The following is a 68,752-nucleotide window of genomic DNA, read 5'->3' as shown; positions in this document are numbered from 1 at the left end:
GGCTGGAATGGTGTCACCCCCCCCCAACTCCCCATTGAATGAAGTCTGCTCTTGTTACCACTTGGGAATGGAGGCAGGGCTGGGCTTGCTGCAACTCTGACCTGGATCGCGTGTGATTATTGGAAGATGTGCATGCTAGGAGTAGGCTGGGGTTCTGTGGACAACATAGCTCCCCTCTCCCCTCCCCCCTTTGCGCCCAGGGTGATAACTGGGAAGAGACGGGAGAGAAACTTATGGGGTGCTGGAAATGATCTCCATCTTGATCCAGGTGGTAAAAACTCATTGAGCTGGACGCTTAGAGCTAACATGCTTTTGTATATATGTCAGGTCAGCTTTATTCCGCTCCAACCTGCCTCCCCAGCCCAGCCCAGTTTTCTTCTTGCTCTCGTGTTTCCTGCCCTTGCCAGGGACTCACTTCTGCCAATCCAAGGTGGGAACCCCCACTCAATTCAGAGCATCTTCCCTTCTACCTCATCTTCTGCTCCTTCTCCTCTTCTCCCTTCTCCTCTTCCTCCTCCCCTGCCTCTGGGGAGTCCCCTGTAGATGGGATGAGGGAGAGGTGGCCTTGCTTGGGCAGGGGGATAGAGCCAGAGCCCCTGGTTCCCCTCCCCTGGGCAGGGCCACCTGGATGGCCAAACTACAGACTCAGGAGCCGCTGGGGGGCAGGATAAAGAGCAGCCTGGGCTCGTGGAGGAAGCGAAGGGCCAAACCTGGCACCTGTCCTCAAGGAACTGACAGCCCAGCAAGGCTTCTGCTTTCTGCTTTCTGACTGGGCACTGGAGTAGGAATCCCCTGGGGGTGGGGGGCGAGGCAGGGTGAACAATCCAGACCAAGGGAAATGGACATGTTGTAATGGAAATCAGCTCAGACCTGGCTTCCTCTGAGACCACAGCTCCTCCAACCTCCTCCTATTTTATTTTGATTATTTTTAAAGCTAATATAACTCACATAAGGGCCATCTCCAGAAAGGCCTCTGTGTTTACCCGGCAGCAAATCTGCAATAAGACTCCTCAAGTCCTTCCCATGGGCTTGGAGAACCGTCTTGTCAACTGGGAGAGAGCTGAGGATCCAGGAGGAAACACAGAGAGGGCTGACAGAGCACGGCCGGGTGCCCCCCCCCCTGCCATGCCACTTGCCCTCTTTCAGCCACACCTCTGCGCCCTGCCTCCAGCACCCAACTCTCCTCCATGCATCACCTGGAGGTGCCCGGGCCACTCTGGGTGGACTCTATTCTCCCCTACACCCACCCACCTTCCCCAAATTAAATCCAACTCACAAAGGGCCATAGCAGCCACGGGCCACATGTGGCTCATGAGCCCTGGAAATGGGGCTGGTCTGAACGCAGATGTGCTAGAAGTGTAAAACACACATGGAGTGTTTTTTTTTTTAATTTTTAATTTAAATTCAATTTAACATATACTGTATTATTAGTTTCAAAGGTAGAATTTAGTGATTCATCAGTTGCATATAACACCCAGTGCTCATTCCATTAAGTGCCCTCCTTAATGCCCATCACCGTTACCCCATCCCCCCACCTCCCCTCTAGCCACTCTCAGTTTGTTTCCTAGAGTTAAGAGTCTCTCATGGGGGGCGCCTGGGTGGCTCAGTTGGTTAAGCGACTGCCTTCGGCTCAGGTCATGATCCTGGAGTCCCGGGATCGAGTCCCGCATCGGGCTCCCTGCTCGGCAGGGAGTCTGCTTCTCCCTCTGACCCTCCCCCCTCTCATGTGCTTTCTCTCTCTCATTCAATAAATAAATAAAATCTTTAAAAAAAAAAAAAGAGTCTCTCATGGTTTGTCTCCCTCTCTGTTTTCATCTTATTTTATTTTTCCTTCCCTTCCCCTATGTTCATCTGTTTTGTTTCTTAAATTCCATATATGAGTGAAATCATATGATATTTGTCTTTCTCTGACTGGCTTATTTCACTTAACATAATACCCTCTAGTTCCATCGACGTCATTGCAAATGGCAAGATTGCATTCTTTTTGATGGCTGAGTAATATTCCATCGTATGTATATTCTACATCTTCTTTATCCATTCATCTGTCGATGGACATCTGGGCTTTTCTCATAGTTTGGCTATTGAGGACATTGCTGCTATAAACATTGGGGTGCAGGTGCCCCTCCGAATCACTATGTTTGTATCCTTTGGATAAATACCCAATAGTGCAATTGCTGAGTCGTAGGGTAGCTCTGTTTTTAACTTTTTGAGGAACCTCCATACTGTTTTCCAGAGTGGCTGCACCAGTTTGCATTCCCACCAAGTTTGCATTCTGCACACATGGGGTTTTGAAGGCTTAGCATGAAAAAACAATTGTAAAATATCTCAGTAATTTCTATCTCAACTCCTTATTGAGATAATAATATTCTGGATATATTGAATTAAATAAAATATATTATTAAAATTAATTTTGCCTGTCTCTTTTTACTTTTTGAAAAAATGTGGCTACTAGGACATTTAAAGTTATATAGCTGGCGGGCGCCTGGGTGGCTCAGTTGGTTAAGCGACTGCCTTCGGCTCAGGTCGTGATCCTGGAGTCACGGGATTGAGTCCCACATTGGGCTCCCTGCTCAGCACGGAGTCTGCTTCTCCCTCTGACCCTCCTCCCTCTCATGCTCTCTGTCTCTCATTCTCTTTCTCGCAAATAAATAAAATCTTAAAAAAAAAAAATTAAAAAAAAAGTTATATAGATGGCATGTACTATATTTCCACTGGGCGGCGCTGCTCTAGATAATTCCAGACGGAAGAGAGGGTCCGTGGCCCAGCACATGCAAACCCGTCCTCATACACAGGGCTCGCCACAGTCTTCTCACCAGCATCAGCCTTATTTCTGTCTCCTACTCCCTCCCCCAGCCTCTCTGGTTCTCTCTGCCACGAGCTTGCAAACTGCGTTCTGCTCAGTGATGGTCATGTACTATTGAGGCTCACCAGGGGTGTCCCGGGATCTTTCCCCTCCCTGAAGGGCCCAGCGAAACTGGGTCTCCTCTTGGGAGGGGGGGAGAGTTCCACCACCAAGAAGGTGATGTCCTTCCCTTTCTTTCTCACTTGCCTAGCCCAAGCCGACCCTCCAATTTGCTAGTGTCCAAGGGTGTCTGGGAACGTCCCAGGGTGGTGGGGGTGCCGACCTCAACTTTTGCCCCCAAAACTCAGCAGTTGTCCTCTGTACCTATAGAGAGGACTCTTCCAGAGAGGAGTTCCGGACAGTAACTAAAACAATTTCTTTTTCATCAACTACCCACTGCATCCTGGGTGATGTGCTGAGTCTCCCACTGTACCTATAGAGAGGACTCTTCCAGAGAGGAGTTTCAGACAGTAACTAAAACAATTTCTTTTTCATCGACTACCCACTACATCCTGGGTGATGTGCTGAGTCTCCCACTCACGTCCCACAGAATCCTGACAGCAGATGTCACTGTCTTCTGCAGGTGAGGTGCCTGGGCTTGGACAAGGACATAGGCTGGGGTGGCGACAGCCTTCCTGATGGGCTGCATGGCCACCCGGAGGGGCTGGGGTGCAAGGAGGAACCTCTGGCTTACTTCTGGCCTTGTAAGGGGGTTAGCCTTTCCCTCAATGGGGCCGGTACCTGGGAGCACACCCCAATTCTGTGTCAGAGCTGGGGGGTGTGACTACATGTTTGGAGAGTGAGTCTGGGTGACTGGAGAGGCAGGCAGCCATTGTAGTACACAGACTCGGATTTAAAAAAAAAACAAAGGGGCGCCTGGGTGACTCAGATGGTTAAGCAGCTGCCTTCAGCTCAGGTCATGATCCCGGGGTCCTGGGATCGAGCCCCACGTCGGGCTCCCTGCTCAGTGGGGAGTCTGCTTCTCCCTCTCCCTCTGCCTGCCGCTTCCCCTGCTTGTGCTCTCTCTCTCTCTAATAAAAAATAAAAAATCTTTAAAAAAACAAACAAAAAACAACAGATACTTAATTTTGTTCTCTACACAATGGCTGAGCTCCCGCTCTGACCGGCGCAGAGATGGGTGCATGCCTGGCCCCCGAGGTGTCGGGGAGATGGACAGAGACCAAGTGTGGTTCTGAGAAGAGTGGGCGTGGTGGGAACAGAGACGTGTGAGAGATCGTATGCCAATGTGTGGGTGGTGGATGAGCGCACACGCTGCGCATGTTTGCAGATCTGAGCCAGTGGGAGTGTGTATATATGCGGATGGTCCTTTTGTCCTTCCCGGAGGCTCCGGAGGATCTGAGAGCTTCCTGGGGAGAGCCAGGCCTAGGGGAGGGATCTCAGTCCCTACATGGAGTCCTTGCTGGCATGATTGGGGTTTTGGGTCAAGGGACTCTTTGAGATGCTGTCCTGTTACCTGACTGCTCTGTGTGCAGGCAACTTGCATAATCTCTCTGAGCCTGTATCCTTTCCTTTAGGTATCAGGACTTATTAACTATACTCCCCAGCTCACCTTCTAAGGAGCGTGGCTCCAGGTGCCCCGGGGGGCTTTCCTTGTCACATGGGGGAGGCTGGAAGGAGCTAAGGTGCTGGGGGGAGGATGGAGACCTCAGGGGAGACTTGAGAGGATGAGAAGTGCAGCCAAGGGCAGCTGGGGGCAATGAAGTGAAGCTCGGGTGGATGGTAGGGCCAGGAGAGATGAACGATCTCTGGGGGCCTTGTGGGGGAAGCCTGGTGCCCAGTGATCTATCTGCCCCATCCACATTGCTCCTGCAGTATCTTTAGTAAACTATCCTTTGCTCACTGGTGCTTCTGCAGAGGGGATTTTCTCTTGGGGACAGAGTGAGGTTTTGGGTTCTGCTTCACCACTGGCCTGGGCTGTGTGTGGGGGGAAACTGTGATGCCTTGGTTAGGTTATAGAAAGTCCATGGCTCATTGTAGAGCCTCTGTTTATTACCTGCTTCCAAGTGCCTGGCGTTAAGCACTTTATATTTATTGTCTCCTTGAATCCTCCTGACACCCCAGCAACCGGGAGGAGCCATTCCCTTTTACAGATGTGCACACTAAAGTTTAGAATGGTTGCATTGCTTTTGCAAGATCATAGCTGGGAAGTTGCAGGGCTGGCTTCAGGCCCAGTCTGTGACCTTGACTGTGAAGGTGCCCCTGCCCTGAAGGGCTGTCTGTTCTGGCCCCCCCACCCCCCACCCCAGGCACTGCTGGCTTCCCCTCCCAGAGCTGGGAGGAGACACTCTTGCCCAGGGGTGGGGTGGCCTGGTGTGGCCTTGAGTGAACTCACTTCCTTCAGTTTTATTTTATTCAAAAATAATGATTCTATTTCTCCCGTTGTAAAATATTATATTCTTGTTTTTTTACTTAAAATTTTGCAAACCCTGATCAATGAATGTATCTGGGCATTGATCATCAACCTCTAAAGCCACCAAAGGAGAAACAACACAGCTCTCCAGCACCACCTATGAATTGCCCCTGCTGGGAAGGAAGAGGAAACCCTGAATCTGAGAAAGTCTTTAGATCTAACTAGCAAGTTTCAGGCAATGCAGAGGACAGAGGAACATGTCAAACTACATTATGGGAATGCAACTCCAGATGGGGAAACTCTACAGGGGAATGCAATCCTAAAGTCCAGATGGGAAACTCTACAAGATAAATGATGTTTTCTACAATGAATTAATAGGGAGGGGGAAAGTGAAGAGATGGAAGAGGTGCTTAGAATTCGAAAGATTTAAGATACACACAACCGGGGCGCCTAGGTGGCTCAGTCGGCTAAGCGGCTGCCTTCGGCTCAGGTCACGATCCTAGGGTCCTGGGATCGAGCCCCACATCGGGCTCCCTGCTCAGCGGGAAGCCTGCTTCTCCCTCTCCCTCTGCCTGCCACTCTGCCTACTTGTGCTGTCTCTCTATCTCTCTGTCAAATAAATAAATAAAATCTTAAAAAAAAAAGATACAACCATGGGTTGTGAGTTTTATGTGGATCCCATTTTTTTAAAAAAGATTTATTTATTTATTTAGGGGGGAGGGGCAGAGGGAGAGAATTTCTAGTAGACTCCTTGCTGAGCATGAGCCCAATGCAGTGTTCCATCCTAAGACTTATGATAGATCCCACAATTTTTTTTCTCTCTTAAAGATCTTATCCATTTATTTTAGAGAGTGAGCAAGAGAGAAAGTACATGAGCAGGGGCAGAGGGAGAGGAAGAGGGAGAAGCATACTCCCCTGCTGAGCAGGGAGCCTGACTTGGGTCTCCATCCAAGGACCCCGGAATCATGACCTAAGCCGAAGGCAGACACTCAACCGACTGAGCCATCCAGGCACCCCTAGATTCCCAAATTTTTTTAAATTGTCATTTATCAAACAGGAAAGAATATCCAATGGAAAAAAGACAGTCTCTTCAACAAACGGTTTTGGGAAAATAGGAGAGTCACACGCAAAAGAATGAAAGTGGACCATTTTCTTACACCATACACAAAAATGGATGAGAGACCTAAATGTGAGACAACAATCCATCCAAATCCTAGAGGAGAACACAGGCAACAACCTCTGTGACTGCGGCTGCAGCAACTTCTTGCTAGACACGTCTCCAAAGGCAAGGGAAATGGGCAAAAACAAACTACTGGGACTTCCAACAAGATAAAAAGCTTTTTGCACAGCAAAGGACAGATGACAAAACCAAAAGACAACTGACAGAATGGGAGAAGGTATTTGCAAATGTCTTGTCAGATAAAAGGTTAGTCTTCAAAATCTATAAAGAACTTATCAAACTCTACACCCAAAGAACAAATAATCCAATCAAGAAATGGGCAGAAGACATGAACAGACATTTCTCCAAAGAAGACATCCAAATGGCCAACAGACATATGAAGAAATGCTCAACATCACTCGGCATCCGGGAAATACAAATTAAAACCACAATGAGGTATCACCTCACACCAGGCAGAATGGCTAAAATTAACAAGTCAGGAAATGACAGATGTTGGCGAGGATGCGGAGAAAGGGGAACCCTCCTACACTGTTGGTGGGAATGCAGGCTGGTGCAGCCACTCTGGAGAACAGTATGGAGTTTCTTCAGAAAGTTGAAAATAGAGCTACCCTACGACCCAGCAATTGCACTACTGAGTATTTACCCCAAAGATACAGATGTGGTGATCTCAAGGGGTACCTGCACCCCAATGTTTATAGCAGCAATGTCCACAATAGCCAAACTATGGAAAGAGCCCAGATGTCCATCAACAGATGAATGGGTAAAGAAGATGTGGTATATATATACAATGGAATACTACTCAGTCATCAAAAACCCAACAAAATCTTGCCATTTGCAATGATGTTGATGGAACTAGAGGGTATTATGCTAAGCGAAATAAGTCAGTCAGAGAAGGACAAATACCATATGATTTCACTTGTATGTGGAATTTAAGAAAAAAAACAGAGGAACATAGGGGAAGGGAAGGAAAACTAAAATAAGACAAAAACAGAGGAGATAAACCATAAGAGACTCTTAACTCTAGGGAACAAACTGAGGGTTGTTGGAGGGGAGGTGGATGGGGGGATGGGGTAACTGGGTGATGGGCATTAAGGAGGTCACTTGATGGAATGAGCACTGGGTGTTATATACAGCTGATGAATCACTGAACTCTACCTCTGAAACTAATAATACAGTATATGTTAATTAATTGAATTTAAATGAAAAGAAAAAGAATTTAAAAACTATCAAGCTATAAGCAGATAGGAAAAAAAAATCAAACCAAAGAAATGAAGAAGGCATTCTGTCATATTGGATAAAAATTGGGAAATCCAGCATTCACTCATGATTTTATTTTTTTTTTATTTTAAGATTTTATTTATTTATTTGACAGAGAGAGACACAGCGAGAGAGGGAACACAAGCAGGGGGAGTGAGAGAGGGAGAAGCAGGCTTCTGCAGAGCAGGAAGCCTGATGCGGGGCTCAATCCCAGGACCCCGGGATCATGACCTGAGCCGAAGGCAGACGCTCAATGACTGAGCCACCCAGGTGCCCCTCAATCATGATTTTAAAATAATATGAATCTTTCTAGATCTGTACAATAAAATTACCTAGTAAAGATATCATTTTACCAGCATTAAAAAAAATTGTCATTTGTGAGACTTATTTGATCTCTGCCGCTGGGTCCTGGCACAGAGATCCTAAAATCCCCCTAATTCCCTGAGTGATAAGGGTGCTAGGGCAGAGGGCTGGAGGTTGAATTACCAGTGGCCAGTGAGCTAATCCATCACGCCTATAAACGGAGGAACTTTCATAAAAACTTTTTAAACAATGGAGTTTGGGAGAACTTGCAGGTGGGTGAACACAACCATGTGCTGGGAGGGAGGTGTACCCCAACTCCACGAGGGCAGAAACTCCTGAGCGTGGGGATACTTCCAGATTTTGTGCCCTGTACGTCTTTAGCTAGCCGTTCATCTCTGTCCTTTATAAGAAACAGGTCATAGTTAAGTGTTTCTCTGAGTTCCGTGAGCCATTATAGCAAATTATCGAACCCTAGGAGGAGCTTGTGAGAACCCCTGATTTGTATGTAGCTAGATGGGACAACTGGGTAACTGTGGGGCACTCCATTTGGATGGGGGGGCCACCAAAAGGGGGGTGTTCCAATTGGGTGGGGGCTGACGGCGCTGGTCGTGAAAGAATTCACCCAAGGCAGAACAAAAGAGATACAAGTTTATTGGATGCCCCACAAGGGAGTGGTGGGCAGGACAGTGGCAGAGGACAGCAGAGGACTGTCCGGGAGAAGGAGGAGGAAGGGGAGGAGTGAGGGGGAAGGGGAGGAGGACGACGAGGAGGCAGTGGTGAGGGCCCACAGTTACAGGGCAGAGTGAGGGAGTATGGGGACATATGGCATTTCCCCTTTTTTGGCAATCTGAGGAACTGTGCCTGGTTGTAATTGGTCAGTTACGGCCTATGGTTATTTCGCGGTTGGGTTCCTTCATGAGCCCGTTTACATTGCAAGGCTGGGGTCCTTTTACCTTATTCAGGTTTCCAGTGCTCCATCATGTGGCCTAAAAGCGGCCTCTACAGTAATCTTAGGACCCACCGCTTGGGATCGAAGTCTGCAATGGGGGGCAGTGGGACTATGTGGGACTAGATCCCTTAGCCTGTGCGGTCTGTGCTAACTCTGGGTAGTTAGCATCAGAATTGCTTGGCGTGGAAAATCCACTCATTTGGTGTCAGAAGTATTGTGAGCAGAGACATAATTTTCCTTCATTAAGGAATTATTACTCATTATTTTAGGTGTGATAATTGTATGTGGTTATGTTAAAGAAAAAGAGCTCTTTTCTGCTGACTACATACTGAAATATTTATGAATGAAATGCTATGATGTTTGGGATTTGTGTGAAAATGGTGAGGGAGCCTGGGTGGCTCAGTCGGTTAAGCGTCTGCCTTCGGCTTAGGTCATGATCCCAGAGTCCCAGGATGGAGTCCCAGGATGGAGTCCCTTGTCTGGTTCCCCGCTCAGCTGGGAGTGTGCTTCTTCCTCTGACCCTCCTCCTTCTCCTCTTCTCTATTTATAAATAAATAGAATCTTTTAAAAGAAAGAAAGAAAATAATGTGGGAGAAGGGAGGGGGAACGTGGGGGTGTAGATCAAAACTATGAGTTGATAATTGTTGTCTTTGTGAATGGGTGCACGGGGGGATGTTACATCATTTTTTTTTTTTCTACTTTGGTGCATGTTTTAAAATTTCCATAATAAAATATATGTTTTGAGTCTCTTTCTGTGCTGATAAACAGAATTCTACCACATTTAAAATTTTTTTATTGTTATGTTAATCACCATACATTACATCATTAGTTCTAGATGAAGTGTTCCATGATTCATTGTTTGTGCATAACACCAGTGCTCCATGCAGAACGTGCCCTCTTTAATACTCATCAGCAGGCTAACCCATCCCCCCACCCCCCTCCCCTCTAGAACTCTCAGTTTGTTTTTCAGAGTCCATCGTCTCTCATGGTTCGTCTCCCCCTCCGATTTCCCCCCCTTCATTCTTCTCCTGCTACCTTCTTCTTTTTTTTTTTCTCTTAACATATATTGCATTATTTGTTTCAGAGGTACAGATCTGGGATTCAACAATCTTGCACAATTGACAGCGCTTACCAGAGCACATACCCTCCCCAGTGTCTATCACCCAGTCACCCCATCCCTCCCACCCCACCCCCCACTCCAGCAACCCTCAGTTTGTTTCCTGAGATTAAGAATTCCTCATATCAGTGAGGTCATATGATACATGTCTTTCTCTGATTGACTTATTTCGCTCAGCATAACACCCTCCAGTTCCATCCACGTCATTGCAGATGGCAAGATCTCATTCCTTTTGATGGCTGCATAATATTCCATTGTATATATATACCACATCTTCTTTATCCATTCATCTGTCGATGGACATCTTGGCTCTTTCCACAGTTTGGCTATTGTACCACAACATTTTTAATGGCGATGTAACCTTCCTATGGATGTAGCAAAAATAATGTAACTCGTCCCCTTTTGTTGAGCATCCAAATCGTCTCCAATCCTCTGTTCTCATCAGCCCTGGACGAACAACTTTGTGGATAATTCAACGTGCACCTCTCAGTATTTCTTAGGATAAATTCCTCTAAGTAGATTTTCTGGGTCAATAGAAAAGTGTATCTTTAATGTGTTTGCAAAATTACCCTCCAGAGACAAATTGTTTATATTCTCTCCAACAGCCCACAAGAGGGAGGCCCTTACTTTGCTCTCTCTCAGCAACTTGTCAAACTTTTCTCAAACTTCTGTGACCCAATCTCAGTCCTTGTTACCTCTCTCAGTTCATCTCGATACACTACCCTGCACTCCCCATTCCAGCCACACCAACTCCTTTGCTGGGCCTACAATGTGGCAGAAATTCTCCCACCCTGGGGTCTGGAGGCTTCTCCCCAGATAGTCAAATGGCTTTCTTTCCCAAAGCGTTATAGGGGAGGAAATCATAATTTTCCCTCTACCCTTCTAGGTTCTTGGATGAGACCCCTGTAAGTAAAAGACAGGTTAACAACAGAAAAAAAAGCAGAAGTGTGTATACTAAGGGATAGTGTGTATACTAACATGTATACTTCATGGATAAACAGGAAGAATGAATACTCCCCAAGGTGGCTTAGAATGCAAGCTTGTAGACCATCTTAATAGGGAAAGGGAGGGTGTGGATAAGCCTCCTAGGGGGAAATAAAGGGTTTTTAGGAAAGCTGAATGGGCACTTAGAAGAACAGCTAGGAGGAATGATAGGACAAATCTGTCTGGGTGTGGTCAACTTCTAGTCTCTTCTCCCCTGTGGCAGGAGACAGTCTTCCCTGCCTGATGACTCTCCCTTCTAGGAAGGGGACTGATGATGACCCTTGAGTCTCTTTTGGAAACTCTGTCTTTAGATAGTTTAAAGGGAGTTTAGAAAAAGTCTATCCCTGCATTTGCTGCTTTTCAAGTGCTGACAGCTCAGAATAATCACGACAGCAACCCCGCACATTTTGGGTGGCCACATCCCACTACCCTTCAGTCTCGAGGTGTTGTTTGAATGTCTCCTTTGTACTGGGGCCCTTCCTGACTGTCCTGCTTTTTATTTTATTTTATTTTTAAGATTTTATTTATTTATTTGACAGAGAGGGAGCGAGAGTGAGAGAGAGCGAGCGAGCACAAGTAGGGGGAGAGGCAGAGGGACAGGGAGAAGCAGACTCACCATGAGCAGGGAGCCCGATGCGGGGCTCGATCCCAGGACCCTGGGATCATGACCTGAGCCGAAGGCAGACTCTCAACTGACTGAGCCACCCAGGCATCCCCCTGACTGTCCTCTTTAAATTGCAGCCCTCCACCCAGTCAGTCCTCCCATACTCCTTTCCCTGCGTTCCTCCTCCTTTTTCTCTGTAGCACCTTCTAGTACACCATGTACAACACTTACTCATCAGCGCCATTAGTTAATGCCTGTCTCCCCCACTGGAATCTAACCCTGCTGACTGATGAATCTCAAACCACGTAGCACAGGACCTGGCACATAGTAGGGGCTCAGTAAAGACTAGTCAAGACATGTTTGAGCTAAAGTGCTTTCTTTACTATGAAGTCCGAACACATGTGAGCTATTACTTCTACTTTTATTCATGTATTATTTCTAGTTGCCTGTCTTCACTGGGATTCCTTTTTTTTTTTTTTTAAGATTTTATTTTTAAGTAATCTCTACACCCACCGTGGGGCCCCATCTCACAACCGTGCGACCAAGAGTTGCATGCTCCACTGACTGAGCCAGATGGGTGCCCCTTCACTGGGATTCCTGATAGCAGCTCAAAGCCAAGTCCTCGCCTCTCCTGCTTGGCCCTGACTTGTCTAGCTGTTGGTCGTACCCTCTTTAGCACTGAATGTCCTCCCTGCTCTTTTTCCAGCACTGTCTCGGTTGCCCTGAAACCTCTTCCATTTGCCCTGTTCACTCCTGTCCCCTGCAGCTACTATTTTTTTTTTCCTGAAGAGACCCCTGCTCAAACTCCACCCTTGCTCTAAGACCTTTGTTGGCTCCCCAGTGCCTAAAATCCTTAGTACAAACTCTCTAGACTGCCATCCAAAGACTGGCCCCTTCAGCTCTCAAATGACTTTTCTCTCCCCTCTCCACAAACTGGATTCTTAGAACTGATGTTTTCCTGCCTCCATGACTTTGCTCAGGCCGGCGCCTCCACCTGGAGTGCCTCCCTCACATCTGCCTTGTCAAATCCTACCTGCTGCCCACAGCCTCTCCTGGTGCCTCCTCTGACCATGCTTCCTCCATTTTTCAGAACCTTTTGCATGACCTATTCTGGTGGGTATCTGGCGCTGAGTTCAGTTTTGGACACGTCATTTGGAGGCTCCCCTGCCAGACCGTGAGCTTCAGGGCACGGGCTGTGCTTCGTTCCATTCTACATGCCATGAAGTCCCAGAACAACGTTCAGTTTTGCTCAACCCAAGAGTGACTTCCAATTTAGGGCGGAACAGGCGCACTTCCTGAAGTGGCCACAAGATGGCAGCATAGACCGGGCATCGGGAAAGACGTGAGGCCCCAAGTTCCAACTCCCCAGGGGTCAAAGCCCTGACAGGTGATCCGGTCCCCTTGAGGTGCTGGAAGAGGGTCCTCTCTCTAGGGCTGGGGGCTGTAGGTCTGAGGTGGGGGGCACCAGCTGGTGGCTTGCACTGAGTGTGTGCCTGTGTTTCCTGTGCCTGCCCCCCCCAAGGTTTACTCTGCAGTTCCTTTTCCAGGGGAGATCCTGGTAGGGAGGAAGGAGCACTGGGTGGGGAGTCGGCAGGTTTGGGTCCTGGGCCTCCACTGCAGCCTTGGGCAAGTATCATCTGTGTGCCAGGAAAAGGCCAATCACAGAGTCCAAATGGACATAAAGCTTCCTCTTTCTGTTCTCTCCCAGACTCCCTGCAGTTTTCCCGAGAGGTTGCGCTGGTGATGAGAGGCTCACCACGTTGTCTCTCGTCCTGGGATTCAGTGTGGCCCAGAGGAGAGGCAAGGTGTGGGTCGTGGGGCCCCAGAGGGCCCTGCCCCCATCTCAAGGCCCACTTATCCCCCTTACCGAGGCAGGACGAGCCCCATCCAGGCTGATGAAAAACACCAGGTTTCTGAAAACTCTTGCGCTGTGACCTTGAGTAAAGCCTCCCAACTCTAGAGGGACCGACTGCCCTTCCTGGACGGCGGGAGGCTGTATGGTAACAGGGCCTGGCAAATTACAAGTGCCTAGTCAATGGTTGCTGCAATTAATAATTATAATACAACAATAATAAATGTCCCTTCCTGCGCCAACATTTGACTATTCTGAGACCAACTGAGATAGCAGGAGGGGATGGTGGGGATTTAGGGATGCCTGAAGTATGTTTGCTGCAGAGCAAGGGAGAGGAGACAGGAAGGACAGAGACGTCCGTGGAGGGTCAGGGATGGTTTGCGGCTTCCCTGGGCGCGGGGTGGGGGGTGTGGGGAAACGGGGGCGCCGCGAGGTCGAGCCTCTCTCCCTGGCGGGGCTCGGCGTCTGGGGCGGCGGGGAGGTGGCGGCCGTGGGGAAGAGAGGGAGAGGCGGCGCCGGGCCCGCCCAGCAGAGGGCGCCGCGAGCGCGCAGGGCTCGGTCTGGGTTTCCTCCAGCTCCCTATCCGAGTGGATTTGTCTTCCTGAGCTGTGGGCTGGTGGGGGATGCGGTGGGGGTGAGGGTACTGCTGGCCAAGTTGGGGAGCTGTGGGTATTGTCACCACCCGTGATCGTCGGCCTGTGTCCCGAGTGGCCGTGTTTGCTTGTAATCACCTCAGTCCTCGCTCATGCATTCCGCTAACGCTGTTGGGCACCCGCCAAGTATCGGGCACTGGACGGAGAGTAAAGTGGCAAATAAGGAGCACGCCCTGGGCACCCCCCCACCCCCCATGATCCAGGTGACAGAGGTCAGCCTAGGGCGCTGGGGGAGCACGGAGGAGGGGCTGAGCACTTCCGACCGCCATCCCTCTCACCCGCAGCCGCATCTCTGAGGTGTGAATTCTGAGCAGTGTTCCACGGATCTTACGGAGGAGAGAGTCGAGGTTCAGACAGGTTAAGGAACCAGCCCAAGGTCACACAGCCAGTAAAGGGATGAGTGGGATTGCTCCCAGAGCCCAGTTCCAGTCCTTGCACTCGCCCTGGGGCTGACCAGGGGAGGGGCTGGGCCGGGGGCAGGGAGACTACTCCGTCTGTGCCTGCCCCCAGCAGGACAGGAGCTTGTGGGCAGGGGAGGTTCCAGGGGGTCTGATTTCATCCCAGAAAGAGGGAGAACTTGCCAGCAACCAGAGCTGCCCACTCATAGAATGGGTGAGCCCAAGGAACAGAAGTGGCCTGCGCTTCCCAGATGTTGCAGGGGCTCCCCTGTTGAACTTGGCATTCACTCAGCGCTGCAGCTCTGCTGGCCCGGTCCCTGTCTCCCTCCAGCCTCCTCTTGCCACCCCCCCCCCATTACCTTCTGTGTTCCCGCCTCTCAGGCTTCTTTCAGCAACTTGCTGGGCATACTGGGCCTTTGCACATGCCTATCCCCTCTCTGTCTGGCAAGCTCACCCATTCCAGGCACTGGAAGCCTTTCCCCATGCCCCACAAGATCAGGTCGCCTTAGGAGTTGTTCATTTAGGCTTCTCTGCTACCCCTAAATGTGCCTCTTCACGCCATATTGAAATTACTGGTCCCTTCCACTACACTGGCAGCTCGGTGGCAGGGACCACACTGTCTTGTTCTCAGGTGTTTCTCCAGCGTCCAGCAGTCCACCCAAGTGCCTCCCTTGGTGCTCAAGAAAAGCTTGTTGGAAGAATAAATGAGTAAGGGGCGAAGGTAAGAAAGAATGAAGGGTGCACGCAAAGGCAAATGCATAGGCGGGGGGACTTGGGTCAGCAGACCTTCCTGTCCTCTCCTATCACCCTGTGGGGGCAGCTCATATTCTTTGCTCCCCTCCCCAGGACCTGGTGATTCAGAGTCACAGTCCGCAAACATTTGGTAAGCATCTAGGCACCCCGCTGGGCACTGTCACCTGTATTCTCACCCATCAGATAAGCAGGGGCAAGGTGAAACGTTTTCAGCAGACACTAGCTTGTAGGCTTCAATCCCTGCCTGGAATAGTTTACACCTTGGTCCGCGAACTTCCCGCCGGGCCCCGCCCTCTCTCAGACCCCACGCTGGCCGCCCTCCTGGGTGCGCTTCCGAAGAAGGCCACCAGATGGCGGCAGACGCTAAGAGTCGGGGCTCGGCGCGGGCCGGCCAGCCCCCGACCGCCGGCAGGGGGCGCTACTGCTCGGCCAAATGAGAGGCTGAGGTCGCTCAGGTTTCTCAGCTGGGAGAGGGAGGCGCGGTCAGCCGGGAGTGGGTCCAAACCGCAGCCGGGGAGTAAGGCTGTATGGCGCCCTCGTTCTTCCTCATCCGTACAGTGTGTTCTTTTTTTTTTTTTTTTTAAGATATTTTAATTTATTTTTTGACAGAGAGAGAGACAGCGAGAGAGGAAACACAAACAGGGAGAGTGGGAGAGGGAGAAGTAGGCCTCCCGCGGAGCAGGGACCCTGGTGCGGGGCTCGATCCCAGGACCCCGGGATCAGGACCTGAGCTGAAGGCAGACGCTTAACGACTGAGCCACCCAGGCGCCTCCAGTGCGTTCTTAACCTCTGCTTTATAGCCTTTGTAGGCAAACTTCGTTTGGAAAGGGCCAGATGGCAAATATTTTAGGTTTCGCTGGCCATCTGGTCTCTGTTGCAAGTCCTCAACTTTGTCCTTGAAGTGTGAAACAACTCATTGACAAGTGGGCGTGGTCGTATTCCGATCAATCTTTGACATGGAAGTTTGAATTTCATGCAGTTTTCACGTGTCATGAAATACTGTGCTTTTAAAATATTTTTTATAAAGCTACTTAAAAATGTAAAAACCATTCTTTGCTCTTAGGCGGGGCCACCCCTGGTCTCCGTAAAGTCCCAAACCAGTGTCTGGCATATAGGAGGTGCTCAATTAGTGCTAATTGGCATCAACCATTCAGGAGCACTCAGCAGGCGGTCCATGGGCCCCTGCGTCCAGCAGCTCTTGGAGTGGGGCGGGACACTCTCCCTCCAGTTTTGGTCCCTGAATCTCTTCACGCCTCACAGAAGCACTCAGTGAAGGGTGTTGGTCACCTCTCTTCCTTGGCAATATACTGGTACCATTTTCACACCCGTGCCTCTGCTGTGACCTTTCTGTCCTCTTAAGGAAACCCCAGTCCTTTTCATCTAACAATGCCCACTCTCATTGGTCACTTTGTAAAAATTCCACTTTATTGAGGTATTGAGGTGTTCACCTGTTTTAAGTGTGAAGTTCATGAGTCTGACAAATGTATGTGCCCAAGGAGCTACCACTCCAGTCCAGATAGAGAACATTTCCTTCACCCCCAAAACTTCCCTTTGGCCCCTTCCTAATCAATGCTGGCTTTAAAAAAAAAGTCTCCCAGTTATCAGTGTGCTCCCCTGGGAGCTGGCCAGAAATGGAGCCTCCAGATCCCATCCGTCTCTTACTGGGGAGCGGTGCTGCATTTGTGTTCACTTCCCTGCCGTACTGTGAGCTCCTTGGAAGTCAGGGGCTGAGCCCACCTCACGACCTCCACCCTGCAGCCCCCACTGAGTTGAATTAGTAAGAGCAGGAGGCCAGCCCTCAGGGTGAGGGTTTGGGAGTGGGAGCTGTGTGTCTCAGGAATAGTGGGAGGAGTGAAGTCAGCAAGCAGGGGGTGATCTCTTCCCCTGGAGTTCGGACATCTGGCTCTCCACTCAGTCTGGCCACTGTCCAAGTTGACTCAGGGAGCCTGGGTCTATTTGCATACATTTGCATATCATCAGCACATCTCTGGTCCGTTTCCTCCTCTCCTTATGGGGAAGGAGCAGGCTGGATTTGGGGAGTGGGTAGACAGGACAGAGGACTCGGGGTGTTGGGGGAGGCCATGGGCTGCAGAGCTCGGCCCAGCTCCATGCTGATGCCCATCCTGGGAGCAGGTCTGAAGTTAAGCTCTGACCCTTTTTGGATGAGGAGGAGGGGCTGCTAAATTCTCCAAATCTGGATACTTGTTATGGGAGCAAGTCTGGGCTGGGCTCCCCAAGTTTCCCTGCCTGGAATGTGCTAGTCGTTCAGCAGAATCTTCTATAGCAATGAGAGAATCTTGCAGTTCTAAGATTGAGCAAGAAGACAGAGAAGAAGCCATATTGTATGAGCCAGTTAATAAAGCACAAAGTGTGCCAAATGAATCTATGCTCCCAGGAATAATAGCCAGCCCTGGAACGGAGCACCCCGGGGCGGGGGACGCTCAAATTGTTTTGTGATCTGGGTGCTGGTCACACGGGTGTGTTCACTCCGTGAAGACTCATTGAGTTGTATATTCGTGAATTATTTGTGCATTTTTCTGGATACAAATAAAAAGTTGAAATTCTGCGAAGAACCCCACTTGCATTCCACTGCTAGGAGCCCCTCCCAGTCTGTTTCCCTGCCTCCTGCCCACCCTTTGTGGCTCTGAAGGCCCCGCTGCTCCTGACTTGCCCAGCCTCCCACTGGGCTGTGGACTCTACCGGAAGGCAGGCCCATGTCCTGTTCATCCTGTGTCCCCTGACATGGGATTGGCACAGAGCTCAAAACATGGGTGACTCCTCAACAGCTCTGGGTGGCCCAAGAGGCTCTGGGGCCCCAACCAACCTAGAAGGGGGTGCTTCTCCTTACTACATGTCTCCCCCCAAAGGCTGGCATTAAAACCACTTAGCTGTGGCCTAGGACTAGAAGTGGGCTAAGGGATGGGACAGCAGAACATGCCAGAGGAGAGAGAGGTGGGACTCAGGGGTCCCCAGGTGGGCCTGGGTGTGGGGGCTGCTGACATTCTGGGTCCTCTGCCTCCTGGCCTCTCGCTGATACTCCTTTTCACATGGTTGTGTTCACTCCTGACCCTGAGGCCACCTGGGCCCCTGCTGAGCCCCCACTTCAGACTCAGGGAGGCGGAGGCTGAGGCCTGGCTTCTCTGGCCTCGGCCCCGCACTGGGGCTGCTCTGAACCTACCAGGCCCCATGCCTGACTCACCACTGCGCTCCCTGCCTTGCAACCTGGGTCCTCCCTGCTCCTTCTGAATTACAGGGACCTGCAAGCAGGCACAGAGGCCCCCCCCACCTTCTAGAACTTGTCACAGAAGGACTTTGGGCAATGGCCTGGCCTTTCTGGCCTCGGTTTCCCTTTTCTGTAGAGCGGGAGAACAATTCTGGCCGCCATGAGGTCAGCTAGGCTGGAGGGTACGGGACCCATAGGTGCGGGGAGCAAAGGCCTGTTGGTGGGCAGGGGGGATGGTCAGGGAGGGGCCACGCAGCCCATCCCCTCCAGCTGTGTTGCAGTCTGTATGGTGGGGGCAGGTGAGGGGGTGGTGCTGTTCTGGGGTTCCCTGGGAGCTGGTGGGGTGCTGGGGGGAGCATGGGAGGGTCAGGGGCCCAAGTTTTGGTCTGACTTGATCCTGTCTACAGGCCTGTTGCCCCTCTGGGCCTCAGTTTACTCTTTTGTGAAGGGAACTGTTGCGCTCAGGCCCCCCACAAGCTCCAAGGCTCTCCCACTTCCACGTTCTGTTTGGCTTGCATGGGTGTTATTTTGGAATCAGTTTCTAAATCTTAAAGATTGAGAGGCTTCCCAATCAAATCCAGAGTTCCAGCTTCCTGAGTACAAATGAGATCTGGCCATTCTGGGATTCCCACATTTGCAGGTATAAAGTGGGGCAGCTCCTCAGGAAGGGACCTCATTCCCCCTGGGGGCACAGCTCTTCTCACCGTGGACACAGGGGGCGCTGTTCCCACACTGTCAGTCCCACGCACGCGCCCCCCCCCCCCCCCCCCCCCCCCCCGGCCCAGGGCCTAGCCCCAGCACTTGCGCAGACAGGCCTCTTTTCTCTTTTGTTTTGCCTACTTAAGGCTTTGGAGGGCAGGTCTGGATTGGATTGGCATTATTAGCTCATGTGTTTATCCAAAGCAGAGACCTAGGCCTTGGGATTTCCGGGGAGGTGTCCAGAGCCCCAGTCGGGGCCAAGGAACAATGTCTGCTTGTGCGGAAATGGCTTTCTCCCACCCGGGGCCACGTCCTTCCCTCCCCTGGTGAGGGCCCCTATTTCCAGTGGCTCATCCTGGCCACAAGGCCCTTAAAGACTAGCTCCTTGCCGTCTTGGCCTTACCTCCAGGTCCCCCCACCCCCAAACGCCCACCCTCATTGTGTTCTTTGTGGCGTGACCTGTTCACATGCTCCAGTCCCTTCCCCTTCTTCTCCTGGCAAACCCCCCGGCCCAAAGACTCAGCTTCTCCACCCGCCCTGGAAACCTTCCCTGCTCTGTCTTCTTGGGGCTGTCTCTGGCCTCCTGCACAGTGCCCCTGACACTGGAATGGGGCCCCAGTCCTGCCCCCCAGCCTTCAGCAGAGAGCCAGGCACACAGACAGGGGACTGAGGCTGTGACAGGTTGCTGGTGAGAAGTCACCAGGGGTCAGGCACAGGTATTTTGGCTATTGCTTGGCCATTGCTGGGAGAGGGAGAAAGGGTAGTCCCCTTCTCAGGGCCAGCAGAAAAGGGGGATACCTCCTCTCTAATACCATTCCTGGCCACAGCCCTGGGCCCCTGCGCTCAGCCACCCCTTAGCACTCATGGGTGCCAGTCCCGGGCTGGGCAGTGGGCCTGCAAAGATGTGGGAGGAGCCCTCAGGGCCAGGGGGTCCCAGCTGGTCACGATTCCCAGCCCGTATGGCCTGACTCCTCAATCTCTCAGCTCGTGAAGGGAGAGCAGAACTAGGGGGGCCCCTCAGGGACTACCTAGGCTAGGTCCTGTCACTTTCCAGATGGGGAAACTGAAGTCCAAGTGATTTGACCTGGTCTTGGGACTGTCTCCTGGGTTGCCTGAGCCAGGCTGTGGTGTGGTCCGTCCTGGGGGTCGGAACCTTGCAGTGCCTGCTTTGTTGGGGCTCCAGCCCCCCAGCCCCAAATCTGAGCTTTAGAGGAGCCTGCCCTACCCCCAGCATGCTTTACCTGGCCTGGCGTGTCCCAGAGCCAGCAGAAAGGTGGGCCAGGAGCAAGTCTGAGTCTGCCCAGCGAGCTGCGAGTCTCAGCGGGCCCTCCCTGCCCGCAGGCCCCGGGAGCAGAAAGTGAGGGCTCCACACCCCAAATCCTCTGCCTTCCCTCCCCACCCACACATTCAGCCTGGGGCCCAAACACGGCAGGGAGCCAGCCTCCCTCCTTGGTAACCGAGGCACAACACCCAACCCTAGAGACTGCGTGTCCTGCCAATGCCACACCCCAACCCGGGCCTGCACACTGGGCTGAAGCCTGGCTGGGAGGGAGGGGCATGGGAGGTAGGCGGGAGGTAGCAGGGCCTCGTGGGCCTGGAGACCCCCGCACCCCCTGCCCCAAGCCCAGGCCAGCCAGGGCTGTTGTTCCAGCAGCCTTTGACTGTGTGGCCCCCAACCCCAGCCCCCTCTGCTGGCCCTGAACTTAGCAGGCCTCAGGAGGAGAAGGGTCAGGGACTGTGCCTGAATCACAGGAGAGAAGTGTAGGTCCGAGGAAGAAAGCCCTCCTGGGCCAGCAGGGTTGTGGGAAGGGTTTAGGGGAGGGAGGGTCTGATGGCGTCCCTCTGTCCCAGCGCAGGCCTCCTCTCTGGCATGGGAAGGGTGGGAGGTTGGCTGGTCCCCAGATTGAGGCGGGGGGGGGTGCTCTGAGGCAGGTCCAGCATCGTGTTTGGGGGCTGGCTGGGGGGCTAAGCAGAGGGCCTAGGGAAGTGGGGGTGGCGTTGGGAAGGGAAGAACAGTTTTCCTGGCCTTCACTGGACTTTGGTCTTCGTGGTCCAGGTCAAAGAATGTGGGGATATAGTGAAAGGGAGACAGAGTCTCAGTCCTAGGGGACCCCCTGTCTGAGGGAGAAATGTGGCCGCAGCTGTTGGGGATCTCCTAGCTGAGGGAGGGACCCAGCCCCTGTCCCAGGGAGTTCAGGGAGTTCGGCATATCTGGGTTGGATGACAGGGACAGAGCACGGGTAGGATCACTCAGCTCTGCGGGGAGCACCAGCCAAACCAGGCTCCCTGGGGGCTTGGCAGACTTCTGTGACTTGGGGAGAGGTGGAACCCCGGGGTCTTTCTGCTTCTCCTCCCTGAGTGGAAGCATCCTCCTGGAGCTGGGGGACCCTCCCCCAAGTTCCCAGGCCTGGTTAAAGCTGCCATTCATTTGCCACTGCTTGTCAGATGCTTCCTGGTCCAGCGTAGCTTCCCCACCACCTTAGCCCAGCCCTGTGGGGAAGAACCATCACTGGCCCCTTTCACAGAGAGGAGATTGAGGCTCAGGAAAATTATGGGTCTCATGTTGGAGTCACATGGGGGCAGACCGTGAAGCTTAGAGCTCCCGGCTTTCCTGACAGCTGGGGGAATCTGAAGTGGGCAGACCCCCTGGGCCATGCAGGAGAGGGGCGAGTCTGACGGCATCCCTGCTGTTCCTCTCCATCCTGAGGCTTGGTGGGTGCTGTCTTGGCCCCTCTCTCAGGCCCCGTCTCCCCACTTTGGTCCCCAGGGGGCCGGTGGGGAGGGTGGGGTGAGAGAGACTCGGGGCCTGCTGAGCCTGCAGCTTCCCAGGCCACCCAGGCTGAGTCAGGGCTGGGCAGGAGCCAGGGGGGTGGCAACTTTCCCAGGGCCGGCCTGGGCGGTGTCCACATTCCTCACAAGTGGGGTGCATCCAGGCTTGGGCAAGCCAGCCAGGTGTTCTGTGCCCCGCCCGGGGCCCCCGCCTGCCTGAGCCAACTCAGCTCCATAGCCTTGTAAGGAACACATCTGGCCCCCACTTGGAATGGGGTGTGGGAACTGCTTGCCTTGCATGTCCTTGCTGGGTGGGGTGCAGGCCTGCAGGGGCAGCCTGTGACAGCCCAGAGCCTACAGTGGCCTGGGCTACTGGGGTGTCCCTACTCATGTCTTCCTTTTGCCCCTATACTTGGAGAGTTGGAGGCTAAGGCTTAAGACCGTCTCTGGTTTGGGCCTTGGTCTTGCTGGTCGCTCAGCAAATGTTGGTGGAACAGTGAAGGGCATCTGAGAGCTGGGGGTGACCAGGGGCCCCCAAAACCCAGGAAGCAGCAGACTCACATTCTGTTTGTTGTCCCCAGTTTCTCAGGGAGGGCTTTGTCCTCACCAGCTTGGAACTCTGGGTGCCCGGTGGGGGCCTGGGGCAGAGGCTCGGAGTGGAGTCCCATGCCCACGGGGGCCCTGTTTCCTCTGCACTCCCCCTGCTCCCTTGGGCTCTTGGTGGGCGGAATGTGACCTTGAGACCAAGGAAGTGCTTTGGGACCCTAGATGGGCTCTGCTGAGATCCCACCTCTTTCCCACCAGGGCCCCCCCAGCTCAGCCCAGCCCAGCCCAGCCCAGCTCTGCAGCTTCCCCATTAGTCTCTGCAAGTCAGGCCAGGCCTCTGATGGGGAGGTGGGGGGATGGGTAGCTTCAGGTCTGAGATCTGGGGACCTGCCCACTGTTCCCCCTCTTCCCCTGAGGTCTGCTGGTGGAGATGGAATTTCAGTCCCTCCAGTGAACGGCTGAGGCTCACCCCTTGCCTGCCTGTCACCCTGTCCTGCAGCCCTCAGCAGTTTTGAGCTCGGCCTGTGGGACCTGGGCTGGTCTCCTCTGTCATGCCCCGGCAGCGGGCAGGGCCTGGCTGTTCCTTGGGTGGGTCTAGGGCAGCTTGGGCTGCAGAAATCACTTCCCAGGCTTCGGTGGGAACAAACGGGCCCTGGCCCTGGGCCTGGGTAGGGGGGCGTGGGAATTCCGTCCTGCATGCAAAGTCAGGACGGGTGACACCAGGGCTGTGGGAGGAGAGGCCGGGGGATAAGCCGAGATGTCACTCCTGCACCTGTAAAGGGCAGCAGGCTGAGCTCTAGGCAGCCGGGGGACCTGGGCCGGGAGCGGGGGGTGGGGTAGGTGCAGCCGTGGTTCCAGTTAGCCCACAGCTGAGCAGTGGTGGGCAGGCCTGGCCTGGGATGTGTCAGGCTGGGGCAGGGACCCCTTGGCACCCCCCTCCCTAGCTTCTTTTGGCTGAGCCCTTGGGCTGGTGTTGTGGGGTGACCTTGTTCTCGGGGACTTTCTAGGGACTTTGGCTGCCATCTGTCCTCCTCTGTCCAGGGCCTTGTGGCAGGATGGCAGCGCTTTGTCCCGGGGGTGGTGCTGTTTGCAGTGGAAAGGGGGGCCTCAGCTCCCTGAAAGCCCCGTCTGTGTCCTGGGGCTGAGGATGGTTCTGTGTGTGTGCGTGTGTGTGTGTGTGTGTGCGCATGTGTGCATGCATGTGTATATGTTGAGGGGAGGCAGTTGTCCCAGTGGAAGTGGGCTTCTGGGCATTTGCACCAGAATCCCTGTAGTTGGATCGTGAACCCTGAAGGATTCTGGGAGTTGGCACTGAGAGCTGGGCCCAGGGCAGCCTGGGAAATCGTGGGAACCAGTGAGAACAGGCTGGAAGGGTGTGGTAGCCGCTGGAATCTGTGGACTGGAGCAGCCCCACCCTCGCTCATCCAGGAATGGGTTCTGGCTGGGGAATCAACACGGGGCCCTCCCTGAGCTGTCCCCTGCTCTGCTCTGCCAGGCCCCCAGCCCCCACTCCCTGCTGTGGGGTGCCCCCACACCCCCTCACTTCTGGCTGGGCTAGAGCCAGTGGCTTGGCTGGGGCAGGCTATTTGGGAGAAATGGGTGACTTTTCCTGAAGATTGCCAGGTTCTTGGTGCTGTGTGTTTGTTTCTGACCCTTTGTATAGACAGACCCTCTGTCACTCACAAGTTAGGGAAGCATCTGTGGGGGTTCCATGGACCAGTGGACGTGGTGTGGGGGCCAGCTCTGTTTCTGGGATGGGGGCTGAGAGCTCCTGCCCATCCTGGAGTTTCTGGACACACCGTCAGCTTCTGCAGAGCATTTGGTCCTCTCCTGTTCTGCACAGCTGGTCAGGGCTCCCTGTGGCCTTTAAGAGAAAGGCCACGCTCCTTCGCATGGCACCCAGGGCCTTCCACACGTGGGCCCCTGCCCGACTCTCCAGGCCCAGCCCCCCGTCTCTGTCTCCCTGGCTAACTCCCCTTGTCCGGAATGTCTCACTCTTTCCCGACGGCGCCAGGCCCCTGCCTGGGAAGCCAGTGTCTACCTGTCACCCCTATGTGTACAGGTCCTGCTCAGATGCCATCTCCAGCTGTCCTGCCCCTTGAGCTGTGACAGGGGCCCCTCCAGTTGCTTCCACAGCTCCACCTGCTCAGGCCTCCGTAATGCCCTTGCTCAGTCAGCTCATGAGGTCCAGGTATCTCCCCTGGAGACAGAGCTCCCCAAGATCAGGGCCCATTGTGTGTCCTCTGTCATGTCCCCACGCCCTCCCTCATGTAGGTCAGGGAGTGAGACAATGAACTAAGGAACGGGTGCAGGAAGTTTGGGGACTCCCTCTGAGGTGTGTGGACTTGCAAAGGGCTGTCACTTGAACTACTTCGTTCAGTCTGAGGAGAAACATCTCTCTACCTAGGGATTGGGTCTCCTGGAAAGATCCCAGAAATCTCTCTTGAGAGCAAAGAGGGTCCAAGCTCCTTCTCCCTGCCTGTGACGACTCAAGGTTAATGGGCCAGAGTGTGAGTGGCAACTGGCTGCCTTGTGTGAGTGTGTGAAAGAGTGTGTAAAGCAAAGCAGGGAGAGGCTGTGTGAGTGTACCCAAGTGTGAAAGCACACAGGCGTGCCTTGAATGTGTGACAATGTGAGTGTGGGAGTCTGTGAATGTGTGTGAGTGTGTAAGGCTGTGAAAGGCCGCCTGGATGTGTGAGCGTGGATATGAGTGAGTGTGCGTGTGCATGTGTGTCTGTGGGTGGGAATGCATGTGAGTCTGGGTGATGTGTGTGTAAGCTGACTGGAAGTGTGAGTGTGGGAGTCTGTAAGTGTGTATATAAGGTGTGTGTGTATGAATCTATGTTTGTGTGTGTGTATGTCTGTGATATGAATATGTGAGTCTATGAGCGTATGTGAGTGTGATTATGTTAAAGCTGTGGGTGAGTGTGTGAATGTGGGAGTCTGGGTGCATGTATGTGAATGCATGAGTGTGTAAGTGTGAGCTTGTGAGTGTGATTTGTGTGAGAAGGAAAGTGAATATGTGTGAGCTGTGTGTAAATGTGAGTGTGAATGTGTGAGTGTGCAAGAGCCTGAGTGGATATGCCAGTCTGTGAGCATGTGACCATGTGTGTGTTAGCTGAGAGTGTGTGTGAGTCTGCTGAGTGTGTGAATGTGTGTGTGAGCTGTGTGTAGATGCTTATCCTGGAGGGAGACCCAGGGCAGTAGGAGAAGCTTGGTTCTCCCCTCCCTCAAGGCCATGGTCAACCCCAGGGAAACTCAGAGCCTCCATAGGAGATCTGGGGAGATCCCCAGGGAGCTGGAAGGCTCAATTTTGCCCTCGGGGGTTTATTTACTCAGAGGAGGGGTCTTTCCCCGTCCTAGAGAAAGCCCGGAGATGATTATTTAAAAAAAAAAAAAGTACTTCTGAATAGATTCAAATAATATCTACAAAATACGGGTAGGGTTTAAGAATTCAGGTACAACAAACACCTGTGAACCCACCACTCAAGTTTGGAAACGTTGCCGAGTGCCCCTTCCCATGCCATCCCTTCGCCCAGCAGTCTTTCGTTGCTTTCTTCGTAGATCTGAAACCAGTCTCCGCTCGCCAGTCCTTAGGGCTCCGGGGCCAGCGAGGCCCGGACTCCTCCAGATCCAGTACCCGGCGGGGCCAGAGCAGCTCAGTGCTGCCCTCTGGGGGTGCGAGACGCCAGCTTCTTCCTGCTCGGAACCAGCTGGCAGCCCCGCGAGCAGCCCCACCCAGGTCCCTTGCAGAGACCCCACGGGCGGGGGGGGGGGGGGGCGCACTCATTGTGCCACACGCGTAGGGCGCGCCTGGACACGGATGCGCACACGGGGCACTCACAGAGTATTGCATATAGACGCATTCCACCTGTTGTGAAGGGCATGGGTGACACATTGAGTGGGGTATTCCGATGACAGCCAGCCAATGGCAGCTGCTGTCCTTAGGGAGTTGGCTGCAGGAAGGGGGGGGGGGTCCCCACCGAGTGGAGCATGGCCTAGAGAACCTCACACTCGGGGCTGGGGGAGGCTGGGTAGGAATGTTGACTTTGGGGTAAGTGGTTTAATAGAGGGACCTAAGCTGGGGGTAGGGAGGAGGGCTTTGGGCCAGATGCAGGGAAGTTTTTTGAGATGGAGAATGGAGGGAGAGGCAGGACGTAACGTACAGGTCAGCTTTAGAAAGGAATTTCGTGTCCATTGGCCTAGAGGCAGGGGGATGGACTCAGTGGCCCAGCCTGGGCGCCTGGTGCTATGGGGGTCAGGGGACTAGAAAGGGAGGAGCCGAAGATGGTGAGTAGGCGCGGGTGTGAAGCGCATGTGGAGGACGTCTCCAGTCTGCCCTCCTGCCGCGCCGCACCTCCCAGGACTGCGGAACTGAGGTGCGCGACCCAGGACGGCCAGCAGAGGGCGCTCCCGGTACAGATTTGAGGCTCCAGACGGTTCTGGGTTTCATCGGGGATGGTTCTTGGAAAGCCCCAGGCCTGGAGTCCTGATAGAAGCATTCTGGCTTCTCCTTTGGGAGCAACCAAGCATAGGGGCGAGAAGAGACGGTCTCATGAGGTGGGAGCCCCATAGTGTCCTCTTTCTTCCTTCCCCCTGCTCCCTGGTCAGGCACTGTGTCTCCAGCCCCTGACCAGTGTCTCCTGGTGGTGAGCTTGAAACCAGCCCCAGAAATGTGACTGGCCCACCTAATCTGCCCTGGAGGTCTTCCTCTGGGCCACTTTGGTCTGCCAGGGCAGCCAGTCTTTCTAGAAGGTTCTCCAGAAGGAGAACCAGAGGTCTTTCCAGAAGGTTCTAGAGGCTCAGCCTCTGCAGTCTCCCTGGTGACCTCACTAGTTTCCTGCTTCCCTGGTTCACCTCCAGGTGGAGGACTTCCTGGCCTGGGGTCCAGCCAGGTCTCTCAGCCGGTTCTATCCAAGTAGCCGGTGGAGTCTAGAGTCCTCAGGACCAGATGCAGCCACTTGTCTTTTGGCACGGGCTGGTGGGCACAGCCAGGTCTGGCTGGCTCAGATGAGGTGTGGCCAGCCCCATCAACTCCCTGGGGCGGGGTGCATGATGGAAGAGAAAGTCCCTTGGGTTGTGAATGCCTCCTTCCACTTCCTGACATCTCTGCTCATGCAGAGGCACCTCCCACTCAGGTCATTCATTTATTCATTAACTTCTATAGTTATCAAGCACCACCTGCTGTTTCCATTTCTGGAGACAGAGAAAAGGAGGCAGGGGAGGGTCCCTGCCCGTGTCTAGAGGAGGAGACAGGTAAATAGGTGTGACCACACGGGGTGGTAAATGCTTAGAGAGCAGTGAATTGTTTTCTTCCTCTGAACCTTGCTTTTCCCTCTGACTATCCCAGTCAGTAGCATCATCACCCTCCCACCTGCTCAACCCGGAAAGTGCGGAGTCATCCTGCTGCCTCCCCCGCTCAGGCCTGTCTCCCTTTTGGCCACCGTTTCCTGTCCTCATGCTCACCATCTCTCTCCCGGGGCCATCGCTTCAGCCCCAGGGCTGGCCCTTGCCCCCATCCAGCTTTCACACTGCCCCCAAAGTGAGTCCCTTCTTCAAACTACCTGATGTCTAGAAGCATCCAAAAACAACGATCGAATGTGATCTGAAGGAAATCATCTATCTGGAAAAAGACACTGGGTTAAGCGTCTCCCTTTGGCTCAGGTCATGGTCCTGGCGTCCTGGGATTGAGCCCCGAGTCAGCCTCCCTGCTCAGCAAGAGAGGACTTCAACCATCAAAAAGACAAAAATCAGAAAAACAACAGCAACAGACAAAGCTTCGAAACTTGATGAGACCCAGTGCTGGTGGACGTGTGGGGAAATGCTCTCAACATGGATGGCAGGAGTGAGAATTTGTAGAACTTTCACAAGGAGATTTTTTTTTTTTTACTGTGGAAAATTTGAAATATACACAAAAGTAGGGAGAAGAGCAAAACCAACCACCGTGGGGCACCTGGGGGGCTCAGTCCATTGAGTGTCTGCCTTCGGCTTAGGTCCTGATCCCAGGGTCCTAGGATTGAGCCCCACATCGGACTCCCACCCGCTCTTCCTGGAAGTGGCTCCCTGGGTGAATAAGTTTGAGAAACACTTAGCGCTTCCCCCCCTCCCCCACTTCCCCTCCTTGGACAGTCACAATGCACATTAGCTTGTTAAGGACTTTGGGAAGTCTGCAGTAAAACAAACAAACAAAAAACTGACAAGGATGTGCCCTGCCCTGGCCTACTGGGTTCTCAGCCCACATATCTCTCATGAGCACCAGCCAGGCCCAGCTCCGGTGCACCAGGGATGAGAACCACTGCTCTGTGGGATTGGCTCTGCCCCTTTCTGGCATTAGGTAGCTCCATTCTCGCTTGCCCACCCCACCCCAGCCACCCTGGTCTTTCTTTCCAGTCCCCAAAGAGGTGTACCTTGATGACAGTGGGCTCAACCACTAGATCAGGTAATCTAGCCCTTACCTCGGCCTAGAATGCCTTTCCTGTACATGGCTGGCTCCTTCCTTAATTCAGTTTCCTGCTTGAATGTCACCCAGAAGAGACCCTCCTTGGCCCCCCGAAACTCTCCTATCCCTTTGTGCTTCCCTGGAGAACATATCATTCTCTGGTTTGATGATGGCCCATGTCTCTCGCTAGAATGTCTGCTCCACGAGAGAGCAAAGATGTTGTCTGTTGTGCTGATCGTCATACCCCCGGAGCCTGGAACAATGGCCGGCATACAGTAGGTGCTCAACTAAGAGCAGCCGAACAAAGGCATTTCCTTACGAGATGCATCTTCTTTCTGGTTCCTATGGCACCTTCCTGGAAGTGTGGATGCAGCCGTGGCCTCCCGGGGATCCCCAGATCCCCAGCCCACTAGCTGCATTCCCACCTGTGCCTGGACGATTTCCCCCCTTGTCCTCTCCGCCTGCAAAGCCCTTCCCTGGCTTCGAAACCCAGCTTTGTTGTCCCTCCCTGTGAAACTGTCTTGAGCGGCCTGGTCTGGATGAGTCGTTTCCTCCCACTCCTCCCAAGGTGCTTGAACATACATACTTTTATCACCACACAAAAAGCACTGCACCTAGATGGGCTATTTGTGCGTCTGTCTCTCCATCAGCGGCCTGAGCTCATTAAGGGCAGGGCTTGGCTGACTCAGTGCGGAATTCTCAGCACCCAGCCCGGTGACTGCCACACAATGAATGCAGTCAATGGTGCTGAATGAAGTCCAAGTTTGGGCTCTTACTGCCTGCACCCATTCAGCAAGCAGCAACTGGGCACCTGCTGTGTATACAAAGTGCTGAGTTAGGCCTCGTATTGGGCCCGGAGATGAACAGAGAGCCATCTTTTGGCCATAAAGGATTATAATTCTAGAAAGGGAACAAGTCCACCTCCAAATAATTCTAACACAAGTGAGAGTGGCTAGGGCCCGTTGGCGCTCGCATGGGCTAGGGGAGTGTCTTAGTTGCCTGGTGCTGCTATAACAAATTACCACAGACTTAGGGGCTTAAAGCAACACGAATTTGTTAGCTTACAATTCTGGAAGTCGGAGATCCGAAATGGGTCCTACGAGGTGTCAGTCAGAAGGGCTGTGCTCCTTCTGGAGGCTCCAGGGGAGAATTTATTCCTTGCCTTCTCCCGCTGTTAGTGTCTGCCCATGTTCCCTGGCTCATGGCCGCATGCTCCTGTTGTCACGTCCGCTCTGACTCCGACCCTCCTGCCTCCCTCTTAGAATGGCCCTCGCGATGATAGTGGGCTCAACCGGATAATCTAGAATGATCTTCCTGTTGCCATTTCTTTAAAACCTTTACATGCACATATTATCTATTTTTTAAAAAGATTTTATTTATTTATTATGAGAGAGAGAGCATCCACATGAGAGAGAGAGAGAGAGAAAGATCGAGCAGGAGTAGAGGGAGAGGGAGAGGCAGGCTCTTTGCTGAGCAGGGAGCCCGATGCGGGGCTCACTTCCAGGACCCTGGGATCATGACCTGAGCCGAAGGCAGATGCTTAACCGACTGAGCCACCCAGGCGACCCTCCATTGCAGGTTTCTTAACCACATCTGCCAAGTCCCTTTTGCCATGTTCCGTACATATTCCCAGGTTCTGGGGATTAGGATGTGGGCATGTTTGGGGTACGCTGTTCTGCCTGGCACAGGGAGGGGAGGGTTACATTCCACTGCTAGGAGGCTTCACTAGCCAGCTTTGGAGTCATTGACCCCTTACTGAGTCCCCCATATGACCGAGGCCAACTGCTGTGACATACTACCTCATCTCATCTCAGCCTCACTAGTTTGTCATGGAAGCCTTGTGGCCTCATTTTATAGATGAGGGAGGGAGCTGAGGTTGGGAGAAGAGACGTGAGTTGCCCGAGGCTACAGAGTCTCCAATGACCTTAGGCCCTTGGACTTGGGCTTCTTCTTCTTCTTCTTTTTTTTTTAAGATTTTATTTATTTATTTGTCAGAGAGAGAGAGAGCACAAGCAGGGGGAGTGGCAGGCAGAGAGAGGGGGAGAAGCGGGCTCCCCGCTGAGCAGGGAGACCGATGCGGGACTCGATCCCAGGACCCTGAGATCATGACCTGAGCCAAAGGCAGACACCCAACTGAGTGAGCCACCCAGGTGTCCCATGGACTTGGGTTTCTGATCACAGATAATGTGTGTGATCAGACCCTGGGTCTGACGATTAGGAGCTGCGGCTCCTCCTTGACAGCGCCTTGCTGGGGAAAGCGTGTCACCCCTGGAATGTTAAATAACAAGCCTCCAGGGCCCCAGGTCCCGAGGCAAAGCAGCAGGACAAGGGGGCTGTGAGGTTTAGCAGAGGGAGCTGGCTTCTGGCCAGCAGGTTGGGGCAGCTCTGGGACAGGCAGGCCTTGATGGGGAGGAGTTGGTGGGACATGGGGGGCGGGTTGGGCAGAGTATTCCATGGAGCCCAGGCCTCTGCACAGCTGTACTCCTGCTCTGTCCTCCTGTTTTGCCCTTGGGAAGGACAGATAACCTCCCTTCCCAGTGTGGACCTCCTCAGTTGGGAACACTAGGATTGAAGGCCCCCTCTGCCTCCTCCCGCCTGCCTTTTATCTGCCATTCCATGATTCTGTCTCCTCTGCTCCTATCCTGCTTTTCTCTCCCTTAGTTCTCCTTCCTTCATCCTCCCTCCCCTAATCCTCCTCATCCTCCTCCCTGGTCCTCCTCCCCTCATTCTCCTTCCCCTCGTCCTCCTCCCCCCTGATCCTCTTCGCCTCCTCCTCTCTCCCCTAGTCCTCCTCATCCTCCTCTGGTCCTCCTCCCTCCCCTGGGCCTCCTCCTCCTCCTCCCTGTCTCTTCTCCCTGATCTTCCTCTGTGGTCCTCCTCCCCTCATTCTCTCTCCCCTGGTCCTCAACATCCATCTCTGTGATCCTCCCTCCACTGGTCCTCCTCCCTGATCCTCTCTCCCCTAATCCTCCTCCCTGATCCTCCCCATTCTCTTCTTATTTTCTTCCCCTGTTCCTTTTCCTATGAGCCTCCCTCCCCTGGTCCTCCCACCCAGGTCATCTTCTACCCCCTTCCCCCCACTGTTCCTCTTCCCTTGTTGGTCAGGGTCATAGTGTGGTGGACTGGGTGGTCAGCACCAAGACAAAGAGCCAAGAGACCCCCCCCCCCCCCCGTCGTGTTAAGTGAAGGAAGAAGGGGGCAGGCCATGCTCAGAGCATACCTGGGCTCACACAGGGGGGACACAGCCCCCAGCCCAGGCGAGCTCCCAGTCTCACGGGGGAGACACAGCTGCTTCTGTGAGGAAGTGCCCAATATGAGGGGAGAGACAAAGCCTCTCCCTGGGAGACTGGGCCACACTCACCCCTGGAGGAGATCACTCTAGAGCATTAAAGATTAGGTACAGGGCTCCCTGCTTAGCGGGGAGCCTGCTTCTCCCTCTGACCCTATCCCCTCTCATGCCGTTTCTTGCTCTCTCTCTCAAATAAATAAATAAATAAATAAAATCTTAAAAAAAAAAAAAGATTAGGTACAAACGGGTGTGGATTGATAGGGAGTGACTGGCCTCTCAGGTAAAGAACAGAGTGGTGAGGTGGGGCAGGGCCTGAGGGCCCTGGAAGGTGGGTCTGGAAGGCGGGAAGGAGCCTGGAGCCCTTTCAGGATCTGACTTCTGTTCCCTCAGGCTCTAGGGCCCCCTCAGCCAGTTTGCAAGGTAAAGTGGGGAGGAGGAGTGAGCCTCAGGCTGCTGCCTTCAGGCCAGGGAAGGGGGAATGGAAAGAGGGAAGGAGAAGAGGACGGAAGGACAGGGAGGGAGGAAAAGGGAAGGAAGGAGAGAAGGGCAGAGGGGAGAAGTCGGTCCTGTCAGGCTGGAGCTTTCTAGCCCATGGGAAGCAGCAAGAGTCCCCACACATGCCTCTCTCAAGCCCAGGGTTCCCCTCCCCAGACTTCCTCTCCGCCCATTCCCTCCTCCCTTGCCCTGTCTTCCTGCCTGGGTCCCATCTGGGCCACTTGGGCCTCTGGGTCCTTTTTGGGTAAGGGCCCCGGGTAGCTCATGTGGCTCTTCCGGGAAAGGGGAGGTGTTCTGGGTGCTGTGATGGGTCCATCCCAGGCTGGAGGTTCCTGGAAACCAGTCAGAGGGAGGTGGCTGAGTCTGCTTGTCCCTGAGGAGAGAGCACCCAGAGACCCCTGGTGTGTAAGGGGACACTGGGGCTCCCCCCACCTCTGACTCTCCTAACTGGGAGGAGACTCTCAGGAGCCTCGAGAATGTTCCCCATCTCCCACAGCCCCTGGAGTGGAGGGTGGGGCTCTCTTTGGAGCTAGACAAAAACCCTCCGTGGGTGGATCTGGGTGGGGTGGTCCTGGGGCCTCGGGTCCTGGAACAAAGGCTGAGGAAAGGCTAGAGGAAGAAGAGGATTCCACCTGAGGGCAGGTGAGGCTGAGGCCATGCTGGACAGGCAGGGGCCTGTGGGCTCCTCAGTGGCCCCTCTCCCATCCCAGGCCAGGTTCCCACAGGGGAGAGGTGAGAAGGTCTCCGAGTCTGTAGTACGTGGAGAGGAGCGGACAGGTATCCTAATGGCAGGGGTCTGCGGGTCGAGTGAAGGTCTTCGGGACCCCTGAAGGATTTGGGGGCCCTCTCCTCATCAGCTAAGCCAAGGTCCCAGCAGGGAGCCTACCCCCGGACTCCTGGGCCTCTCACTTTCCTGACCTCACCTGATATGGATCCTTTTCCTTGGTGGAGAGGGGAGGTGGCCATGTTTCCTATTCGGGTCCCTGTCTCCACCCTAGTCACCACTGCCCAGCCTCCATCTTCCGAACGATTCAACAAGCACTTTAGAGCACCTGCTGCGACCAGGCAGTGCCCTGGGTTCTGGATGGGGTGGGGGGTGGGCACTGTCCAAGGGGGTGACAGTTAATGCTTGCGGGGGGAGCTCTAGGAGCCAAGGTCAGCTGGGCTGATGTGGTATGATCTTTGTCAGTATTAATATGCATCTATTTTTTTAAGTGTATTTATTTATTTAAGTAATCTCTACACCCAATGTGAAGCTCGAACTCATGACCTGGATATTGAGAGTCAAACGCTCTTCCGACTGAGCCAGTCAGGTGCCCCTTAACATGCATTTATTGAACATCAACTGTATACCAGGGCCCCCAGGTTACTCTACACTCTGAGGCTTCCATCAACATCACAGAATCCTCTCCCCACACCCTGGTTCTGCTCAAATCTGAGGCAAGGCCTGTCTCTGGGGTTAGCCAAGTCTTGGTTGGCATGAAGGCACTCTCGGGGATTCTGGGGGTTATCCCAGCCACGCCCTAGCTTCCTCCTCTGGCTCCCTCCATCACTGTGCTCGACTCTCAGCAGCGTCTGGGGCTGGAGCTCTTCCTCTTTCCTTCTCATCCTCCGTGTGGGCCAAGCAGCTGACGATTGCGGGGGCTGTGGGTCTGGTGCTTGGCTGCCAGGGGCCTCTCCCTGCCGGGGGTGGAGGACAAGCCCGGGCAGGAGGCGTCATGGCTGAGAGGACCTCTGTGCAGCCCTCCGGCGGGCTCCTGTCAGACCTTCCCCCCTCTTTGCAGGGAGAGTGGGAGCTGCTGGGGCCCTGGCTCTGCTGTTAAAGCCCAGCCGCCTCACCTGCCTGCTCGCCACTCAAGTGCCGTGTGCCTCAGTTTCCTCTCCACACTGCTGGGAAGACGTGGTGAGGGCTGTCCCTGAACTGTGTAGGAGGAATATCCAGGTCTTCTTAGGCCAGATATAGTCATGCGCTCTAGAGGGCCAGGGAGGCCTTCTGGGGTCTAACTCTGCCCTTTCACTCAGCATGGGAGGCCTTTCTGGGTTGGGGTGCCCTCGGGGATCTCTCTCCAAAGAGCAGAGACAGAGGGCCTGGGAGTTGCCATTGTGGGGGAACAAGCCCAGACCGTGGCATGCAGTCTGACGTCGGGGGGAGGGAGCTTGAGGGGGGCCAGATAGATGGTGGTGATGGTAGGTGAGGCCTTGGTGATTTTGGAGGGAGGAAGGAAGCTTCCTGAAACTGGGGCTCAAGACTAAGGTCTGGGAGCTTTGGAGGTAGGGTGAGGCCTGAGCTCTGGGCTCTAGGAAGAGGCACCGTGGTGCCCCTGGCTGTGCTCCAGGTTCAGTGTGGAAGGCAGACACCCAGTGAGGCCTGCCTCAGGGGAGCAGGTCAGTCAGCTCTTGGGGGAGGGGTCCCCAGGAGTGTGGCTCCAGCAGGGATGGGGAGGGCGTGCACTGGGTGCCGTTCTGTGACAGGCTGATAAGCTGGTACACGGCCTGTCTCTGGCCCACTCTGGTGACCCCGGGTCCTCCCCGGAGACCATCCCGGATGGCCAGGAAGTCCTCCCTGATGTCTCACCTCACGAGAGAACCCTGGTGGTCTGACCTTGCTCCCTCACCTTGGCTTCGAGCCCCCTCTCCATCCTCCCACCCTAGCAACCCTGGGGACCCCCAGAATTCACAGGCAGGGCTGGAGCAGGGTTAGGTTGGGGTTCATCCCCTCTCTCCCAGATAGTTTGCACTGTCCCCACTTCCCAAGCGAGGAGACATCTTCGCCTGAGAGGCCCCCCACTTTCTTCTTCTTTTTTTTTTTTTAAGATTTTATTTATTTATTTAATTGACAGGGGGAGAGAGAGAGAGAGAGAGAGACAGCGTGAGAGGGAACACAAGCAGGGGGAGAGGGAGAGGGAGAAGCAGGCTTCCCACTGAGCAGGGAGCCTGATGCGGGGCTCGATCCCAGAACCCTGGGATCATGACCTGAGCTGAAGGCAGTTGCTTAACCAACTGAGCCACCCAGGTGCCCCGGCCCCCCACTTTCTAAGCAGGAAGTCCTTCTCGCGGGCTAGCCTCGGCATAGGTGCTCAGGCCCGCACGGTCCCTCCTTCCCTGTCCCCGTGTGTGGGCTGAGAGCCTAGGCCACCCGCACAGGAGGCAGGTTCGCCCTCCCCTGCTGTCCCTCAGGCCCTGGCCACCCCTGGAAGCTCCCCATTCAGACAGGCCTGGTGCCAGAGCCAGTGGCCTGGCAGCACCTAAGTCGTTAGCGCCGAGGAGATTAGGCTGTAATCTCTTGTTGGGCGCGGGCGGGTGCCGGTTGCCAGGATGTGGGGTGGCGCTGCTCCCTCGCTGGGCTGGCCCTTCCCCGGGGCGCAGCAGGCTAGCCGAGGTACCGCGCTGCACGGATCCCGCTTCACCTCCTCCAGGGGGCCCCTGGAGAGTGGCTTTCCTTCTCTGCTTCATTCTTTCCCCTCTGGTCTCAGACCCCTGTCCCCAGCTTCCCCGATGCCCCCACCTCTCCAGATTCCCTCAAAGACCACGGGAGGCAGGAATTACCCCCATTTTACAAATGAGGAAACTGAGGCTTGTGAACTGACTTCCTGTAAGGCTTGGATCCAGAGCTCCCTCAGGCCAGCGGCAGTGTCCATTGCCCTCAGATCCCGATCCCCCAGGCCAGGGGCTGTGTCCCCTCCCACAGATGTGGACTCATCAGCTGGGGGGTAGAGGTGGATTTCCCCCACCCCCTCTCGGCCTGGGGGTGCTCTCTCAGGGCCACATTCTACCTGGGAGAGGGTGTCACTCCGAATCTCTCCACCCTCTCCCTGGGGCCCAGGAATGCTGGTTGGGGGGTCAGACCAGCCTCCGGGCTCCAGGCCTGTGGAGCCTTGTTCCAGGCCCCGTCTGGCTCCCAGGGCTGGGTTCTCCGGACTGACCTCAGGAATGAGCTCAGCTGCCTAATTTGGCTGAGGACGGAGGTTCACCCTACCCCGGGGCTGTGACTCCAACACCACCTTTGTTTCTGAACGGACAATGGGCTGCTAAGAGGCCACCTGCCCAGGCCAGGAACAGGCAGGGGAGGGAGCCCCGGGGGATGCACTCCGCATGTCCGGCCTGAGCCCCAGGCCCTGGGCAGCTGGTATAGAAGCAAATTACATGGCTGGGGTTTTGGCTCTGACTTCAAGGGCCGGGGGCCGAGCCCCCCTTTAGCCTGGCTATGAAGGGCTGCCTGGGGTCTCTGTCCAGACCAGACCCTGCTCCTGACCTGTGGACATCATGGCTGCCACCACCACCAGCATCCGCCAGTTCTCCGCCTCCGGCTCCATCAAGGGCCTGTGTGTGCCCTGTGGGGGCTTCTCTCGGATGTCCTCCATTCATGTTGGGGGCGCCTGCCGGGCCCCCAGCCTCCTGGGAGGCGGCAGCTATGGCAACATGTCGGTCGCCTCGTCCCGCTTCTCGGCGGGGGCTACACCTGGAGCCTGGGTGGGGGCTTCGGCTCCAGTTTCGGCGTGGGCTTCGGCTCCGGCTTTGGCGCCTCGGACGCCCTGCTGGGGGGCAGCGAGAAGGAGACCATGCAGAACCTCAGCGACCGCCTGGCCTCCTACCTGGACAAGGTGCGCGCCCTGGAGGAGGCCAACGGCGACCTGGAGGTGAAGATCCACGACTGGTACCAGAAGCAGGGGCCCGGGCCCGCCCGCAACTACAGCCACTTCTTCAAGACCATGGAGGAGCTGTGGGACAAGGTGTGTGGGTCAGGCAGCTCCCTGCCCTCTGCCCTCTGTCCTTAGTATCTGCTTCAGAGTTGGGATCCCTCCCAACTTTGAACCTTTTGGAACATTTCTTCTCTGCCCTGGGTCTCCATCATTCATTTGTTCATTCATTCTGTCACTCTTCTCTCACTCGCTGGGGAACCCAGTCCTGTGCCAGTCCCAGGTCCCAGGCGTGGAGAGCATCCCATATGCAGGGAGACTGGAGTTCTCCCTTTGTGTGTGGGGGGTGTATTTGGGGTGAGTGATGGAGGAGTGGGTGGGGAGGCTTCAGAACCCTGAAGGCCGCAGAAGGCAATCCCGGTACAGAGAACAGTGTGGGCTAAGGCACAGAGGTGGGTGAGTTTGGCGTGGCTGAGAGGGCTGGATATCTCCTTCTTACTATTCCATTCTGGCTCTCTGCCTGTCTCACCTCCTCCAGGCAGCCCTCCTGAATGGGTAGCACTTGCCTTTTATCCCCAGATCTTGGGGTCCCTTCAACACTTTGTGGCTCAGTCTATGCCCTGTTCACTGCGCTGATTTCACAGAGTCTGGCATATTCTCGCCAGTGGTTTCATTGTGGGTCCTCCTCACTCTCTCCATAATGGTCACTCTGGGGGTCCCTGAGGGAAGGAGCTATGTCTTCCTACTCAGACTGGAAGCTTCCACGGGAAGGCATTTCTCTCAGTTAGTCCGAAGAACACAACATGCACCCACATGCTCATGACCTCTAAGCACAGGGCCTTGGCATTCTGTGAACGTGGCATCTGGGTCTTCTGCACAAGCCTTGCCCTTAGAGGGTCCTCTGGTGCCGTAGCCCCCAGACGCAGGTGAGCGTTCGAAGAAATGTGGAGATGTTTAGGGGAGGCCAGGCTGGGGCCTGCTCTTTCCTGGTGGAGGAACCAGGTCTGGTGCTGCCCTGTGAGGGGCTTTGCCTGCTCCTGCCCAGGACCTCAGCCAGGAAGGGAATTCCTGCAATTGCCCCCTGGAAGCAGAGCTCCCGGGAGTGCCAGATCAGATACCGGGCTTGGTCTGAGCAGTGGGGAACCCAGGGGAGCCCTGGTGAGTCAGCGTTCTGAGCTTTGGGGTCAACCAGCTGCTCACCACCAACCCCCAGTGCACGGAGCATCAGGCCTCTGCCCCTCTGAGTCACCGCATGTGTGGGGGTTTTCACAAGGGCCCCTGCTAGGCCCAATCAGCCTCCTGAGCAGAGAAGTGGGTGGGAGGCAGGTCTGTAGGCCACTGAGGCCAGGGATGGGTAACAAACTGGCCCTTGGGCTCGCTCTGGAAACAGGACCTGACCGAGGTCAAGGGGGCTCAGATGCCCAGAATGAGGCTATTGGGGCGACTTTTGCCTGCTGGGGCTGCCTCCTCTTACTTCTTTCTGCACGTCAGCCCGGAGCCTTAAAAATGTCCTGATTCTTCCTAGCGCATCTGCCACCTCCACTGAGATCTCCTCTCTCCTCCCTCTGGGCAGCATTTAGGGGCCTCCCTCTCCCCTCCCCCCTCCCCGCCGCCCAACCGCTCTTTAGTGGAGCCTCTTGGCATTTCTCACACAATGACAGCAGTAGTCATAATAACCGACCCTCTGCTCCCTCCAGAGCCCCTTCCCTGTTCTCGTTTAAACCTCTCAGATGACCCTGTGGTGAAAGAAAACTTTGCTCCAGGTTTCAGGTGGGGCTGGTCATAATCTTATTAATTAATTAATTGGTTTCTTAATTAAACTAATGTTTCCTGGGGGCTGAATGTGGGCCAGCTACTTTGCCCAGGGCTAGGGATTCCGAAGAGAATGGTCACGGATGAGGCCTTGTCCCCCTGGAGTGCAGAGTCCATTGGAGGAAATAACTGAAGAAATCATGGAAAAATCACAGTTGGGAGAAGTGCCGTGAAAGAGATGGGCAGGGAAGGAGGTGTGACCGAAGGAGGGACCCAGATGGGGAGTCAAGGAGGGCTTCCTGGAGGAGGTGGCAACTGAGCCTAGAGGTCAGTTTAGTTGGGGAGGAGACAGTGAGTCCATGCAGCTTGGGCAGGAGAGGGGTGAATATCGCATGGGTCTCTCTCCTGGCCTCACGTACCGGCAGGGTGCACAGAGGGGGAGATCTCCTCTATTTGGCCCATTCTCCAAAGGGCTGCAAGGAGGGTGTTGCAGGGTCTTCCCACGATGCTTGCTCACCTAGCCCACTATGCCCCCCAGATCCTGGCGGCTACCATCGACAACGCCAGCTTGGTGCTGCAGATTGACAACGCCCGCCTGGCAGCCTATGACTTCCGCACCAAATGAGTCTGGGCTTCGGGGCTGCCCCCCGGGGGCTGGTGGTGGGTCGGGCGCAGCACGCCAGAGCTCTCTGTGTGTCCAAGGGGCTGTCCCGGGGCGCTCCTTGGCTCATGCCTCCACTCTTCTCAGGTACGAGACGGAGCTGACCCTGCGCATGAGCGTGGAGGCCGACACCAATGGCCTGCGCCGGGTGCTGGACGAGCTGACCCTGGCCAGAGCCGACCTGGAGATGCAGATCGAGACCCTGAAGGAGGAGCTGGCCTACCTGAAGAAGAACCATGAGGAGGTGAGGCGGGCCCTGGGGAATGCAGGACAAACTCCTACAAGGAGCAAGGCCAGGGCCCCCAAATCCTCCTGGGCAAGGGCCACGCCCTCAGTCCAGCGCCCATCTCTGGTGGGTTCCTGGCTCTGACCCTGGGAGACCCTCGGAGGGCCCTGCATGAAGCCTGGAGGGCCCTCTCCCTGCAAAGATACTGCCCTTGTCCCTCAAGGCACAGTCTATTGAGTGGTGGCAGTTAATTATCTAATGAGCAAATCAGCCTAAGACCATGTATGCTAATTACTTCAATTAATTGTAATAGTGATAGTCATAACAACAACCAGAATCTGCTCAGCACATTACAAGTGATTCATGGCAATTATCTCAGCTGATACCCACAGTGGTGCTGGGGGTAGGGTGCTCTTTCCTCCTTTTACTGGTAAAGAAACAAGCTCAGAGAGGTTAAAGGATTTATCCAAAGCCAATCTGACCCGTATCCACACCCAAGTCTGATGCCACCACTTTGCCACCTCTCCCAGCTCCCTTTTTCAGAGAGTCTTGGGGTCATAGGGACCTTAAGGCTCAACCCAAGGATGGGGATCCCAGACCCTGTAGGAGGACTGATTAACCCGCTGCTTCCTTCTCAGCTGACCTCTGGGCTGGCCTGCGCTAGGGGAGCCCAGAGAGTGTTTCCGCTTGGCTTTGAGGCTGGTCATAGGGATTGCATCCCCCCAGCAGAGTAACATTTCCTAATGAGGGCTGGCTTCGCGCTGATACCAACATGGGGCTGCTTTCTCTGTGCCCGCACTGTGTGGTTGGTGGTGGGGGTAAGGCAGGCAGTCAGGGCGGTGAGTGAGGCTGTCCTGGCTTATCCCCTGACATGTTGGGGAGTTAGCATCTCTCCTTACCCAGCACACATCGGAACTGGGTAAAGTCCATCCCCGAGTGCGTGTTGGGGGAGATGGTCCATATTCACAGCCCTGCGTGTTTGAGACAAGTCACATCTGCCTCTGTCTTCAAGGGGAGGAACCATTGGGCTGTCTGTGTCTGTCTGTCTGCCATCTGTACCTGTCTCCCGGAGGCAGAGAAAGTAGGCCCCGGGCTCTCTCTGGAACGGCCCTGGTTGAGCTCCTGCTCTCCTCTTGCCCAGGAAATGAATGCCCTGCGGGGTCAGACTGGCGGGGACGTCAGTGTGGAGATGGATGCCGCCCCCAGTGTGGACCTGAGCCGCATCCTGAACGAGATGCGTGACCCGTAGGAGAAGATGGTGGAGAAGAACTGCAAGGACGCAGAGGACTGGTTCTTCAGCAAGGTGGGTGGGCGTGCGTGAGCAAGTGTGCACACGTGTGCATACGTGTGCTGGGTGTCGGGTACGGGCTGGAAAACTTGTAGATCCACAGGCTGTCCCAGCTGGAAGGAACTTTGGAAACCAGCTGGACCCACTGCTCATGTCTAGATGCAGAATGGGAGGCTCAGAGAGGCCTCAAGCTCACACAAGCCACACGGTGGCTTGGGAACGGATCCAGATCTCGTCATCCCTGTCTAGGACTTCTCCCAGCACATTTGTAGGTGTGTGTGCGTTTGGATGAATAACTCATGCCCGTAGTAGACACACACTGAGCAGCTACAGCGCCCAGGACAGTAACAGGCACAAAGAATAAAATCTAGTTCCTGTCTTTGAGCAGTGCCCAGTAGGAGTATCGAATGCAAAGCAAGGTGCATCTGCTAAGTGCCAGGTGGGCACAGAGGGTGTCTGTGGGCAGGTGTGTCTGCAGCCCCACAGAGGCCTGGGAGAGTGGGTCTGGGAGGTCAGGGCTCGGGGGTGGACCCTGTCCTCTGCTTCACCTCTGCAAGCCTTCTCCAGCCCCCTCACCCGCCCTGCCTTTCAGACGAAGGAGCTGAACTGGGGGGAGGTGGCCACCAACACCGAGGCCCTGCAGAGCAGCCAGACGGAGATCACGGAGCTCCGCCGCTCTGTGCAGAATCTGGAGATTGAGCTGCAGTCCCAGCTCAGCAAGGTAGGGCCCCTGACCCCCTCCCTGGCTTGTACAAGTCACCCCAGGGTGGGCCCAGCCTCGCAGACTTCCACTCGGAGAACCCGAATTCCCCACCCAGCCTGTCCCTTCACACTCAGCGACATGGGCCCTCTCTACCCCCGTTACTGCCCCGGGACGCTGGCCGCACCCACAACCCCACACAGGGGGTCCCCCTTCTGGGCCCTCGCCCTGGAGAAGGGTTGCACTTGGTCTCACCCGGCCACCTCTACTTTGGCCCACAGAAAGCCTCGCTGGAGGGCAGCCTGGCGGAGACCGAGGCCCGCTACGGGGCCCAGCTGGCCCAGTTGCAGGGGCTCATCGGCAGCATCGAGCAGCAGCTGTGTGAGCTGCGCTGTGACATGGAGCGCCAGAACCAGGAGTACCAGGTGCTGCTGGACGTGAAGATGCGGCTGGAGCAGGAGATCGCCACCTACCGCCGCCTGCTGGAGGGTGAGGACGCCCAGTGAGCGGGGGGGCCCTGGGGCACGCGCTTGCTTTGGCGGGGGCCGCTGCATCCAGGCAGGGACGTTTGTGCGGAGGGGACAGCCCTGGCAAAGGCCAGGAGGCGCAGAGGTTTGCAGGAGGTGAAAATGAGAATGCTGGCTCGGGTCCCACTGTTGAGGAGCATTGAAGACCAAATGAAAGCATCTGGACTAGGTCGTGTGGGAAGTGGGGAGCCATGGAGGGATTTTGCAGAGGAGTGGTACTATCATCAAGATGTCTTAGAATATTCACTCCGGCTGCATAGGGAGAAATGCATCAGAGGGGCCCCGATGGGGTTAGGGAGACCTGCCAGGAGGCTGGAGCGGGGAGTCCGGCCAGAACAGCCCCACTGCAAGGCGGCGGTGGAAGACAGGGAGAGGAAGGCAATGTGTGAAGAGGATGTGTTGTAGTTAAAAACAGCAGGGCTAGTTGCCTGAATGTGGGGGCGAGCATGGCTCGCTGGCGGGATGCAATACGTGGTGAGTGACCACACGCAGGAGTGGAGGACGATGACCCTGGGTTTCTGGTTCTGATGACTGTGTGGTTGGTGACGCCATTACCCGGCATGGGAGAAAGAGCAGGGTGGGTGGTGATCTGGTTTGGAGCTGGGAGGGTAGATCAGGGCCCTGCTGTGAAGTGGCTGAGAATGTCCTGGAGCCTCCGCGCTAAGTCACGCATTCCAGCTTTTTGCTTCCTGATGATAGTGAGGTCCACCTATAGTCTAACCACAGTCTCTCAAGCTTTAATAGTCTATTTGTTGGGCCCTTTGGGATATGGAAAAACTTCTTGCTCAGCTTCTCCTTGTAACTCTGTGGTTAGCCACTAAATGTCCCTGGGTCCTCTTTTGGGGTGTCCCCTTTCTTTTGTCCTGCCTACGAGTCCTGTGCCCTTTGACCCTGTGGTTGCTAATCTTTTCTGTGTATTCTCAGCTGTGATTTCTCTCTGGTTTGCCGGGACCTCTCTCCCCTTGCTCCACACCTCCCCAGCTGCTCCTCCTTCAGGGGGCTGGGCTCTGTGCCGGCACCCCTGCCCTGAGAGGCCCCCCTCTCCCTCTCTGCAGCCTGGCCACCCAGTACTCCTCTTCCCTGATCTCACAGCCCACCCGGGAAGGTAAGAGCCTGCCCTATCTGGCCTGGAGGGAGTGGGGAGATGCCGAGGACCCTTCTATGTGGGAGACTGGGGGAGGGGCTCCGGCCTGAGGTTCCCTGTGTTCCCTTCTCTATGGCCCACAGCCACAGTGACCACCCGCCAGGTGCGCACCATAATGGAAGAAGTCCAGGACGGCAAGGTGGTCTCCTCCCGAGAGCAGGTCCACCGCTCCACCCACTAAGGCCCCTTTCCACCTGTGACATGGGGTATCCATCGCCTCGGGCTCCCAGCATGCTACTTCCGCACCCCGAGTGCCCATCTGGGCCACCACCCAAATGCAGTTGCCTTTCTGTATCTGCTTTCTGCAGCCCCTCCCCGAGGGGGCCTCCTGGAATTGCCCCAGTGACTGCTATTAAAGCTTTGCCTGAAGTTCAATGCCTCGTGTGATCTGGTCTGGTCATTGGTGTAGGGCAGTGTGTGCTGAGGGACTGGGGAGGGAGGATGGTTTGTGGAGTGGTTGGATGCCCCTTGTCACCTGCCAATCTGTTCTGCCCACCTCCTCCAGGCCTGGGGCTCCCAGGAGGGCCAGAGAGAAGGCAGCAGAGTGAGGGCAGAGGGATGGGACAGCCCATCAAGCTGGGAAAGTTTCTAAGAATCACTCCGTGGGTCCCTGTGGGTACCCATGGGCTGGTCCCTAGGAGGGCCGCACGGACTTTCTGGGGAGCCATGCCTGTTACAGGGAACTCCCTGCCTCAGCCTGGGGCAGGTCTGGGTTCAAGATCAGAGGGAGGGGGGCCGGGCAGGGGTTTTTCCCAAGGTGTGGTCCAAGGTGCTGATGGACGAGAGGGGGTGGCAGGGGCTGAGCCAGCCCCGGAAACCAGCTCGGCCCCACTCGGGGTGTATGTGGGGCGGGGTGGCCACTCTGTATGTGAGCGTGGGGGGCGTCCTGTTTGCTTTGGTGGCTTGGCAGCGGCTGGGCTGTGGGGGGACCTCTCTCAGGGGCTGGCAGGGGCTCTCTGGGCCTGTCCGGGACGTGGAAGCCATCAGCAGTCTGAGACATGACCACATTCCATCCAGCAGGCCTGCGGGGACCCTGGGACCCAGGGCCAGGCTGGGAGTGGTGGGCAGGGCAGCGCGGGGCTGTGGGTGATGCAGGGCCCATATTGAGGGGCCCCATCAGGGGCCTGGGTGGGCCTCTGGGGGAGGCTTCGGGGGAGGAGACCGGCTGGGGGTTCTCAGGAAGACCCTTAGTCCGTGTCCTTTGCATTTCCAGGTGGCCAGGACTTTAGGTATATGCCCCTCACCTCACCCCGAGGCCTCTTCGGGCACAGGAGGGGTAAGGAGGGTGGCAGATGACATGGCCCTCACCGTTTTTCCAGTCCCCTTTTACCAAGATGCTCTCCTCCCAGCCTGCTGGGTCTTCAACTACAGCCACACTCTTCTTTGCCTGCCCTGGCCCAGGACACTCCCCTACAGCAGGGTGGTGGGGAAAGGTTAGAGGCAGAGGCTGGGTCACCGGGGTTTTTGGGGATAGGGGCAGTGTCAGAAAACTGGGCGTATGGAATCCTAACTCCTGGCGTGTTTCGCTGGGGTCAGGGCTCTGCAGAGGGCGGGGGCAGTGTGCCGGGCCCCGGGGGAGTGCTGGGTGCTAGGGCAGAGTGGGGGATGAAGGAGGCCGTAGCCCCACCAGCCCCGTTCTGCAGTTAGGTGGGGGCAGCGGGGCCCTATCCGTCTCTAAGCCCCAGTTTCCTTATCTGTAAAATGGGGTGGTAACCTGAGAGGCACTGTATTGTGTGGTGAGCCCAGTGGGTTTAGGTCCAGTTTCCAAGGTGGGACAGGGTCTCGGTCCTCCCTTCCTTCCCCGGCCGCAGGCCCAGGGCCAGGACTGCGTGTGGTGCGTGGTGGAGGAGAGTGGCCTCAGGCTGGGGGCTGCCTGGTTCCCCAACCGGTTTCCCCACCAGACACAGGGGCCAGGTGGGCCGGGCTAGGGTGGCAGCTGCCTGGGAGGGCCTGGTGACGGTGACGTCCTGCCTCTCCTCTTCTCCGTATTAGGTCATGGGAAAGCATAGCTGGAGGGCCTGCCTGACTCACAGGTGACAGGCCTGAGACCAGAGACACGCAGCCTCACGTGCAGACACCCAGCACCAGGGTTCGGAGAAGTGAGGCCAAGGCCCGATGGTGGGAGGGGGGGGGGGCCCACAGCCACCCGGGAGCTGGCGGGCAGCCAGGGGTGATGAAAGCTCAGGGGAATGGAAACAGAGGAGCAAGCCTGTTGTGATCGCTACGCCCACCTGGCGGCCTATAAAGGAGGCGGGCGGGTGCCCGCTGCAACTCGCACCTCGGGCCTCGCTCCTCGCTAGCCCTCCTGCTCCGTGCCGGCTGCCGCCACCATGACCACCATGACCACCACCAGCCGCCAGTTCACCTCCTCCAGCTCCATCAAGGGCTCCTCCGGCCTGGGGGGTGGCTCGTCCCACACCTCCTGCCGGCTGTCGGGCGGCCTGGGGACCGGCTCCTGCAGGCTGGGGTCCGCGGGGTGCCTGGGCGGCGGCTTCGGGGGAGGCAGCTATTCCAGCTGCTACAACTTCGGCTCTGGCAGTGGCTTTGGGGGCGGCTTTGGGGCTGTCGACGGGCTGCTGGGGGGCGGGGAGAAGGCCACCATGCAGAACCTCAACGACCGCCTGGCCTCCTACCTGGACAAGGTGCGCGCCCTGGAGGAGGCCAACACCGAGCTGGAGGTGAAGATCCGCGACTGGTACCAGAGGCAGGCCCCGGGGCCTGCCCGTGACTACAGCCCCTACTACCAGACCATCGAGGACCTGAAGAACAAGGTAGGGCCTGCTGGTGGGACAGGGCCTGTGGGGGGAGCACGCCTTCTCCTCTGCCATCTCGGGCCCTTGACCACGGCCTGGAGTCAGCCCGGGGGGAGGGCTGCCACAGGGTCTCAGGGAGCCGAAGACAGCATGGCTCTGGCTGGTTTGGCCTCTGGGAGCCCACGTTGGAGTCACCGTGTGGTCCACATTCCTCTTTTTGGGGTGCAGCAGCTGGGCCAGGGACAAGCAGGCCTCATGGAGCTCCTTTGAGCCTCAATTTCCTCATCGTGGGGCTTGTTGCCACCCCCTCATGTAATTGTAGGATAAGATGAGTGGATGCACGTAGAGGCTGGGCCCATGGGGCGGCCAGATTTGTGGGTACCTCTCTTCTTGAAGCAAGAGAGGGATGGTGGGGTGAGGCGTCTAGTGAATTCCTGATGGCACCTGCTGGGAGGAGGAGGTGGAGAGAGGGGGCGGGAACTCAGGAAGGCCTCTGTGTGCCTTATTTAGGGATTTTTGTGGCTTCCCCATCCCTCCCACTGCGCCCTCAAGAATGGGGCTCAGCAAACCTCCAAGGGCAGAGCTGCTTGCTGGAGTCTGGGGTTAGGGCCTAGCAGGGGTCATGACTTCTGATTTAGAACTATTCTTTGGTGAGGGGTCTTGTAGGGTCCCTTCTGGAGGATTCTCTCGGGCACCATCTCCCCAACTGTAAAATGAGGGGGTTGTTCACCTCCCCGTCTCTGTCTGGGATTCTGGGACAACTTCTGCCCCTGGGGGCCTTTCTTCTCTTCCTAGCTGGGCACCCCAGCCGGTTGCCTGCTCTAGTTGAGGGGTCCGTGTTGGGGGGAGGCAGGTCCTGGGGGGAGAAAAGGCAAATTTCAGCCCATCAGACTCAGGTTGGCTCCACCTCTGCCAACGATTAACTCCTGGTAGAAGTGAGAGGCTGGGCAGGAAAGGAGTCCTCCTGGAGAAGGCAGCCACATCCTGGTCTCCTGGCAGGAAGCTCCATCTCATATCCCTGGTCTGGGCTGAGCTACTCCCTTCCAGTGACCTTACCGCTTTCACATCTCCCCAGATCCTCACGGCCACTGTGGACAATGCCAACATCCTCCTGCAGATTGACAATGCCCGCCTGGCCGCTGATGACTTCCGGACCAAGTGAGCCTAGCCAGCGGGCTGGGAGGAACTGGGGTACCCCTCCCCACCCCGGGACCACAGTTGCTGTGGCAAGGGCTAGGAGCTAGGGGTGGGGGAGTCCACCTCTTAGTCATGCATGTGGCAAATGCAGCAGATTCTGAAGGTCATGGGCTTAGGCAGGGAGGTGGATGGGAGGCGGATGGGAGGCAGGAGGCAGAGGAGAGATGCAGGAAGCTGGGTGGGGGTGGGGCCTTGCCCTGCGTGGTCCCAGGGCCATGGGGCTGCAATATGCTTCCACTCCACAACCCCCCTCTCCACCCCCTATCAACCCTCCCAAGCTCTTAGAGCCCTGGCAGAGGCCGGGTGCTGGCCAGGACATGGACCTGCACGTCCTAGCATCAAGACGAAGTCTCTGGTTCCTTTTGCAGGTTTGAGACAGAGCAGGCCCTGCGGGTGAGCGTGGAAGCCGACACTAATGGCCTGCGCAGGGTGCTGGATGAGCTGACCTTGGCCAGAGCCGACCTGGAGATGCAAATTGAGAACCTCAAGGAAGAGTTGGCCTACCTGAAGAAGAACCATGAGGAGGTGAGGCGGTGGGGCAGTAGGTCAAAGAGGCTGCGGAGGGGGTGGCAGGGCTCTGGGGCTGCACCAGGGCTGAGACCGTGGGAAGAGCACAGAGCAGGTGCTCCAGGGTTGGTTGCCTTACAGGGCTACCCTGTCTGCGGAGCCTTGGTCCCCATGCAGGGTAGCCTCCTCCATGTACCACCTTGCTGCCCTGCCTCTGGGGACCCTCCCAGGGTCCACAGGGACCTCTTCTGCCCATCCTGGCCTCCCTCATGAGGACAAGGGATAAGTGAGGAGGTCTCTGTTCCAGGTCAAACCTTTGGACCTGGACCCTATGTAGAAGTTTGGGAATTAGAGGGGATATTTTAGGGGTACAGGCCTAAGAATTAGATTTTATCTTTGGAGAGCCCTTGGCCTAATGGGGGAGACATGAACCTCTCCTCAGGGAACCCCCAGACTGATGGTGGGGGCAGAGCCCATACAGAGCAAATGAACAAGAGTCAACAAGAGGGGCAGAGGGCAGAGGATAGGCAGAGCGAAGGAGGGCTCCTTGGGAGGGGTCTGGAGAGCTTGCCTGGGAAGGGTTGGAAGTAAGAGATCAGGACAGGCCTGAATGCCCACACCCATAACCCCCTCCCCCATAGGAGATGAATGCCCTGCGAGGCCAGATGGGTGGTGAGATCAACGTGGAGATGGACGCTGCCCCCGGCGTGGACCTGAGCCGCATCCTGTCTGAGATGCGTGACCAGTACGAGAAGATGGCAGAGAAGAACCGCAAGGATGCCGAGGACTGGTTCTTCAGCAAGGTGGGGGCTGCTGCAGGCCAGAGGCCTCTCCCAGGGTATAGGGGGCAAGGACTGAGTCCTGACTGATGCCTAGTACCTGGCATCTTGGGGTGCCCTATCTCAGTGAGCCACATGGACCTCACAGGATCACCTATTGCATTAACAGGCCAGGAGCTTGGCCAAAGCTGGGATCTGGGGGTGGGTGGAGAGTAAAGGACTAAAGGAATAAAGCCAGAGGGTAAAGACCCCAAGAGCTTCCACCTCTCTAAGAGGTTAGGAACTGGCACCAAGGGACTGGTTGATATCCTGGCTGGTCCTCAAGTTGCCTGTTCTAATGCCTTCTACTTAGAGGAACTAAAGATAAAGCTTCACATCATTTCAAAGATTTCTGAGCTTTGGGAAGTGGGATGCTGGTGAGAAGGCACTGCTCCCACAGTCAGGTTTGGGAGGAGGCCTAAGAGGCTCAGGGGAGGTCAGGAAGGTGACCACGTCCAGGGGGGTTGTGGGGAGTGAGGAGAGCCCCAGGTGCCTGTCTGGGCACAGAATGGGCCCTGGGCTGACCGTATGGAGGCCACGGGGTCGTTTGACTTGGAGAAGGGATCCCAAGCTAACGCTGCAGTATCCTACATCCTGTCTGCAGACGGAGGAGCTGAACCGCGAGGTGGCCACCAACAGTGAACTGGTGCAGAGTGGCAAGAGCGAGATCTCCGAGCTCCGGCGCACTGTGCAGGCCTTGGAGATCGAGCTGCAGTCCCAGCTCAGCATGGTAGGGGGGCTGCCAGGCTCGGGGTGCACCTGGGACCCTGGAGGGGGCACTGACTACTCTCGCTGACCCCTGATCCTCCTGCCTCCTTGCAGAAAGCATCCCTGGAGGGTAGCCTGGCTGAGACAGAGAACCGCTACTGCATGCAGCTGGCCCAGATCCAGGGGCTGATCGGCAACGTGGAGGAGCAGCTGTCCCAGCTGCGCTGCGAGATGGAGCAGCAGAACCAGGAATACAAGATCCTGCTGGATGTGAAGACGCGGCTGGAGCAGGAGATCGCCACCTACCGCCGCCTGCTGGAGGGCGAGGACGCCCAGTGAGTTGGGGGCCAGGGCCGGGGGCCGGGGCTGGGGGCCTGGGGTGGAGGTGGAGCTCTCAGACCCAAATCTAATCTCTTCTCTTTTTTTTTTTTTCCAGCCTGATTCAGTACAAGCCCAAAGAATGTAAGGATCTCGGTAGCTGAGGTTGGGGGTGCACGGGGCAGGCAACCCATCTGCGGATTGCTGGGGAGGGTCCCCAGGAGCTCCAGGAAATGATGGTTGATCCTCAGCAGGGGCGGGGGAAAGGACCTGTTAGGGCTCAGGGTTGATGCTCAGGGGAATTGGATGAGGGGGCAGGGCAGAGAGATGGTCCTTATCCTAGAGATCCTAGTCTAATGGGGACTCATGGTGCTAGCTCTGGAGACCCTCTTCTGATGGGGAGATTAGGGAAACAGTCTCATGGTCTTTGTTCTTGAGACCCTACAGATGAGCAAAAGCAGTCTTGTCCCTGGGATCTCTAGTCTGATGGGAGAAAGGACGTGGTCCTTGTCCTCCAGATCTCAGTCTGATGGGGAAGATAAGATCCTGGCCCTGGGTATCTAGTCTAACGGGGGTGATGCATACCTGGAGATCCCAGTCTGGGGGTGGGGGAGACAGGAGACAGACTCCGTTGGGCAGTGCCCAGTCTTGCAGAAGGACACAGTGAGTCAGGATCAAACCAGCCATCTGGGAGGCCAGACTCATCCAGGGGCACAGGGATAGGATGGAAGAGGGAGTGGCAAGAGCAGGAGGGACACATGTCTGGATGTGATATTGAGAGGTGAGCAGAAACGTAGACAGCAAGTGGCTGTGGGAAAGAGAGCTGACTCCACTCAGGGGGCTGGGGGCTGAGCCAGGGTCTCTGGGCCCCTGCCCACCTCCGATGGTCTGTCTCCTGCAGCCGTGACCACCCGCCAGGTGCGCACCATTGTGGAAGAGGTCCAGGATGGCAAGGTCATCTCCTCCCGCGAGCAGGTCCACCAGACCACCCACTGAGAACTCTGCTCCCCCTGGCCAGCGCCCCAGAGTTCCCCATTGGCCCTGCAGCCTCAGCTCCTGGCTTCAGTCCCTTTCCCATACCCCTCTGCCTGACCAATAAAGCTTGTTGATTCAGATATGGAATGTGTCCTACTTGTGGCCACTGAGGTGGGCCCTAGTGAGCAATGGGTGAACTGGGGAGAAACTGAGGGTGGGGGAGGAGTCTGCAGACACCAACTATTGTTGACTTGGAGGTCAAGGGTCATCTAGGATCATGGTAAAAAGTAGGTCTGGGCAGAGCTTGGGGAGCCATTTTGTATCTCCAAAGGGTCAGAGATCCTTGGGAGGGTGGTCCAGGCAGTGCCAGACTTTGGGTGGGGCCAGCATACCTGGGAAGGTCTCAGGTGACCTTCTCTTGCCCTGTAAGTAGGTCCATGACCTTGGGCAGTGGCTCTGCCTTGCTGAGCTTCATTTTCTCATCCATAAATGGCCGAGGAGATGTCGTGGGAGCCAGAGTCCTAAAGGATGACACATCCAGTCACTTGCTTCTGAGGTCCTGTGGGACATGCCCTTCTTCAAGAGGGGGCAGGGGGTGGGCAAAGACCGGAGTCAGGATCCTTCTGGAAGAGGCATGAGCACAGGGAAGGTGGGGAGGCAGGCTGGGTGGTTAGGGCCCACGTTCCTTTGTGAGTCTCAGGAAACCCCCCAAAGGGGTTTGTGGGCCCCCAGGGGTACTCCCATTGCCTCACCCCAGGAGTATGAACTGCAGACCTTGCTTCTAGAGAAGGTTGGCCCCAGGCAGGTGTGGGAGAAAGGGTGGGGCCTCTCTCAGGGATATTTCCTCAAATGCCCAGCCGCTGCTCAGGATGGGGGCACTGGGGGTGTGCCAGGGTGGGGCGGGGAGCCGCACACCCTCCCGGGTAGCCTGGAGGTGGGGGAGGGTGGGAAACTGCATCCCGGGAAAGCCGGAGGGTCGGTCCTGCCCTAGACCCTCCCAGGACCCCCTGGGCCCCAGCCCCTTTCACTCTGGTGGCAGGCGATGAGCCAGCTGGGGAGGAGCCCCAATACCTGGAAGTCTTCCTTTGAGTAAATCTGGAAACCACTGGGCAGGGTGAGGCTTCCTGGTTTTCTTCAGGAAGTGGGGGTGGGAGGAAGGGGTTAACGAGAGGAGGGGTACCCCCACCCCAATTCACCGACAGGCTTAGGGCTCTCTTCTGTTGCAGAATCGGACCAGGACCCTCCTGTTGCCTGGAGACTGATCTGGGCAGGATCGGCCAGAGCCCCTGCTGCCTGGGGGGCGGGGTGGTGCAGGGCTGGGGACTAGTGGTGATAAGAGCATGGTCTGTGAGGTGAGCAGGTGGGTGTGGGACTTTGGACAGGTCCCAGGCCTGCTCCGTACCTCAGAGGCTACAGTAACTGAGGCGAGAGATGAGCCCCAGCTGTTGGTCCTTCCAGCCCTGATCCCGGGGACAACGAGGACAGCGAGTTCCTTGTTGTGGCAGGGACGACCGGCTGTGACCGGCTAGAGTCCGGAGCCCGGGTCTGCAGAGGCGACCGCAGGGCTCAGAGCAGGCTGGGAGTGCGGACTCCGCTCCATCAGAGGCCGGTGTCTCCCAGCAGTGAAGGAGGGCAGGCAGGGAGAGGTATTGTTCCCACCAGGCCCCACTGCACTTCCAGCCCCAACCAGAAGAACCAGCCCCAGGTTGAGGATGGCTCATTTGGAGGTGATCTCATTTATCTGAACAACAGTCCCAGGAAGCAGGGAGGGTCTGGGAAGAAGTGCCCCATTGTGTGGACAGGGACACTGAGGCTCCAAGCATCCATGACTCAGCCCTTTCTGGGTTGTGCTGGGAAGAGTAGAGGAGAGCCCCCACCCCCTGCCCTGCCCCAGGCTCCCAGGCAGGGGCCTTCTCTCCCTGCAGATTCTGGGGGCCCACCCCTACTGATGGGTTGAGTGGGGAGGGGTCACAGTGGGGGAGTGGTCAGAGATAGCCCTGGACTGCGCCCTTCTGCTGGGGAAGAAGGCCTTGTCCACAAAGTGGTTCAGGGTGGGGCTCAGGACGATGGGGGTCCCCAGGGGATGGTCCTGGGTCCAGAGAGTGGAAGCCCCACTCTTTCTAGGAATGCTCAGCCACACCTGGGCAGGTAGGGCCACAGGAGGGAGTGACTGGGGGCTGAGACCTGTAGTCCCCTTGGGGACCCTTGGGGATGGTGTGGGGAATTTTGGTGGCTGGAATTTTTTGTCCAGGCACCCCGAGCCAACCCAGGCTGCTGGGGACGTGTGCCTGTGGCTGGACTGGGGGACCCAGCTGTGGGACTCCACAGTTCAGCCACGTCCACCCATCGCCCTCCACGAAATATTTCAGCCCCATCAGTGAGGTCTGTAACCGCCCTCAGCGCGGCCTTACCCACCCTCATGTGATGGACACACACACCTGATTTCCAGGCCCAGGGCCAGCCGGAGCCAGACCCTGTGACTCTTCCTCTGCCACGCCCACACCCTGACAGTGTGAGCCGGCAGCGCCTTCTGCAAGGAGACCATGTGGCAGTAACACTCTGTCCAGGACACGGCGTCACTCTGTGCTTCCGCACTGGGTCTGGGCACAAGGAGACACATGCCCTGGCCTGGAGGGACCCTGGAGGACCTCAGTTTAGAGGTGGTGGGGCTGACAATACTCCTGCTGTCCTTATGCAGGGTGGGTGGGAGGTTGAGAACGGAGAGACTGTGACCGAGCTCGATCTGGTTCTGCTGAGGGTTCCCCTGAGGGAACAGTTTCCCCTGAGGGCCCCTTGGTTTTGCAGACCAGTGTGATGGGCTGTGATAGCCCCTACCTTTGGAAGGGGGGCATGAAACACGGGGGGAGTTGACAGGACCACCTGCCATCTGGCACTCACAGATTCACCCAGATCCTGGGACCGATCGTGGGGCCAGAGCCCGGACTGGGGACACTTGTTCACTCCCAGGGAGCCTGCTCCCTCCCTGCAGGCCCCCTGAACCCCATCATGGCCTGGCCACACAGTATTGGGGTTGTCCATAAGTACGCCCTGAGGGCCTCTCTGCTTGGTTCTTTGTATCTGAGTGTCCAGCCCAGATCTGGCTCCTGCTTGCCGCTCTGTTCTGGCTCATTGCGGATCTTCTCTTTCCTCACCCTGCCCTGAAGCCCCATGGGCTGGGGACCCTGCAGCAGCCCCCTCTCTCCCCTCAGTCTCCTTAGGGCCTCCCCCTCTTTCCCTCCTCCCCCCAGGCTGCCTCCTGCTTCCCAGCCTGGCTGGTCAGCAGAATTCCCCTGGAGCTTGTAAAATGTCCCCACGATTAGGCTTGTCCTGGGCAATGCTGAAACAGTGGGGCAGAGCAGGTCGGGAATTGGTATGGGGATCCTGGTGATCAGTCAGGTTGGGGAATCACTGCATGTTGAGGCATGCCTGTAATAGTTCCCAGACAACTCAGGTATGAGATGACCTCACATCTGAGATGGGGCAGGTGAAGGAGAGAGGAAAGAGGCCCGGGTGGGGGAAAGAACCCACAGCCCGGAGGGCTGACAGTTTGGTGGGAGTCCCTGTGCCCGCAGACCTAGTGATCCTGGCTCTCAGCAACCCTGGGCAGGCTCGCCTCTCTGGCATGGAATAAATGCCCCTGCTCCTTCTCTGCCGGCTCAGATCTTCTGAGGCCCAGCTGGAGCCTCTCCCGATTACTCCTTCCTTTCCTGCTGAGCCTCAGGGTCGGGGAACGATTATCCAGCTGCGTTCCGTGGGCCAAGCACACTGGGGTTTCCTGCCACACAGTGCTCTATTCCCGGCCTCAGCTTTCTCTCCAGGGTCACATGGTGGGTTCCAAGGTCAGAGACTGTGTCATCATCTTCCCCGCCCCCCATGCCCTGGGTGCCAGGCACACGGTGGGTGCTGGGTCTGTGGTGTTGTCTGAGTGGTTTGATGGGTTGGTCGGCAACTTCCTGTAGCTTCTGAGCCCACGTGGATCCCCAGCCATCAGCGCTGGGCCTGTGCGTAATGCCACCCGGACTCCAGGAGCGGTGGAAGGGGCAGGGCACTAATCGGAAGGGAGGGAGGTGGAGAGCGTGCTGAGGCAGAGAGGGAGGAGCTCCCAGAGACCCCGGGGATAGTCCGTGTGAACCTCAGGAACCGTGCTGGAGCCAGGTTCATGTTGCTGCTCTCGTTTCCGTGCTATTTAACCCGGGACAAGTCTTTCACTCTCTCTGCCTGGGGCTTGGTTGCCTTTGGTGGCCTCAAAGGTCATTTTTCGTTCCGAGGGTGATGAGTCTGGTTGGACCTGAACTCCAGGTCTTGACACCTGGGATGGCAGGGGTTTTGTCCAAGATTCTAGGACCCATTTGGCCCATTTTGGGGGTTGGGAAGGGGAGTATCGGGTCCTGTCTCCCAAACCTGGCCCTGGAGGTGTGTGTTGGGCACCAGCTCTGCTCAGACCGCTGGGCCCTGTTCCTACAAGCTGAATGACTGACACGGCGTGAATTTCCTGTCCCTTGGTTCCCGTAGTATCACCCAGCAGCGCCCAGGCTGAGGCAAGCCCACAGAGGCACTTTAGAGCAAGGACAGTGGCCAGTTCTGTGGGTCACCCTCCAGAGCACCCCGACTGAGGACGCTTCTGTTTTGGGATTTAGATCCTCCCCCCCAATCCTGCCTCCAGCCTTCAGGCCAAGGCCATGCCCACCGTGGGCAGAGCTCACTCCAGGCACTGTGGGGAGGTAAATGAGAACGGACTTACCTGGTCCCAGCCTGCAAAGCATCATGGATGAGTGGAGACATCCTGAGCCCGGGGTTCTTAAAGCCGAATGACTTTGGGCGAATCACCCCCTCCCTCCGGTTCTCCCTCTCTCCTCCCCGCTTCACAGGGCTAATTCAAGACAATCATGCATATTGGCGGCACATAGAGAGAGAGGTGGCTCAGGATGGTGGGAAGGGCTCGGACTGAACAAGCAGACAGGCAGGGGTCCAAACCTCAGCTCCCCCTTGACTGGGGTCTTGGGAAGCCCCCTTAACCTCCCAGCTGCCTCATCTATGAATCTGTGGCAGGAATATTGCCCTTCATGGAATTGTGTGGTACACACAGAGCACTCCAGACAATACCCCAGCATGGTATACAATGACCCTCTCTTCCACTGAACGACCAGCCTGGAATCTGTGGATCCTCAAAAGAAAACTTGGGAATGGAGCCCTGGATCCAGTGTGGGAACTCGGGGGTCCCTGGTGGGGTCAGGGGTCACACATGGCACTACTGGCGGGGGGGGGGACTCCCTCCCACCGCAGTTTATGGTGGGCATCCATGATTAAGTAGGGCAATGCATTGGGGATGGACTGCTCAAAAGGTGGGAGTATTAGGGTACAGAGGAGAGGGCAGGGTTGTGGGAGGGAGGTGCCAGAGTGCAGAGGTGGGTGTGAGGAGGCAGGAGGGGGCAGCTGGTTGCAAAGGAAGGATGGGGAACCTGGGGGCAGGGCCACCGTTGGGGAGTTGCCGGTGTGGTCCTGTGTGCATGTTCTTCTGTGGTGTGTCATCCCCTTTTACAGATGAGAAAACTGAGGCCCAAGACTGACTGCCTATGCTGCATGGCTTGTAAGGGGCACAGTGGGACGCTCAATGGTACATGCTGGGTCCATGGTACCCAACACTTCTGAGGACACTGGGGGTTCAAAGGCAGCCTCTGAAACTGGGATTGGATCCAATAAGGGAAAGAGAGTCGGAGAATTTTTAGAACGAGAAAGGACTCCGAGATCACCCAGTCCAGCCTTTGTCACTTCACTGAGGGGAAACCGAGGCCCAGAGAGGGGAGGCAAGGGGTCTCAGGCCGCAGAGCGCGCAAAGCAGAGTGAAACGATGACCCCAGCTCTCCTGTCCAGCGCCGGGCACGTAGGACCCCACCGCACAGCCCGAGACAGCCCCGGGCTGGCATGATTGCTGCGGCCTTTTGTCGCCAAGGCTGTCCCGTGGGGCAGGGAGTCCGTCATGGGCTGACTCACTGCCTGGGGACGCGGCTGCCACAGACTGCCTGTGCCAAGGCCCCGCTGGCCCCTGAGGCTCCAGGAACGGAGAGCCAGGTTCCCGCCGCCCAGCCTGAGTCACGACCGACTCGCATTTGTGTTTTTCTCTCGGCCCACACCCCCAGACCTGGGTGGGAACTCAAGTGGCACCCAGTGAAGTGAGTCGACCCCAGGCTGAATAATCCTGATCCGGAGTGGGGAGTTGGACGGGACCTGGAGTGACGAAATCCGCAGGGGAGCCCGCAAGTCAGCAGTTGGGAGGCCCCGCCTGCCCAGTGCCTATAAAAGGTTCCTGGGGTTTGAGCAGCCCCAGCATCTTCCCAGCCTTCCTGAGCACCTTTCTCTTCTCTGCTGACTTGCTCGCTCGCTCACTCACTCACTCACTCACCTCCCTCCTCTACCATGACCACCTGCAGCCGCCAGTTCACCTCCTCCAGCTCCATGAAGGGCTCCTGCATCGGCGGTGGCTCCAGCCGCATGTCCTCTGTCCTGGCCGGAGGGTCCTGCCGGGCCCCCAGCGCCTACGGGGGCCTGTCGGTCTCCACCTCCTGCTACTCCTCCGGGGGGGCCTGCGGCCTGGGGGGCGGCTATGGCGGCGGCTTCAGCAGCAGCAGCAGCTTCGGGGGGGGCCTGGGTAGCGGCTTTGGTGGAGGATACGGTGGTGGCCTTGGAGGTGGCTTCGGCGGGGGCTTCGGCGGGGGCTTCGGCGGTGGCGATGGCAGCCTCCTCTCCGGCAACGAGAAGGTGACCATGCAGAACCTCAACGACCGCCTGGCCTCCTACCTGGACAAGGTGCGCGCCCTGGAGGAGGCCAACACCGACCTGGAGGTGAAGATCCACGACTGGTACCAGAGGCAGCGGCCCAGTGAGACCAAGGACTACAGCCCCTACTTCAAGACCATCGAGGAGCTGCGGAGCAAGGTGTGTGGGCCTGGTGGGCGGCGCAGGTGGGCAGAGCATTGAGAGAGGTCATGGCTGCAGCGGCCCTTAGAAAACCACTTTCTAGCATCTTTATTTTACAAACAGGGGGACTGAGCCCACCTTGGGGGAGAGGCCACACAGGCCACTCAGAATTGGTGGCAGAGGGTCCCTTTTCAGCATTGAGGTATCTGAGCTGGGACTGGAGCCCTGACTCTCTTATTCCCTGCCAGTGTGCATTGCACCCTCAGCTTCTCTCAGCCTGGGATGGAGGATGGGGTGGCAGGAGACTTGGGGGCATCCCTCCACACACCCTGAGCTGGGTGGAAAAGACACCCAGGCTGGCCGGAGGGCCTGACCTGCCAGCTAGGAGACCCTCAAGTTTGGGGAGCTACCTTTCTTCCCTCTCTGCTCTTCCCCCCTGAGCAGTGGAGTCTTGGCTAACAGGCCTGTCCTTCCACCCTCTCTGTAGATCATTGCTGCCACCATCGAGAACGCTCAGCCCATCCTGCAGATCGACAATGCCAGGCTGGCAGCTGATGACTTCAGGACCAAGTGAGCAACCACCGTGGCGGTCTGCGTGCGGGGCAGAGGGCAGGAGGCAAGCAGTGGGACCGTTGGTCTTGAGCCTCAGAAGCCTCCCAGGTGGAGCCTGATGCCCCGACTTCTGTCCTGCCAGGTATGAGCATGAGCTGACCCTGCGCCAGAGCGTGGAGGCCGACATCAACGGCCTGCGCCGGGTGCTGGATGAGCTGACCCTGGCCAGGACCGACCTGGAGATGCAGATCGAGGGCCTGAAGGAGGAGCTGGCCTACCTGAAGAAGAACCACGAGGAGGTGAGGCCGCTGCTGACCCCTGGCTGCGAGAGGCTGGTTCAGGAACCAGGAAAGGGGTCAGGTGAGCTGACCACCTCCTGCCATCCCTTCCTAGGAGATGCTTGCCCTGCGGGGTCAGACTGGCGGGGACGTCAGTGTGGAGATGGACGCTGCCCCTGGCGTGGACCTGAGCCGCATCCTGAACGAGATGCGCGACCAGTACGAGCAGATGGCAGAGAAGAACCGCAGAGACGCGGAGGCCTGGTTCCTGAGCAAGGTGGGGCTCAGGTCCTCAGCCCTCCTGCAGGACTGCCCAGCCAGGGAGCACCTCTGGAGCGTCTCACACCTGCTCTTCATTCTTCTCGCAGACTGAGGAACTGAACAAAGAAGTGGTCTCTAACAGCGAGTTGGTGCAGAGTGGCCGCAGTGAAGTGACCGAGCTCCGGAGGGTGCTCCAGGGCCTGGAGATTGAACTACAGTCCCAGCTCAGCATGGTATGAAGGACCCCGCCCAGCCCCAGTCCCCAAGTCCCCAGTAAGGGCCACCAGGCCCTTAACACTGCCACAAGACAGTTCTGCCTCACTTATTCCAGGAGTGGGACTGGAGGGATCATTATATCCATTATATAGACACAGAAATTAAGGCCCAGAACAATGGAATACCTTTCCTCCACATTGTCTGGCCCACCAGTAGCCCAGGTGGAGTCACAATCCATATACCTCTCAAGAAACATGCCCAGAGGCCTGGGGGGGCAAGAGTGACCACCTCTGTTGACTTTCTTTCTCCCGCTCACAGAGAGCATCCCTGGAGAGCAGCCTGGAGGAGACCAAAGGCCGCTACTGCATGCAGCTGGCCCAGATCCAGGACCTGATTGGCAACGTGGAGGAGCAGCTGGCCCAGCTGCGCTGCGAGATGGAGCAGCAGAGCCAAGAGTACCAGATCCTGCTGGACGTGAAGACGCGGCTGGAGCAAGAGATCGCCACCTACCGCCGCCTGCTGGAGGGCGAGGACGCCCAGTGAGTGCCCAGCCCCCTCCACCTCCCTCCAGCCCCTCTGCGATCCCAGCACATCTAACCGCTTTGCCTTTTCTCCCCACAGCCTTTCCTCCCAGCAAGCGTCCAGCCATTCCTATTCTTCCCACAATGGTAAGGCTCCTGAGGGTCCTGGGCGCCCCAGAGACCCCAGCCCTCCCTGTGTGGGGCCTCTTAGCTCCCAATGCCCTTCTCACCCCCACCCCTCTCTCCCACAGTCTTCTCCTCCTCCTCCTCCTCCTCCTCCGGCCACCAGACCCGGCCCATCCTCAAGGAGCAGGGCTCATCCAGCTTCAACCAGGGCCAGAGCTCCAAGCACTGAGCTGCCTCTTCTAGAGCCTCCTGCCCACCCGCCGGCCCCAACCTCCTGAAGGCCTGGGCCAGGGCCCTGTTCTCCCAGCGCGGTTTCCAGCTGTCTCCCCTTCCCCTCCACTGGTGGTGGGCTAATAAAGCTGACTTTCTGGTTGATGCAAACCTGTGTGGTCTCTGTTCTTGAACTAATGGGAGGGGGTTGAAGGTGTCTCCCAGGGACCTCCTGGGACCTCACAGCCAGAGGAGTCCAGGAAACAGCAAAGCTCAGAAGCCCTGGTAGGGTCATCCTAGAAGAACCCTCTATTAGCAAGGGCGTGGGAGGTGGGACACAGGATGGGAAGGAGCTTCCCTGTGTTGACAGCTACCCTGGGAAGTGGGTGTGGTCAGGCCTGTTTCGGAATGGAGACAACCCTGCCATTCAGAGGTTGAGTAACTTGGAAAAGGTCACGCAAGATAGTAAGAGGTGTGACTGTGGTTCACACTGGGTCTGTCTCCCTTCTTCTTTTCTTCCCTCTTCATTTTAGTGAAACACATCCTCTGGCGATTTCCTGAGACAGGATGCATAGACTTTTCATGTCTGAAAACATCATTAGTCTACTCCCATTCTTGATGGATAATTTGGCTGGGTATGGAATTCCAGGTTGCAAATAATTTTCCCTCAGCACTTTGAAGGTATTGTGTCACTATTTCCTGGTTTCCAGTGTTGCTACTGAGAAGTCTAATGCTGTTTTGATTCTGGATATTGGATGCTATTTGATTCCTACCCCTTCCCCCAGAGCTTTTAGGCTCTTCTCTTGCTCTCTAGCAGGCTACAATATCACATGTTCTGCCTCCATGTGGCTGTGTTGGATCTGTTGGATTGGGCATGTGGCAGCATCTTTCAGCATAGAAATTCATGTTCTTCAGAAAATTTCCAGGAAATTTTCTATTTATTTCATGATTTCCTCCCCTCCATTTTTTCTCTTTCTGGAACTCTTCTTTTTCCTATGTATTTCATTCTATTTTTCATCTGACTTCTGTCTCTCTCTCTCTCTTTTTTTTTTTGACTTTCTGAGATTTTCCTAAACTTTGCTATCCAATCTTATTATTTAGTTTTTTAAAAATTGCATACATTTTAGTAACTCTGGATACTTTTTAAAAAAATATTTTATTTATTCATTTGAGACACAGAGATACAGAGAGAGAGAGAGAGAAAGCACAAGCAGGGAGAGAGGCAGAGGGAGAGGGAGAAGCAGGCCCCTCGCTGAGCCAGGAACCCGATGTGGGGCTTGATCCCAGGACCCTGGGATCATGACCTTGAGCCGAAGGCAGACGCTTAACCATCTGAGCCACCCAGGCGCCCCACTCTGGATACTTTTTAAAAGAATAGTCTCTTGTTCTTGTTTCAAGACACAATATTTCATGGCTTTAACAATTCTTCCATTTCCATCATCATTTCTGTTTCCTCTCAGCTGCATTTTTCCTGGTTTGTCTTATCTCTGTCCTTTATGCCAGAGGCTTCCCTCAAATGTCTGTGGTTCTTGATCTTTGGTTAATATTTAAGAGTAAGTCACTAAGAAGCTGATTGGAAAGTGAGTGTGTGTGTGTACAGCAGGGGGTTTTTCCCCTGCTGAGTCTCACTATAGAATAATCTGGTGAATATGCTGTTTTTATTGGGGGACCTCAAATGTCAGTATCTTTAGGCCTTTTTTCTTGGGTAGGGTCTTCCTCAGGAAGGATGCCTCTAATTTCCTGCCTGGCCTATGAAAAGCTACCAACTTTCAGGAAACTATGTGGAGGAAGGGGACTGAGAGTGTTCCAATCTGTTAATCTGACTTAAGTCGGTTTATTACCCCACCCTTACCCAAGCTGTGCTTGGTCCCTCAGGGTTTAGTCCCTCTGGTAAATTCTCCAGAGTACACCTCCAGTTTCTCCTGAGGTAAAGGAGGAGTGGTTGGCATTAGGTGGGGTTGGGATAGAAAGGGGCTATGGAGGTATCCTTGCTTTTTATACAGACTTTTGACCCATTTATCCTCCTGTTTCTAGCTCACCTGCCCTCCACCTTCAGAAGTGCCTAGTGGCTCCTATTCCAGAGGCTTCCAGGGTCCTGCTGTGTGAATCTGCTTGCTTCTTGGCTTCTCCCTGGGAAAGTACCAAGATTACTTTTTTGTCTATTTTCTAGATTCCGAGATTTTGTTACTGTAATCCCTTCTCCTGTTCTCTTCATCCAATACAGGTTTTATCCATTAACACTAATTTTAGGGTGCTTAGAGGGGTGGTGATAAATGACACATTTAACCTCTGAAGTCCCTGCTTTACATGGCAAAATATTTTTCATCTTTCAAGGCTGCTGAGCTTGATTCATCACTCTGTAACGCATGATTATTTTTGGTTGTTGAGCAAACATGTCTCCTTATTTATGGTCAACGATCCTGTCTTCTGGGCCATAAGTGAGGTTATGATTCAGATTGAACCCTAAATCCCAATACCCAAAGGCAACCACTAATAACATTTTGGTGAGTTTCTTTCATATATATATATATTACAGGTCTGTCTATCATCTATCTATCTAACTAACTATATCTATCTATCTATCTATCTATCTATCATCTATCTATTTAATCTATCTAATCATCTATCTACCTATCTACAATCACACTGTATCATTTTGCATTCAGTTTTTATTAATATTTTAAGAGAAACACTTCCTTGTGTTATTAAAAGTGTTATACATTTCAGTGCTGTTTCCACTGTTTTTTTTTTTGTTGTTGCAATTAAAATATTACAGCAATAACATCGTTCTGCATAAAGCTTTTATAAATATTTTGCATTATTTTCTTAGGCTTGATTCCCAGAAGTATAATTACTAGGTGAGAAGATAATGAATGTTTTAAGGGTCTTGACTTGTACTGTCCAATTGATTTCAAGAGAAGTGGTACCAATTTACATATTTTACCAGCAGGGAACGAGAGTGCCTATTTCAAAACCTGCTCACCAATTTTGAGTATTATCTTTTAAAAATCTCTGTTGTTAATGAATTCACCTGGCACTTTTATTTTTATTTTTTAAATTTTACTTTATTATGTTATGTTAATCACCATACATTACATCATTAGTTTTTGATGTAGTGTTCCATGATTCATTGTTTGCGTATAACACCCAGTGCTCCATTCAATACATGCCCTCTTCAATACCCAACACCAGGCTAACCCATCCCCCCACCCCCCCTCCCCTCTAGAACCCTCAGTTTGTTTTTCAGAGTCCATACATAGTCTCTCATGGTTCATCTTCCCCTCCGATTTCCCCCCCTTCATTTTTCCCTTCCTACTATCTTCTTTTCTTTTTAACATATAATATATTATTTGTTTCAGAGGTACAGGTCTGTGATTCATCAGTCTTACACAATTCACAGCGCTCACCATAGCACATACCCTCCCCAATGTCTATCACCCAGCTACCCTAACCCTCCCCCCCCATCACTCCAGCAACCCTCAGTTTGTTTCCTGAGATTAAGAATTCCTCGTATCAGTGAGATCATATGATACATGTCTTTCTCGGATTGACTTATTTGCTCAGCATAATACCCTCTAGTTCCATCCACGTCGTTGCAAATGGCAAGATCTTGTTTTTTTTTGTTTTTTGTTTTTTTTTTTTGATGGCTGCATAATATTCCATTGTATATATATACCACATCTTCTTTATCCATTCATCTGTTGATGGACATCTGGGCTCTTTCCACAGTTTGGCTATTGTGGACATTGCTGCTATAAACATTGGGGTGCACGTACCCCTTTGGATCACTACATTTGTATCTTTGGGGTAAATACCCAGTAGTGCAATTGCTGGGTTGTATGGTAGCTCTATTTTCAACTTTCTGAGGAAACTCCATACTGTTTCCCAGAGTGGCTGCGCCAGCTTGCATTCCCACCAACAGTGTAGGAGGGTTCCCCTTTCTCCACATCCTCGCCAACATCTGTCGTTTCCTGAATTGTTAACTTTAGCCATTCTGCCTGGTGTGAGGTGATACCTCATTGTGGTTTTGATTTGTATTTCCTGGATGCCGAGTGATGTTGAGCATTTCTTCATATGTCTGTTGGCCATTTGGATGTCTTCTTTGGAGAAATGTCTGTTCATGTCTTCTGCCCATTTCTTGATTGGATTAGTTGTTCTTTGGGTGTTGCGTTTGATAAGCTCTTTATAGATTTTGGATACTAGCCCTTTATCTGATATGTCATTTGCAAATATCTTCTCCCATTCTGTCCGTTGTCTTTTGGTTTTGTTGACTGTTTCCTTTGCTGTGCAAAAGCTTTTTATCTTGATGAAGTCCCAATAGTTCATTGTTGCCCTTGCTTCCCTTGCCTTTGGTGATGTTTCTAGGAAGAAGTTGCTGCAGCTGAGGTCGAAGAGGTTGCTGCTTGTGTTCTCTAGGATTTTGATGGACTTCTGTCTCACATTTAGGTCTTTCATCCATTTTGAGTCTATTTTTGTGTGTGGTGTAAGAAAATGGTCCAGTTTCATTATTCTGCATGTGACTCTCCTATTTTCCCAAAACCATTTGTTGAAGAGACTGTCTTTTTTCCATTGGACATTCTTTCCTGCTTTGTCGAAGATGAGTTGACCATAGAGTTGAGGGTCCATTTCTGGGCTCTCTATTCTGTTCCATTGATCTATGTGTCTGTTTTTGTGCCAGTACCATACTGTCTTGATGATGACAGCTTTGTAATAGAGCTGGAAGTCCAGAATTGTGATGCCACCAGCTTTGCTTTTCTTTTTCAACATTCCTTTGTCTATTCGGGATCTTTTCTGGTTCCATAGAAATTTTAGGATTATTTGTTCCATTTCTTTGAAAAAAGTTGATGGTATTTTGATAGGGATTGCATTAAATGTGTAGATTGCTCTAGGTAGCATTGACATCTTCACAATATTTGTTCTTCCAATCCACGAGCATGGAACGTTTTTCCATTTCTTTGTATCTTCCTCAATTTCTTTCATGACTGTTTTATAGTTTTCTGAGTACAGATTCTTTGCCTCTTTGGTTAGATTTATTCCTAGGTATCTTATGGTTTTGGGTGCAATTGTAAATGGGATTGACTCCTTAATTTCTCTTTCTTCTGTCTTGTTGTTGGTGTATAGAAATGCAACTGATTTCTGTGCATTAATTTTATATCCTGCCACTTTACTGAATTCCTACATGAGTTCTAGCAGTTTTGGGGTGGAGTCTTTTGGGTTTTCCATATAAAGTGTCATATCATCTGCAAAGAGTGAGAGTTTGACTTCTTCTTTGCTGATTCGGATGCTTTTTATTTCTTTTTGTTGTCTGGTTGCTGTGGCTAGGACTTCTAGTACTATGTTGAATAGCAGTGGTGATAGTTCACCTGTGGCTTCTAAAGCTGACCTTATGGAAGGACCCTCACACAGAGATAGAGTCCTGGCCTGGGTTGCAAAAACTCCTGAGCTGGATCACATGCTTATGAGTTGTTCAGTAACAAGAGGTCAGAGCAGAGGATGCAGAATGCCCTCTACCTAACAAAGCTGTCTGTGCCCACATCTTCAAGGGGCATATCGCCCATCGGTGAATCTTCTGGAAAAAAAGGTCTCCACTTGACTGATGGGGAAACTGAGGGCTCAACTAATTTAGGGAAAAAAAAAACTTTTTTAGGGTCTCCTAGCTAGTTAGTAAAACTACCTGAGAGCAGGAAGCATGTTTTTCCCTTTCATTGTCATATCCTGTGGAAACAAAACATGAACCCCTTTTAAAGATGATATCAAGGCAGAAATGTGAGCTTCCCCTTCAATCAGGGGGACTAGCTTTTCCATTCAGAAATGTCTTGTTGCTTGGATTCCCCAAGCTAAGATTCAAGTCCCAAATCAGACAGCATTTTGCTCTTGCCTGGCCTTTCCTATTTCCTAAGATCCTGGCACCTGAGATGAGGAGGTTGCGTGCTCCCGAATGTTCCTTGTAACTTTATTTTGAACACACCCTCAGATTCTTTATGCTTGAGTTAGTGTCAAAGTTTGTGAAATATTGTTTTAGATAATTGCATAAAGAACTAAAACAATGGCTGGAGTGAGAATTAATGATAGCCCATAAACTGTATCTGCTGAGGTAAATAAATGAGTGGTAAGCTAGTCAGGTTTTGCCTTCTTTGGGCCCATTGTTTCTGAGGGCTATAAAAAGCACAGTGTCCCTCCTAGCATCTGAGATAAGCCATTTCTTATGTTTGCCTTCCCACCTCTGCGGGGTTTTTTTTTTTTAAAGATTTTATTTATTTATTTGAGAGAGAGATAGCAAGAGCAGGAGCACAAGCAGGGGGAGTAGGAGAGGGAGAAGCAGGCTCCCACTGAGCAGGGAGCCCGATGCGGGGCTCGATCCCAGGACCCTGGGATCATGACCTGAGCCGAAGGCAGACGCTCAACGACTGAGCCACCCAGGCGCCCCTGAGGGTTGTTGTTTTAAGACCTTCTGACAGCTCCCTGAGACATAAACAGGAATGAAGCTTTTTGTTTTGCTGATCCCCACAACTCTCAGCACATAGCGCCTCTGGGACACTCAGTAAGGATTTGTGGAGTCTGGTCTTGGGTTTGGGCTACAGACCTCTGCTCTTTCAGGTTTCCATGGAATCAGAAACAAGTTTCTTTCTTTCTTTTTTTTTAAGATTTTATTTATTAGAGAGAGAGAGAGCGCGCGCATGCGCATGAGCAGGGGAAGGGGCCGAGGGTGTAGGGCTTGATCCCAGGACTCTGAGATCATGACCTGAGCAGAGGGCAGATGCTTAACTGACTGAGCCACCCAGGTGCCCCAGAAACAAGTTTCTTGAGGACAGGCTTCTCTGGATTCCATGTGCCCCTTGTCATGTTGGTACGAGGCAGCCACCATGGTAAGGGTTGATGAGCTGCATGGAAGAGAAAGCAAGTTTCTTCCTGAGCTGTGGGAGGGTGGGAGCCTGGTCTTGCAAGAGCTGAGGCATCAAGACAGTAGAGCCCTTTATGTGGCCCTTCTCCTGATGTGCTGTGTGGTCACTGCCATGCACGGATGTAGCTCTGCACCCCTCTTTCCCTAACAGTCTAGGGTTGTTAAAGCAAAGATGTCAGCTGTTTAGTAAAAGAGTCCATCTCTGGCTTGACTCCCTGTGGACACATCACTGGGGCCCCATGTCCCTTTCTGTCCTACGATTATAGGATCGTTACACATAAAACAGGTAGCCTTTATCTGCCATATGAATAGTGTGACAACGTAAACAGAAATATAAAAAACAAACACATTCATCTATTGTTCTGTCCCCAGAGTTTTTCTTCTCTCAGTCTCCTTTCTGGGTTCATTATGTGTGAGTACACATCCAAGATGATTTTCAAATGATCAAAGGGCTTCATTATTTAATGAAAAAAGAAATAGAAACAAAAGGACATAGGTGTAGGGCTATTTATTGCTGCATTATTTACAGTGACCAAAAAAGGAAAACCAAGTGACTACCCATCAGTAGTGTATAGCTGAGTAAATAGGGGTCTACTCATACTATGGAATATTAAGCAGTCACCACAGTCAATAAATTGGAGCTGTGTCGGATGGCAAGAAGAGATTCTTCAAGGTATTGGGGAAAGGGAAATAAACACACGATGCAGAAAAACACAGGTAGTATATTGATCTCACTTGTGTGAATAAACAAACCCAGCCCCCCATTTATGTAAGTGCATATGTGTGTGTGTGTATATATGAGGTGGGTGTAGGGGATAGGAGAGGGAAAGAAGAGATCCAAGAAAATAGGAAAGAAAAAAAAAGAGTGCGTTCACTTTTATACATATCCATAACATTGTGTCTGTGTGTATATGAACAAAGAAAGTAAATTAAAAATTTAAAAACCATAAAATCAGTTCATTTGTTGAATACCACATCAACTTCCTAGTTAAAAACATGGGCGCCTGGCCGGCTCCGTAGGGAGAGCCTGCAACTCTTGATCTCGGGGTTGTGAATTTGGGCCCCACATTGGGTGTAGAGATTACTTAAAATAACTTTTAAAAAAAGAATAAAAAAACCAGATTGCACACACCAATAGCCTAGATTGTCAATTTTACATTACCATGTAATAGATTTTTTTACAATTTTAATAATTTTTAAATACAGAGTTCAGTAGTGTTAAATATATTCACAATGTTGTACAACAGATCCAAGCTCTATACTCACTAAACCCCAATTCCCTTTTCTTCCTTGCCCCAGCCTTTGCTAACAAACTTTCTACTTTCTGTTTCTATACTTCTGACTAGTTTAGGTACTTCGTGAGTGGAATCATATAATATTAATCCTTTCCTTATTTCACATAGCATAATGTCCTTAGGGTTCATCTGTGTTGTAGCCTGTGATACCATCTAATATATTTTATTTTATTATTTATTTATTTATTTATTTAAAAGATTTTATTTATTTATTTGAGACAGAGAGAATGAGAGAGACAGAGAGCACACGAAAGGCGGGAGGGTCAGAGGGAGAAGCAGGCTCCCTGCCGAGCAGGGAGCCCGATGCGGGACTCGATCCCGGGACTCCAGGATCATGACCTGAGCTGAAGGCAGTCGCTTAACCAACTGAGCCACCCAGGTGCCCCCCATCTAATATATTTTAAATTAGCTTTGTATTTAGATAATAATATGACTACACAAATCAAAAGTATAACCAAAAGGGAAAAAAACCTTAAAGTTAGACTATAGTCCCTCGCAGAAGGTAATGTGGAATAGTGGAAGGAGGCAAGAGCTCAACCTGGG

General features: G+C 54.5%; 3 protein-coding genes across 4 annotated transcripts; all 3 read left to right on the top strand.

Moving 5' to 3' along the window:
* The first annotated feature begins 36,702 nt into the window (after window positions 1–36,702).
* On the top strand, window positions 36,703–43,994 carry LOC123854723 (keratin, type I cytoskeletal 42-like). Its single transcript, XM_045890218.2, is given in 9 exon segments — window positions 36,703–37,187; window positions 37,190–37,453; window positions 39,651–39,733; window positions 39,861–40,017; window positions 41,141–41,302; window positions 41,880–42,008; window positions 42,269–42,489; window positions 43,570–43,619; window positions 43,742–43,994. Coding segments are annotated over 9 exon segments (1,365 nt in total). The 5' UTR covers window positions 36,703–36,986; the 3' UTR covers window positions 43,840–43,994.
* Window positions 43,995–45,828: 1,834 nt separating this feature from the next.
* Window positions 45,829–50,955, top strand: KRT17 (keratin 17). Of its 2 annotated transcripts, XM_045888044.3 has the most exons (9): window positions 45,829–46,429; window positions 47,487–47,569; window positions 47,977–48,133; window positions 48,757–48,918; window positions 49,538–49,663; window positions 49,756–49,976; window positions 50,606–50,653; window positions 50,691–50,695; window positions 50,861–50,955. In XM_045888044.3, the coding sequence occupies exons 1-9, from the start codon at window positions 45,989–45,991 to the stop codon at window positions 50,953–50,955; spliced, it is 1,338 nt and encodes a 445-aa protein (XP_045744000.3). In that variant the 5' UTR covers window positions 45,829–45,988. The 2 variants fall into 2 exon arrangements, with proteins under 2 accessions (XP_045744000.3, XP_045744001.3); XM_045888045.3 differs by lacking the exons at window positions 50,606–50,653; window positions 50,691–50,695 and adding an exon at window positions 50,078–50,103.
* A 6,266-nt stretch (window positions 50,956–57,221) lies between these two features.
* Window positions 57,222–60,141, top strand: KRT16 (keratin 16). Its single transcript, XM_064583630.1, has 8 exons — window positions 57,222–57,867; window positions 58,337–58,419; window positions 58,544–58,700; window positions 58,795–58,956; window positions 59,048–59,173; window positions 59,475–59,695; window positions 59,778–59,824; window positions 59,929–60,141. Exons 1-8 carry the CDS (start codon window positions 57,349–57,351, stop codon window positions 60,030–60,032), a joined length of 1,419 nt encoding a protein of 472 aa, XP_064439700.1. The 5' UTR covers window positions 57,222–57,348; the 3' UTR covers window positions 60,033–60,141.
* The last annotated feature ends 8,611 nt before the right edge of the window (window positions 60,142–68,752 follow it).

The sequence above is a fragment of the Mirounga angustirostris genome, unplaced genomic scaffold (genome assembly GCF_029215605.1).
Source record: "Mirounga angustirostris isolate CCGP_5_RB_7025 unplaced genomic scaffold, mMirAng1.0.hap1 SCAF_17, whole genome shotgun sequence".
Classification (NCBI taxonomy): domain Eukaryota; kingdom Metazoa; phylum Chordata; class Mammalia; order Carnivora; family Phocidae; genus Mirounga; species Mirounga angustirostris.
This window is presented reverse-complemented; position numbering and strand designations above follow the sequence as displayed.

Bases quoted from the DNA above. Each gene is read 5' to 3' on its own strand.
- KRT16 (XM_064583630.1), top strand. From the start codon at position 57,349: ATGACCACCTGCAGCCGCCAGTTCACCTCCTCCAGCTCCATGAAGGGC. The intron at 58,957-59,047 runs GTGGGGCTCAGG...TTCTTCTCGCAG, and splicing joins AGGCCTGGTTCCTGAGCAAG to ACTGAGGAACTGAACAAAGA. The intron at 59,825-59,928 runs GTAAGGCTCCTG...TCTCTCCCACAG, and splicing joins TTCCTATTCTTCCCACAATG to TCTTCTCCTCCTCCTCCTCC.
- KRT17 (XM_045888044.3), top strand. From the start codon at position 45,989: ATGACCACCATGACCACCACCAGCCGCCAGTTCACCTCCTCCAGCTCC. The intron at 46,430-47,486 runs GTAGGGCCTGCT...ACATCTCCCCAG, and splicing joins TCGAGGACCTGAAGAACAAG to ATCCTCACGGCCACTGTGGA. The intron at 47,570-47,976 runs GTGAGCCTAGCC...TTCCTTTTGCAG, and splicing joins GCTGATGACTTCCGGACCAA to GTTTGAGACAGAGCAGGCCC.